The sequence below is a fragment of the Solanum dulcamara genome, chromosome 8 (assembly GCF_947179165.1).
Source record: "Solanum dulcamara chromosome 8, daSolDulc1.2, whole genome shotgun sequence".
Taxonomy (NCBI): domain Eukaryota; kingdom Viridiplantae; phylum Streptophyta; class Magnoliopsida; order Solanales; family Solanaceae; genus Solanum; species Solanum dulcamara.
The window spans coordinates 26,740,056-26,812,144 of record NC_077244.1 but is presented as its reverse complement, the minus strand read 5'-3'; positions in this window follow the sequence as shown (position 1 = coordinate 26,812,144).

The window sequence follows — 72,089 nt, the reverse complement described above, 5'->3', positions numbered from 1 at the left end:
TCAACTACTCTTAACTTTTCAGTATCTGAGGTTACGCCTTAATGCTAATGGAATCTATTCCCTTAGTCGTTTCCTCGACTAGTTCTTTAGTTTGTTAAGGCATTAACGAAAATTGGGCAGCACCTCCCCTATAATGTGCCCTATCCAAATTTACAATTAGGTACCTAATACCTACAGCCAACCAACAACAACAACCTGCAGCAATTCATACCAACAATATACAACATACACTCCGAACGACTTATTCAAAAATACGATATCAAAATAGGGCGTCTAGCCTTTATTTTGTGACGCCTTTAATTATACATAACGAGGGGTCATGTGGCTTCGACTAGAAGCACCCTAACCCACATTAGGACATATTCAGGCCCTGCAACAACAAGCCACACCCCTGCAGAGCAACTCACAAGAACAACACTTTGTTTCGACAACAATTCAACTATAACGACTACAAATTAGTTTATTCCGAACGCCAAGTATTTCTAAGCCATTTTCATATTTCCAGCCACCAATAGGGCGTGTAACATGCTCCATCATAACACATAAATCTCAAATTTAAAGAAGAAACCTTACCTTACGTTAAACTTGTCAAACTCGCCAAAACTATCCAAAATGTGAAATCTGGACAGTTTACTGTTTCACCTTGTCGCTTCGTTTCGAAGGGGTAATGGAGGGAAACAGGATTTACGCCCTTCATGAAAGTTATAGACATATGTCTTAGGGTCGCAAACAATTTTGAATCATCCCTACATCAATTTTGTACAAAAAGATATGACCAAAATACTTACAGCTGTCCGTGTAGAATTTCCAAAACCAAATCTGGGCAGTACCTCCTCTACACTTCATCACCACTTTTGAAGCTGATAAAAGTAGAACTGGATTTTGGAGTCTGAATGAACGTTATAGAACCACGAAATACCTTTCCAAAACATATTAAATCACTCGAAACGAATCTGTACACAAGAAGTTATACCAATATTACTAACCACTGTCCCTTCCAAAAACGGGTTGGTTAATTAATTCTTAACATTTTCTCCTTCGACTTTCTCTTATTTTCTCTTCCAAATTCCAATTGAAAAGCTGGAGTTTTACTTCCATGAAGGTCTTAAAATACATATATACGTATCCACATACTTAAGGTACACCGTATATAATTAATTCACGGAAGAAAATTGGAAAACTCACCTTTAATTCTTCAAAAATGTTGCTGCCTTGTTCCTTTTGGTTCTTCACGTTTTTCCTCTCATTTGGCTGATGTTTTTGGATGGAAAATGAGTTAAAGAGTCAGCCAACATGTATATATACACCTCCTTAGGAGGTGACACGTGGCATTCCCCTAGGGTGACACGTGGCAGCCTCCTAGGGTGACACCTCGTCCAAGCTTCCAACACAAAACTGCCACGTGTCAGCATGGGGTCCATCCCAAGTAGGTGAGTCACCTGCCTGCTTGTCACCTGCTTGCTTCACTTTCGTAAGTTCGGAAACTAGTTTTTGCTCCCTCTCGTAGGTTCGTAATCTCGTTTCACTTTAAGAGCCTATGAAACCCTTTCTATGTAAGCTTGGTATGTAATCAAGTAACTCATGTATGTAAGATTTCTAAATTAGTAGCTTACGTAGATAAGTCGAGTCCTACGACTCGTTACTTGGCCTCCGATTCCTTCCGGATTCTTATGATTCCCCTTCTAACCTTCTCTAGTATGGGGTATCACATTCTCCCTTCCTTAGAGCCGTTTGATAGTGTCGTAGCGTATCCGGCTCACATGATAATGTCCAAGGAACTTATGAGACATTCTGAGTTTAAAAAGGGTGGGGTGTAACATCCTTCCCCCCTTTAGAACATTCGTCCCCGAATGTTAAACAAAACTTCCCTTAGAACTTATATAGACCATCGGGGGATTCGTTTCTATTTCCTTACACATATTTCCATCGAAGTACTTAGTATACGAGTTTCAGGAGTTGGGGTTACCTGTTGACCTGGTGTGTTATGTCCTCTTTTTAATTCCTTAGGTCATCCCCTTTTCTGGTTTTGATTTTTGCCACAGTACCTTGACGGAAGGCACGTCCTCAGTTCGCAACCTTCTAATTTACCAATCGACGATGGAAATAAGTTTCTCCTCATAGGATAACTCTTTCATCTCATGGACTTCATTTATAAAACATACTATGGGTGGATCGCTAGTACATTCGCAAAATATCTATATCTGATAGGCTGGGTGTATGGTCTCCAAATCAAGTGGTAAGCTCAACTTACCAGCCACGTTGCCCACCTTATAAGTAACTTGATACAGTCTAATATATTCTGGGTCAAGTTCCTTTTCTAGGTGACCCTATGATGAACATCCAATCATCAACTTGAACTCTATATGTCGACGTCGATTATCTGTATGTCATTCCTGCCGACTCTGGGCTTTTAGTCAATAGCTTGCTTAATCATGTCGAGGCCATTGGAATACTAGTGTAGTAATTATTATTGTAGGAAACTTGATAAGTGATGGATAATCATTCCGGCTACCTTCGAAGTTAATCTCCCGGCTCGTGACATATCTTATAGCGTCTAATAGTGCGCTCAGTCTGTTTAGTAGCTTGAGGGAGAAATGCGGTACTAAGACCTGTTTGTGCTCCTGACCTCTTCTTGGACTGATCTCAAGGCATTAATTATAATTGAAGTCCCTTTATCTGGATATTAGAGGAGGAAACCTCACGGAACCTTACCATTCTCCATGTTCTATAACTCCCCCTAATTTCAGCAGCATAGGTGCTCTTGATTGGAAGCAAATGGGCTGATTCCTTAGCCTAATCACAACAACTCATATAGCACCCTAATCTTACCAAGTATAAAATGGGTGCGTAATGACGTGGATAATTTGGGAACCGTTAGCCTCGTATAGTCTTTCTCGACTCTTTTCAGGACTTTAACTGGCATTCGATCTTTTGGGTCCTTCTTCCCCTCTTTTTCCAATCCTTAGGGTTGGCTACCGAATAATGTTGCAGTCCCCCCATATAACGGCGCTCGTAGTCATTCTGTGCTTTGTCTAACATGATCTGGTGTAATTCCAAAAGAGTTTTGGCATAGAAGCTCGCTATCCTATAGTAACCAGCTAGTTCAGTCAGTTTTACTTAAACCTTTTCACAATTTCCCTTACCCCCGCTTATAATCCTCTAGACACATTATCTTGTGTCATTCTTTTACCTTTACAAGAATACAAGAGTGTACAAGAAGCATCCTAGCGTTACCTCGCTAGTCCTCATATCTTGCCCTACCTTTCCTCCCTTCCTACACTCGAGGTTGGGGTAGATCTTTGGTCCAATCGTGGCCATGTCTTACTTTACCCGTAGTACTAATTCCATCTCGGTAGTTTGGCTTAACTTATCTTTGCACCTCTCGGTAGTTAGATATAATTTTACACCTTCTCGGAAGATTAGGTAACCTTTGATCGAAGGAGTAGGGACTAATATCGTTATTCCACAAGTAACATTCCCTCCAAAGTCATCTGGCGCTAGAGTGCAAAATGAGTTTTGTAGTCCTGGTCATATTGTGGGATTTCCGACCTTGGGCACTGCTTCCTATCATTTGTAAATTACATCCGCTAGTACCCTTACCTTTGGCGTTTGCTTTTTCGCCCTCAGAGTTGGCTACCAAGTGGTGTCGAAATTCCCTCGCCCACTGGCCTATATAGCCATTCTGCGGTTTTCCTCTCATTAACTAGTTCTATGTTGAAGAGCTGTGGCACTCAAGTATGTCGTCAGTTAGAAAATAGCTAATCCTTCTTGTTTTTCTTAAGACCTTGTTACGATTTTCTTTACCATATCTTATAATACTCCGGGTACATAATCTCATCTCGTTTCTCCGTTACTAGTCAAATGCTTCTGTCTCGCGTGATCATACCAGCACTAACGTATTAAGTTCCATCAGAATTTCGAAGTAAAGCGTGTTGGGGCGAGAGTAATATTGGGATGGGTGACCTCCATGGGAAGTCTTCAGGTCGCGTTTCATTATAACCTTTTCCACGAGGTGCGGGCACTCAACTTAGCTCCAGATTTACCTCAGCGTTGTCTCGCGAGTCTTTATGTTTTGCCCCATCTTTTCGTCTGTTATCTTGCATCTAGTATCGGTGTAGACCTTTAGCTCCACGATCCTTTATTCATTTTATGTTCTCCATATTTTCTACCACAAGAGGCTTTCTATTCTTTTTTTTGGTTATTTATCTATCGCAATATCATTTGCGACTAACTCTATAACCAACATTTTGGCTTTTGGTCTAGCATGTTATCATTATCCTTCGTAGTGTCTCTTGAATTATTCGATATCCTTTCATTGGTACATTCTTCTATTTTTATACGCAGCCACCTTCTAGTGTTATGTTGTTTAGGGTCTCGTCACAAACTTCTTAACGCTGCCTTATGTAGCATTCTGGCTTCCATTCAATTACTGGTGGCTTCCAGACCTTTCTAACTTGGTTCGGCAGGATATCTTATTGAAGTTTAGACGTCCATCTCAAATATATTACCATATCGATTGCCTTCACCTTACTTTTGCCATTTTCTCATTAACTTCCCCCCTTTAGAGGGTACTCGTGCTTTCCTCTGTATGTACTTGTAGTCATTCCAATTTCAATTAGGCGGTACTAGTATTCTGGGAATAACTATTCCAGGTTTTCTTAAAGTAGTGGCTTTGTCCCAACCTATATCCTTTGTTTCTTGGGACGAATACAAGTTGTGCCAATTATTCCTTAAGTTTGCCATCCTCGTCCCTTGAGGGTTCCACTATTTTTGGGGCGACGTGGTGTACCCGCGTCATTTCTTTGTATCTTAAGCCCCATGCTCTTACTGCATTCTCAATGCAGGCCTTTAACTTAGGCAACGCGTACTAAGTGTGTCTTACTAGTGGCTCTAATTTATCCCTGCATACTCATATCACACTGTTCAGTTCATACTTACCTATCCCCCTTTTAACTCGTATATATATTTGGTTCCTGACATCTCTTTGAGGTGCTTTTATTAGAAGTTCTTTCCCCAATTAATCGGTGGCAAATTATAAACTATTATCGTACATCATTTTCCAACTATTGTTGGAAGAAATTAGAACCTCTTAAACATCACAGTACTTCTTCTAATACTTGACCTACCTGGTCTCCTTCTGAGTTTATCCTCAAGCTATAAACAACTCATCTGATTTACAATTAGGAATTGGAGGTTTGGTATTTTTTTCCCAAAAAGAGTGATACTCGTTCGCGTGACATCTTATCCTTCATCCTGAGCCTCTTTTTTTTTTTTTACAACACAATTACGGTTGGAGATACTACGGTCTGAACTATACTGCTCAGACAGACTTTTGTTTCTTCAAAATAATTTCCTCGAGTAAGAAAAGTATCCCTTATTGACGACATGAAGAGTACCTCTTATAGTTTTAATTAAACATAATAAGGGTACTTGATATCAATCTCCAGGACATCCTAAAAATCTATGTTTCATTCCCTTTTCCTTGTTCTGGGAAAATTTCGACAAAGTTTCCTCTACATTTCTTACTTATGCCAAAACCTGCACGCAGAAAATACCAATAATGCCTCACAAGGCCAACATATATATATATACATATCATATCATAGCCACACAGGGCTTTCAATGTCATCTCATATCGCAGCCACACAGGGCTTTCAACGTTAACAATAATATAAAAATACTTGACTTACCTCATATGTCCAACTCCAAACTACATCTGTTGCACTTTTTGTCTGCTTTTCTTTCAGGTTTCAACTTTATATTTCAATACCTTACCCGATGGATATCTTCCGTGGCTTTACTTCACTTACTTGCATGCTTTGTAACTTTCCATGTCATCAATTACTTTCTTCTATTGGTGTCGTCCTTCTGTTAAGATCCAAGGTTAGTATAAGGAATTTTTCCTATGACTCAGATCTAAAGCACGATCTCAGATGTAGAAGGAAGGTAACATCCTAAATGTCCTATAGCTTCCTGTTTATAGATGTGGCGCGCAACACACCGATAAACAAGACTCTACTAGACACGATCTGCAGACACTCCGAGGACGAACTGCTCTGATACCACTTCTGTCACGACCCAACCCCGTAGGCCGCGACTGGGGTCAGACCTGGACCCCCCGTACATATATCTATTAGCTGAGGTCACATTGAATCGTGAATAAGACAATATCATGTAACAGAGCCCCACTAGGCGATAACATTTTCATAAACTGTAGCCCTTTTCGTTTGTATCACAACATGACAGGGCACGCAAGCCGACAAGGCTACCATAACATAATAGCATATATCATATATCATGTAGACCCAGCTTAATCAAACTGACATACACAACCCACATATACATGTCTACAGACCTCTAAACATATAAATGACAACATATGGCGAGACAGGGCCCCCGTCGTACCCCTGAATGGATAAAACAATTTCTATACATTCGTGGACAGTATCAAAAACTAGGCTCCGATACAATGGAGCCTCTTCCAGCTGAGCTGCATGGAATCCTAAGCTGACGGACTCCCAAAATTTGTATCTGTACCTGCGGGCATGAACGCAGCCCCCCGAGAAAGGGGGTCAGTACGATATGTGTACTGAGTATGTAAAACATAATATAATACAACTGGAAACATATCTGAGATAGAGAATCAGGGGATAAGATATCAATTCAGAAACCTGTACCTGTACTTTATGAATTACAAAAACATGCATGTTTGAGTCATATGATATAGCCGGCCCTTTCGGGGGTCCGGTGAATCATCTCTGTAAATCATCTCTGTAAAACCATCATGGCCCCAGTGCCATCACCACCTTATTACAACACATCATCATATATTTATACACGTATCCTGGCCCTCTATTGAGGGACTCAGTGAATAATGCAGTGATCTGTGCACGAGAACATATCCTGGCCCGGGACTCAGGGAAAAATGGGTCACAGTATACACGAGTAGAGTAATGAGCAACTATATGCAATTTAAACCATTATCGAAGACTCAACCGTAGAAGAAAATTAAGCTATTGTCTGAGAATCAGGATTGTAATGTAATCACCTTAAATGCCCTTCAAATGCCATTAGGGGCTATATTAGCTAGTGTTTTGGGGTCCTTAGACACGTACTAAAGTAAAGCCAAATTGCTTATGGAACCAGAAACATTTGTTAACATATAGTCTGTAAGACTTGGAGCTTGTATATTTGTTATCTCTTTAGCATATAACAGTTTCCAGGGAAATAGTTCGACTACTGTAGGATTTCAATATTCAGAAGTAAATAAGAGATGTTTGAGAATAGAGTTACCCTAGAGCTCAGATCATATTTAACTTACAACTAAGACAAAGGCATGCCCAAAAGAAGAAAGAGAATAAGCTTTATGTAGTCTGTACTTTGTTTCAGATAACCTTCATACACATATTTCATACCCGACCCATTATAGGGCTCGGTGAGCCACTATGGCATTCAAATCTCACTTTCGTACCAAATACATATCAAGAGAAGGGAAAGATATGTCACGACCCAACCCCGTAGGCCGCGACTGGGGTCCGACCTGGACCCCCGTACACATATCTATTAGCTGAGGTCACATTGAATCGTAAACAAGACAATATCATGTAACAGAGCCCCACTGGGCGATAACATTTTCATAAACTGTAGCCCTTTTCGTTTGTATCACAACATGACAGGGCACGCAAGACGACAAGGCTGCCATAACATAATAACATATATCAAATATCATGTAGACCCAGCTGAATCAAACTGACATACACAACCCACATATACATGTCTGCAGACCTCTAAACATATAAATGACAACATATGGCGGGACATGGCCCCCGCCGTACCCCTGAATGGATAAAACAATTTCTATACATCCGTGGACAGTATCAAAAATTAGGCTCCGATACAATGAAGCCTCTTCCAGCTGAGCTGCATGGAATCCTAAGCTGACGGACTCCCAAAATCTGTATCTGTACCTGCGGGCATGAACGCAGCCCCCCGAGAAAGGGGGTCAGTACGATATGTGTACTGAGTATGTAAAACATAATATAATACAACTGGAAACATATCTGAGATAGAGAATCAGGGGATAAGATATCAATTCAGAAACCTGTACCTGTACTTTATGAATTACAAAAACATGCATGTTCGAGTCATATCATATAGCCGACCCTTTCGGGGGTCCGGTGAATCATCTCTGTAAAATCATCTTTGTAAAACCATCATGGCCCCAGTGCCATCACCACCTTATTACAACACATCATCATATATTTATACACGTATCCTGGCCCTCTATTGATGAACTCAGTGAATAATGCAATGAACTGTGCACGAGAACATATCCTAGCGCGGGACTCAGGGAAAGAAGTGTTACAATATACACGAGTAGAGTAGTGAGTAACTATATGCAATTTAAATCATTATTAGAGACTTGACCGTATAAGAAGATTAAAATTTTGTCGGAGGACTCGAGTAGTAGTGTAGTCATCTCGAGTGACTTCTAAATGCCATTATGGGCAATATCAATTATAATCTCGGGGCTCCTAGACATGTACTAAAGTAAAGCCAAATCGCTTATGGAACCAGAAACATTTGTTAACAAAAAGTCTATAAGACTTGGAGCCTGTATATTTGTTATCTCTTTAGCATATAACAGTTTCCAGGGAAATAGTTCGGCTACTATAGGAGTTCAATATTCAGAAGTAAGTAAGAGATGTTCGAGAATAAAGTTACCCTAGAGCTCATATCATATTCAACTTACAACTAAGACAAAGGCATGCCCAAAAGAAGAAAGAGAATAAGCTTTATGTAGTCTGTACTTTCCTTCAGGGGATCTGCATACACATATTTCGTACCCGGCCCATCATGGGGCTCGGTGAATCATTATGGCATCATAATCTCATTTTTGTACCAAATACGTGTCAAGGAAAATGAGAGATAGCTTTTCACACACTACTATTTAACATGTAGAAGCCTTACTAGGCAATACTCAATCCTTACAGAAATTCCAAAACTAAGCAGTGGATAGGGGTTATGAGGCGTACTTGGAGTTTTGGGAATGGAATTATCCCCACATTCCACACATAATTCACTTAAGGCTAAAACTTGCCAAAAGGAAAGAAAGATAGTTGTACGAGCCTATACCAAAACATGCCAAGAGAAAGCTTTACATACCTCTTGGGAGTTACCCTTTATCCTGCTCGCCTCGTCGTCTTCTGAACCTATTCAATATAAAGTAATACGAATATCAACTACTCTTAACTTTTCAGTATCTGAGGTTACGCCTTAATGTTAATGGAATCTATTCCCTTAGTCGTTTCCTCGACTAGTTCTTTAGTTTGTTAAGGCGTTAACAAAAATTGGGCAGCACCTCCCCTATAATGTGCCCTATCCAAATTTCCAATTAGGTCCCTAAGACCTACAGCCAACCAACAACAACAACCTACAGCAATTCATACTAACAATATACAACATAAACTCCAAATGACTTATTCAAAAAGATGATATCAAATAGGGTGTCTAGTCTTTATTTTACAACGCCTTTAATTATACGCAACGGGGGGTCATGTGGACTCAACCAGAAGCACCCTAACCCACATTAGAACATATTTAGTCCCTGCAACAAGACACAACACCCCTGCAGCAGCAACTCACAAGAACAACGCCTTACCTTGACGACAATTCGACTATAACGACTACACTTTAGTTTATTCCGAATGCCAAGTATTCCAATGATATTTGCACACTTCCAGCCACCTATAGGGCGTGTAACATTCTCCATCAGAACACATAAAGCTCAAATTTAAAGAAGAAACCTTACCTTACGTTAAACTTGTCAAACTCGCCAAAACTATCCAAAATGTGAAATCTGGACAGCTTACTGTTTTACCTTGTCGCTTCGTTTCGAAGGGGTAATGGAGGGAAACAGGATTTATGTCCTTCATGAAAGTTATATACATGTGTCTTAGGGTCGCAAACAATTTCGAATCATCCCTACATAAATTTTGTACAAAACGGTATGACCAAAATACTCACAGCTGTCCGTGTAGGATTTCCAAAACCAAATTTGAGCAGTACCTCCTCTACACTTCATCACCACTTTTCAAGCTGATACAAGTAGAACTGGATTTTTTAGTCTGAATGAAAGTTATAGAACCACGAAATACCTTTCCAAAAAATATTAAATCACTCGAAACAAATCTGTACACAAGAAGTTATACCAATATTACTAACCACTGTCCCTTCCAAAAACGGGTTTATTAATTAACGTTTTCTCTTATTTTCTCTTCCAAATTCCAATTGCAAAGCTGGAGTTTTACTTCCATGAAGGTCTTAAAATACATATATACGTATCCACATACTTAAGGTACACCGTATATAATTAATTCACGGAAGAAAATTGGAAAACTAACCTTAAATCTTCAACAATGATGGCTGCCTCTCTATTTCCCTCTTTCACGTTTTTTTTTTCTCCAAGGCTGCTGCTATTTTTGGATAATGAACAACTAAGGAGTCATATACACATATATATATATATAAGGTGACACGTGTCATCCCCTAAGAGTGACACGTGTCAAGCCCTTATTGGGCCATCTCAACACACGGCCAATGGGGTGCTGCCACGTGGCAGTGGGGTCCACCTCCCCAAGCAGGTGGGTCACCTACTTGACCCCAAGCAGGTGGGTCACCTGCCTGCTTGAGGTACTGCCACGTGTCGCTTCATCATTGGCTACCACGTGTCGTCTTTTTTTCCCTTCCTCGCGGGCTCGTAATCTCGTCTTATTTTGTGTACCTATGTAATCCGTGCTACGTAAGTTTGATATATGCTTAAGTAGCTCAAGTGCATATGACTTTTAACTTAGTAGCTTACATAGGTAAATCGAGTCCTACGACTCATTACTTGGCCTCCAATTCCTTCCGGACTCTTATGATTTCATCTCCAACCTTCTCTAGTATGGGGTATCACATTCTCCCTTCCATAGAGCCGTTTGATAGTGTCGTAGCATATCCGGTTCATATGGTAATGTCCAAGGAACTTATGAAACATTCTGAGTTTAAAAGGGTGAGGTGTAACAAGATAGTTTCCCATACACTATTCTTTTAGCACGTAGAAGTCTTAACAGGTAATACTCAATCCTTGTAGGGGCGTTAACACTTAACTGTAGTTAGGGATTATGGGGCATACCTGGAGTTCCGGGAATGGAATTATTCCCACATTCCACATACAATTCACTTAAGGCTAAAACTTGCCAAAAGGAAAGAAAGATAATTGTACGTGCTTATACCAAAACATGCCACAAGAAAGCTTTACATACCTCTTGGGAGTTACCCTTTATCCTGCTCGCCTCGTCGTCTTCTGAACCTATTCAATATAAAGTAATACGAATATCAACTACTCTTAACTTTTTAGTATCTGAGGTTACGCCTTAATGCTAATGGAATCTATTCCCTTAGTCGTTTCCTCGACTAGTTCTTTAGTTTGTTAAGGCGTTAACGAAAATTGGGCAGCACCTCCCCTATAATGTGCCCTATCCAAATTTACAATTAGGTACCTAATACCTACAGCCAACCAACAACAACAACCTGCAGCAATTCATACCAACAATATACAACATACACTCCAAACAACTTATTCAAAAATACGATATCAAAATAGGGCGTCTAGCCTTTATTTTGTGACGCCTTTAATTATACATAACGAGGGGTCATGTGGCTTCGACTAGAAGCACCCTAACCCACATTAGGACATATTCAGGCCCTGCAACAACAAGCCACACCCCTGCAGAGCAACTCACAAGAACAACACTTTGTTTCGACAACAATTCAACTATAACGACTACAAATTAGTTTATTCCGAACGCCAAGTATTTCTAAGCCATTTTCATATTTCCAGCCATCAATAGGGCGTGTAACATGCTCCATCAGAACACATAAATCTCAAATTTAAAGAAGAAACCTTACCTTACGTTAAACTTGTCAAACTCGCCAAAACTATCCAAAATGTGAAATCTGGACAGTTTACTGTTTCACCTTGTCGCTTCGTTTCGAAGGGGTAATGGAGGGAAACAGGATTTACTCCCTTCATGAAAGTTATAGACATATGTCTTAGGGTCGCAAACAATTTCGAATCATCCCTACATCAATTTTGTACAAAAAGATATGACCAAAATACTTACAGCTGTCCGTGTAGAATTTCCAAAACCAAATCTGGGCAGTACCTCCTCTACACTTCATCACCACTTTTGAAGCTGATAAAAGTAGAACTGGATTTTAGAGTATGAATGAACGTTATAGAACCACGAAATACCTTTCCAAAACATATTAAATCACTCGAAACGAATCTGTACACAAGAAGTTATACCAATATTACTAACCACTGTCCCTTCCAAAAACGGGTTGGTTAATTAATTCTTAACATTTTCTCCTTCGACTTTCTCTTATTTTCTCTTCCAAATTCCAATTGAAAAGCTGGAGTTTTACTTCCATGAAGGTCTTAAAATACATATATACGTATCCACATACTTAAGGTACACCGTATATAATTAATTCACGGAAGAAAATTGGAAAACTCACCTTTAATTCTTCAAAAATGTTGCTGCCTTGTTCCTTTTGGTTCTTCACGTTTTTCCTCTCATTTGGCTGATGTTTTTGGATGGAAAATGAGTTAAAGAGTCAGCCAACATGTATATATACACCTCCTTAGGAGGTGACACGTGGCATTCCCCTAGGGTGACACGTGGCAGCCTCCTAGGGTGACACCTCGTCCAAGCTTCCAACACAAAACTGCCACGTGTCAGCATGGGGTCCATCCCAAGTAGGTGAGTCACCTGCCTGCTTGTCACCTGCTTGCTTCACTTTCGTAAGTTCGGAAACTAGTTTTTGCTCCCTCTCGTAGGTTCGTAATCTCGTTTCACTTTAAGAGCCTATGAAACCCTTTCTATGTAAGCTTGGTATGTAATCAAGTAACTCATGTATGTAAGATTTCTAAATTAGTAGCTTACGTAGATAAGTCGAGTCCTACGACTCGTTACTTGGCCTCCGATTCCTTCCGGATTCTTATGATTCCCCTTCTAACCTTCTCTAGTATGGGGTATCACATTCTCCCTTCCTTAGAGCCGTTTGATAGTGTCGTAGCGTATCCGGCTCACATGATAATGTCCAAGGAACTTATGAGACATTCTGAGTTTAAAAAGGGTGGGGTGTAACATTTGGATAGGGCACATTATAGGGGAGGTGTTGCCCAATTTTCGTTAACGCCTTAACTAATTAAAGAACTAGTTAAGGGGAGGAACAAGAAAATAGGTTCCATCAATGCTAAGGTGAAACTTAAGATACTGAAAAGTTAAAAGTGGTTGATATTTGTATTACTTCCATGTTGAATAGGTTCAAAAGGCAACGAGACGAGCAGGATAAAGGAGTAACTCAGGCAAGGTATGTGAAGCCTATCCCTTCTCTTCTTTTGGCATGTCGTAGAGGTAAGTAAATAGTGATATAATCTCTAAAGTGATTCCATCCCTGAATGTCTTTTATTCAATTATGAATGTTGAGGTTTTATGATAGTTAAGCTACTTTCCTTGAATCATTTATATACTAAGGACTTAATGAATATACGTACCCCTAGTCATAGGACTTTACGAAGCAAATACTCTGGAGTTCTTAAGTGAATAGTAATACGTTAGTATACGTCTAGGGACCTCGAGATGTTAATTAATGTAGCCCCTAATGGCATTTAGAGGGCAGCTAGAATGACTATACTATTACTTGAATCCTCAGACGATAGTTTAGTCCTCTTACATAGTTGAGTCTCTGATGTCAATTTAAATTGCATATAGTTACTCACGACTCTACTCGTGTATACTATAACCCTTCTTTCACCGAGTCCCGAGTCGGGTACGTTATCGTGCATAATTCACTATATTGTCCACCGAGCCCCTCACTAGATGGCCGGGTACGTATGTATATATATATGGTGACGTGGTGTGATAAAGAGATGATGGCGCCGGGCCCAATGATGGTCCTACAGATATGATTCATCAAGTCCCCGAATGAGCCGGCTATACGATATGATATGTGCATGCATGCTTTTGTAATTCACAAAATACAAGTATAGGCTTTTAATTTGATAATTTTTCCCCAACTTCTTTATTTTGGATATACTTCCAGTTGTGTTATATTACGTTTTACATACTCGGTATATATGTCGTACTGATCCCCTTTTCTTAGGGGGCTGCATTCATGCCCGCAGGTACATATACAGGTTTTAGGAGTCTGTCAGCTTAGAATTCCATGCAGCTCAGCTGGAAGATGCTCTATTGTATTGAGGCCTAGTTTTTGATACTTTCCACTGATGTATAAAATTGCTTTATCCATTTGGGGGTACGGCGGGGGCCATGTCCCGCCATATATTGTCGTTAATATTTTTAGAGGTCTACAGACATGTGTGTGTGGGTTATGTATATCAGTTTGATTCAGCTGGGTCTATGTATGTACGATACATGTTATTATTTTATGGCACCCTTGCCGGCTCGCATGCCCTTTCATGTTGTGACACAAAAAAAAAGAGCTACAGGTTTATGAAAATGTTCACCCAATGGGGCTCTATTGCATGATATTGATTTATTTGTGGTTCATTTGACCACAACTGATAGTTGGGTGTACGGGGGTCTAGGTCGGACCCCAGTCGCGGCCTACGGGGTTGGGTCATGACATATATATGCTGTAGGTTATTGTTGTTGGTTGTCTTTAGTGATTAGGGATGTAATTGGAAATTTGGATAGGGCATGTTATCGGGGAGGTGCTGCCTGATTTCCGTTAACTTTGGAGATAGCCAATAGACTAGTCGAGGAAGGCGAGTAAGGAAATGGTTCCTATAGATACTTGAGTATAGATTTATAAGCTGGAAAGTTGAAAGTTAGTAATCTAAATATTGCTCTCATGTTAAATAGGTTAAAGGAGAAACAAAACAAGTTGGACTACAATCGAGCTACTATAGGTATGTAAAGCCTGTCTCTCTTTTCTTTTTGGCATGTCTTAGATTTAAGTGACAAATGATATGTGTATGAAGCTTAGGGTAATTCTATTCATGATCTCTAAACATGATTTATGATTCATAATTTGTGTTCATTTCTGAATGTTAAGACTCTTAAAGTAGTTAAGCTCCTATTCTTCAAGTCTTCTATTTGCTGAAAAGTAGTGTATGTAAAGCTTATCTCTTCTTTTATTTTAGCATGTCTTCAAGTTAAGTAATGAATGATATGATCTTGAGGGTAAATCTATCCATAAATACCAAGCGTAATTTACAGTCCTCATTTACTTCTTAATGAAAGCACTCTTACAGCAATTGAACTAGGGCTTCTCAAGCCTTCCATACGTTAGGAAGGGACGAGTATGTAAGGCTTAACTCTTCTTTCCTCTTGGCATGTCTTAGCCATAAGTGGTTGGTATATGTAATGTGAATATAGTCCCATTCTTAGTACCCCGAGCATGACTCATTAATCTTATTCACTTCTTGATGTTAGAACTCCCACGATGGTTGAGTTATGGTCTTGTGAGCCTTCTTCATGATAAAAACTAATACACGTGAAGCCTATCTCTTTCTTTTTCTTGAAATGGATCAATGTAAGTGAAATGATGTATAATATGAGTTAGAGACAGTTCCATTTATAGGTTCTAAATGTGACTCATGACTTGTACTCACTTTTGAATGATAAGGGTCTTAAAGTAGTTGAACTACGACCCTCAAGCCTTCTATAGGCTAAATAGTGATGGAATGCGTAAGCTCCTATACCTAGGGGCTCTTGAACATACTTTATAGTGATAACTGAGGGATGTTTGACATGTTACAAAGTCTTACATACACATATATGCATTGTTATGTGATATGTGGATCGGGTCATCGTTCCTCGGCACTATTAAATAATATGTATGCATACAGATCAGGCCATCGTACCTCAACATTATTATATGAGATACGGATCGTGCCGTCGTTCCTCAGCATTATTGTATGATATATGTATCAGGTCATCGTTGCTCGGCATTTATTTTCTATATACATGGATCGGGGCTGTATATTCCACAACGCTAATAACATATATATGCCTATCATGATAGATGATGTATTTGTAATACGGAGTCCCCAAGCTGGCCGGATATGGTACATGATAATGGTATACATGACTTTATTTTGTGAGGTGCAGGTACAACACTCTATTAAATGTTATACTTGGTTTCCTGCATCCTTATTTTAGTTGTTATCTTAGTTATGTTATGCTTATATACTCAGTACATATGCCGTACTGACCCCTCATTCTTCGGGGGGCTGCCTTTCATGCCTGCAAGTACTTACACAGGTTTTAGAAGTCTGCCAGCTTAGGATACCACCCAGCAAGTTTGGAAGAAGCTCCATTGGCTTGGAGCCGAGTGGTGGTACCAAACCTTTTATGTATATATTTATTTATTCAGGGTACGGTGGGGGCCCTGTCCCGCCATATATTACTATTAATATTCTTAGAGGTTTGTAGATGTGTGTGTGGGTTATACATGTAAATTCTATTCAGTTATGTCTACATGATGTATTGTAAATATTAAGATACTATGGCAGGTTTGTCGGCTTGCACGCCCTCTCATGATAAGATATAAATAAAAGAGGCTACAGGTATATGAAAATTCTATAACCCACTGGGGTTCTTATATTGATGGTTACATTTGATAGATACATATATAGGGGTCTAGGTCGGACCCCAGTCATGGCCTACAGGGTTCGATCGTGACAGAAGTGGTATCAGAGTAGTTAATCCTTAGAGTGTCTACAGACCGTGGCTAGTAGAGTCTTGATTATCAATGTGTTGCGCGCCACATCTATAAATAGGAAGCTACATTACATTTAGGATGTTAACTTTCTTTCATATCTGAGATCGTGCTATAGATATGAGTAATAGGAAACCTCCTTATACTAACATTGGACTTTAGTAGAAGGATGACATCAATAAAAGGAATTAATTGACGAGATGGAATGTTATGAAGCACGCAGGTAAGTAAAGGCACGAAAAATATCTGTTGGGTAAGGTATTAACATGTGATTGAAATGTAAAGTCGAAACTTGAAAGGAAAGTAGATAGGAAAGTGCAACAGATGCAGTTCTAAGTTTAACATACGAGGTAACTCCATTATTGATATTGAAAGCCCTGTGTGGCTGTGATATGATATGAAAATATATATGTTGGCCCTGTGAGGCATTGTTGGTATTTTTCTGTGTGCAGGTTTTGGGATAGTAAGGAGTATAGAGGAAACTCTGCCGAAATTTTCCCAGAACAAGCAAAAAGGGAATGAAATATTGATTCCTAGTATGCCTTGGAAGTTGATAGCGAGTACCCCTATTATGCTTAACTAAAGCTGTAGGAGGTACTCTCTATGTCGTCGATAAGGGGCACCCTTTTTACTCGAGGAATATTTTATTTCAGAGAAACAAAAGCCTATCTGAGCAGTAAAGTTTAGACCACAGTATCTCCAGCCGTAATTGTTCCGTAGGAAAAACAGAAGCTCCGGTTACAGGGTAAGATATCCAGGAATTGAGCTTTACTTTTCTTGAAAAGTACCAAGCCCCCAACTCCTAGTTATAAATTAGATAAGTTGTTCATGACTCGAAGATAAACTCAGAGGGAGACCATGTGGGTCAAGTGTTAAGAAGTACTATGAGGTTTAAGGGATTCTATTTTTTTTCTAATGGTGGTTGGAAAGTTCTCTATGATAACAGTTTATTAGTTCTCCACCGACTAATTGGAGAGAGAAATTCTAACAGAAGCACCCAAGAGAGATGTCATGAACTGAATATGAGTATGAACTAAAAGAGGGGATATATAAGTATGAATTTACAGGTGTGGTACTACAATATGGGGATAAAGTAAGACCACTAGTAAGGCGCACTTGGTATGTGTTGACTACATTAAAAGCCTGTGTTAGGTACACAGTGCGGGAAAAGGGAATAAGGTATAAAGGAATGATGTGTGTACTGTTATGCGCCTTACTTTTGTAGTTCGAAAAGCATTCTTAAACTTCTTAAAGGTTGCCACATGAGCAATCTATAATGTTATCAAATAACTCTAAGGAAGGGAAGATGTGATGCGCCATAAGTGGGAAGGTTGGATATAAGGTTATAAGGATTTGTAACAAGTTGGGGGCCAAAATAATAAGTCATGGGACTCGACTTACTTTTGTAAGCTAAGAACTTTGATGTCTTACATACACAATATACTAGAGTACATATTGAGCTTACATAGCAAGGATTACATAGGTTCTTAAAGTGAGACGAGATTGCAAACCCATGGAAGAGGCAGAAGGAGGCATAGCACCTACTTAGAAGCAAGTAGGTGATGCACCTACTTGGACTAAGTAGTTGATACACCTACTTGGACCAAGTAGGTGACTTACCTACTTGGGTGGACCCCACGCTGCAACGTGGCAGCCAAGGATTTGAGGCATGGCATGAGGTGGCGCCCTAGGGGGATGCCACATGTCACCTCCTAAGGAGGTGTATATATGTACATTATGCTTAAATATAATTCATTTTCAGCATGTTTATCCTAGGAAAAAGAAGAGAAAAACATTGAGGAACAAGAGAGGGCAGCCATGGATTTGGCCAATTTGAGGTAAGCCTCCAACTTTTATTTCGTGAATTAATTATCTAGGGTATACCATAATTAAATTAAGGTTTTAGTAATGTAAATTTATGTTTTGGAGAAGCGCCAAAAGGATACAAACAGTCCGCTAAAGTTTTAGAACGTTAAGGAACTTCCGGAGCCAATTTTCAGCTTGGGAAGCCATTTGTTAAGGTATGGCTTGATTCTCTTCTTCCACATTTTGGTAAAGGTTTAAGAATGTTATGGGTGTGTAAACATGAGTTGGATATGTGAAAATATGGACGTTATGGCTGAAGGAAGTTGCAGGTCGTATAGGGACTGTTTTGACGTATTCTAGTGGCTTAAAATGTAACCAGTATTATTGTTATTGTAATGTCGTATTGGGAAATTTTTTTGTATTGTTGAAGGGATGGAAACATGTCTAAATATAGGTATAAGGTCGGCTGGTTGCATCCACATTACACCCCATTTCGTGTGGTTGAGACTTTATGAAATAAAGATTGAAAACCGTATTTTGGAGTCGTAATTTTGAACGGGCAATTTGAGACTTATTTGGTGTGATGTTGAGGTGGTATAATTGTGTATTGGCTGTTGTTTGTTGTTGTTTGTTGGCTTTACTAGATGAAAATATAATTGGAAGTTCGGATAGGGAAAGTTATAGAGGAGATGTTGTCCGAATTCCGTTAACTTCTTAACTAACTAATAGACTAGTCGAGACTAGTAAAGAAAGGCGAATAAGGATTTGATTCCTATGGGTGCTTATTTGTGGATTTATAAATTGGAAAGTTAAAGATTATTAATGTTAGTACTACCTTCGTGTTAAATAGGTTCAGAAGCCGATGAGGCAAGAGTGGTTACGATTACTCTAAAAAAGGTATGTAAAGCTATTCTTCTTTCTTTTGGCATGTCTTAGATATAAGTTATAAATGGTTTGTATATGAAACATGGGGATAATTCCATTCATAAAGCTACTAGTAGAGTTCATAATTCTTATCCACTTCGTGATGGTAAAACTTCTATAATAGTTGAGCTATTGCATTTTTAAAGCTTCTGTATGATAAAAGGAAATATATATAGAGCCTATTGCTCCTTTCTTTTGGGATGTCTTAAATGTAAATGAAATAAGATATGATATGAGTGTGGAGGTAGGTCCAGTTGTAAGTTCCGAGTATAACGCGTGACTCATGTTCACTTCTAAATGCTAAGGCTCCTAAGGTAGTTGAGCTATCACCCCCGAGCCTTCTATATGTGAAATAGTAATTGAATGTATGAGATCCTATGCCTATGGACTCTATAATCACAAGTGTCTCTGATTTCATAAGCCGTTTGGCAGTATATTAAAACAAATCTATGATTCTTGAGACTCCGTTTGATATGGCCCCTAATGGCATTGAGAGGATACTTGGGATGATGATCATTTTGATCCTCAAATGAAAGTTCATGAGGATTGTTATATCGAGTCTCAGATGATGAGATAATTGAATATGGTTACTTGCTATCTACTCGTGCATGTTGTTAATACATCTTTAACCGAGTCCCATGAAGGGTCGGGTATGACCGAGTCCCATAAAGGGTCGGGTATGATACATGATGACATGATTATTCACCAAGTCCCCTGAAGGGCCGGGTATGACCGAGTCCCATAAAGGGTCGAGTATGATATATGATGATAAGAGCATTCACCAAGTCCCATAAAGGGCCGGGTATGACTGAGTCCCACAAAGGGCATGGTATGATATATGATGGTATGATTAATATGTTAGTATAACTATTTACTGAGTCCCTCACTAGATGGACGGGTATGACACATACATGCATATGATGACCAAATGAAACATTTGTGACACCAAGTCCCATAATGGGCCAGATACAGTATATCTGTACGCTATATGTACACTACTCTCTTCACCAAGTCCCTTACTAAAGGGTCGAATATAGTATATAGGCATACATATGAAAACATAATGATGTATTTGTAATATATGAGATGACATCGTATACGATGGTATGATGCCATATATGATGATATGATAACAACGAGTCCCACAACGGGCCAGGTACGATATGGGAGGATGACATACATGTCTTCATTTTATAAGATATAAGTGCAGTGATTTACTAAATGTTATACTTGTTTCCTACACCCCTAATTCTGTTGTAATCTCACTTATACTGTGTTATGCTTTCTATACTTAGTACATGTATCGTACTGACTCCCTTTCTTTAGGGGGGCTGTGTTTTATGCCTACAGGTACAGATGTTCATTTTGGATTTCTACTCCGTTATGTTGGAAGTGCTCCATTGTTCTGGAGCCTAGCCTTTGGGTAATGGTCCTCCTATCCATATATTTGTTTAGTAAGGGGTATGGCGGGGGCCCTGTCCTACCTTATGTTATCATTACTATTCTTAGAGGTCTGTAGACATATGTATGTGGGTTAGGTGTGAGTTTTGTTTGATTATGGTTGTACGATGAGTTGTAAATGTTATTATGCTATGGAAGCCTTGTTAGCTTGTTTGGCCTTTCATAACATGATGCAAATAAAAGAGGCTACACGTGTATGAAAATTTCATCACCCACTGGGTTCATATGTATAGTTCTTATATCTAATAGTTATGTATGCGGGGGTCCAAGTAGGATCCCAATCGCGGCCTTTGGGTTTGGGTCATGACAGAAGTGGTGTCAAAGTAGTTGATCGTTGGAGTGTTTACTGATCGTGTCTAGTAGATTCTTGTTTATTGGTATGTTATGCACCACATCTATAAACAGGAGGCTACATGACATTTAAGATGTTACTTTCTTTCATATTTGAGATCATGCGATAGAGCCGAGTCATAGGGAATGAAATTTCTCATACTAACTTGTGGTTTCAGTGGAAGGATAACATCGATAGAAGAAAGTAACTGATGATATTGGAGGTTATCGAGCACACAGGTAAGCAGAGGCACGTAGGAGATTTTTCAGGTAAGGTATGCAAATACGATTGACATGGAAAGTTAAAAGGTGAAAGGGAAAGTAAATAGAAAAGTGCAACAGGTGTAGTTGGAGTGGGCATATGAGGTAAGTCCATTTTCATACTGTTGATATTGGGCGCCTTGTGTGGCTGCGATATGATATGATCTGAATATATACATGCGTGCCCTGTGAGGCATTGTTGGTATTTCCTGTGTGCAGGTATTGAGATAGAGAGAAATATAAAGGAAACTCTGCCCAAATTTTCCTAAAAATAAAAGGAGAATGAGATACAGGATTGTAGTATGCCTTGTCCATAATAAGAATGAGATTTGACTAAACTACGAGTATGGATGACCTCGAGAAATAAGTTAATTACTTAAATAAAAGTAATGGTAACGAGGAGGTGAATATTGGTATGAGAAAACTTATGAGTAAGTAAATGAAGAAAAACAAGTATGACAAAATAGACTGTAACTGCGTGTCAGTATAATGAAATATGTGGAGCAGAGTAAGCCAAAAGAAGGAAAGGCTATGACTAAAATGGAACACACTTGGTACAAATTGTACAAGAATAGTTATGCAACCTATGAATGTTGGTATGTTAAGGGTGAGATCAAGTGGTTACTTGATAAAAACAATAAGAATTCAATAACAACAGGGTGATTGCAATATTTTGGATAAACTATTGAGACATGACTAGTATTGAGGGCAAAAGCCATAGTGAGCCCTGACATCAACCGAAGGAGGTAAGAGATAATATAGAGCATGTATGAATACTAGTGGGGCAATGCTAAGGCATTTTCTAGGCTGATCTAAGTACCTACTCAGGTTCGTGTAAAGATTGCAATATGATGTGGGGCAAGAGAACTAGAAAGAAGAGCTGAGTAAAGGCACAGTAGAATATGCCTGGAGTGTTGCAAGTTGGGGTAAGACAAATTGTATGACAACATAACCAAAATTAGGCATTAGAAGCCTGTTATCCTATTACAGAAAATGGAAATCCCGACATGGAAATGAAAAGTAGTTAATATGGATTATAGTACAAGCTGACCTCGCATTGTATGGAAGCATGAGTTCAGATGGCTTATGGTAGATAGGCTGACAGAATCAACCCATTTTCTTCCAGTTAGGAAGACATATTCAGCTAAGGGTTATGTGAGATGATATATTAAGGAAACAGTAAGATGTCACGAAGTTCCCACATCTATTATCCCAAATAGGGAAGTTCAATTTACAACTAACCGCTGGAGATCATTGCGAAAGGGATTAGGAACACAAGTTCCCTATGTCTATAGGAAGTCTAAACTCCAAGATTAGTTGAGTTGATGAACAAAATGACTAAGGATGTTAACTATTACAAAGAATTCCTAAAATCCTCGTAAGACCTTATGAGACAAGTTAACATTCGAGGATGAATGTTCTAAAGGGGGAAGGATGTTATGCCCCGTACTTTTGTACTTCAAAAAGCTTTCTTAAACTTCTTAAAGGTTGCCAATTGACCAAGATTATCTATAATATTATCAAATAACTCTAAGGAAGGGAGGATGTGATGCGCCATAAGTAGGAAGGTTGGAGATAGGGTTATAAAGATTTTAAACAAGTTGGGGGCCAAAATAACAAGTCGTGGGAATCGACTTACTTGCATAAGCTACCAACTTGGATGTCTTACGTACTTAATCTACTAGAGTACATATTAAGCTTACATAGAAAGAATTACATAGGTTCTTAAAGTGAGACGAGATTGTGAACCCACGGAAGAGGCAGAAGGAGGCGTAGCACCTACTTGGGTGGACCCCACGCTGCAACATCGTAGCCAAGGATTGGAGGCATGGTGTGAGGTGGTTCCCTAAGGGGTCTTCCACGTGTCACCTCCTAAGGAGGTGTATATATGTACATTATGTTGAAATATAATTCATTTTCAGCATGTTTATCTATGGAAAAAGAGGAGAAAAACACTGAGGAAAGAGAGAGAGAAGCCACAGATTTGGCCAATTTGAGGTAAGCCTCCGACTTTCTTTCCTTGAATTAATTATCTAGGGTATATCATGATGAATTAAGGTGTTATTAATGTAGATTTATGGTTTGTATCAGCACCAAAAGTATACAAATAGTCGGCTAAAGTTTCAGCACATTAAGGAACTTCCGAAGCCAATGTTCAGCAAGTTTGGGAAGTTGTTTGTTAAGGTATGGATTGATTATCTTATCCCAAGTTTTAGTAAAGGTTTAATCATGTTATGGGTGAGTAAACATGAGTTGGATATGTGAAAATATGGACGTTACGATGAAAGGAAGTTGCAGGTTGTGTAGGGACTATTTTGACGTATTCTAGTGGCTTAAAATGTAACTAGTGTCGTTGTTATTCTAGTGTCGTATTGGGAATTGTTTTGTAGTGTTGAAGGGATGGAAAAATTTCTAAATATAGGTATAAGAGCTTCTGGTTTCAGCCACATGACACCCCATTTTGTGTGGTTAAGATTTTACGAAATAAAGATTGAAAACCGTATTTTGGAGTGATTGTTTTGAGCGGGCTATTTGGGACTTGTGTGGTGTGATGTTGAGGTGGTATAATTGTGTATTGGATGCTGGTTGTTTTTTTTAGTTGGCTTTACTAGTTGAAAATATAATTGGAAGTCCGAATAGGGAAAGTTATAGAGGAGATGTTGTCCAAATTCCGTTAACTTCTTAACTAACTAATAGACTAGTCAAGAAAGGCGAATAAGGAATTGATTCCTATGGGTGCTTAGTTGTGGATTTAGAAGTTGGAAAGTTAAATATTATTAATGTTAGTTCTACCTTCATGTTAAATAGTTTCAGAAGCCGACGAGGCAAGAGTCGTTACGATTACTCTATAAAAGGTATATAAAGCTATTCTTCTTTCTTTTGGCATTTCTTAGATATAAGTTATAAATGGTTTGTATATGAAACATGGGGATAATTCCATTCGTAAAGCTACGAGTAGAGTTCATAATTCTTATTCTCTTCATGATGGTAAAACTTCTATAATAGTTGAGCTATTGCATTTTTAAAGCTTCTATATGATAAAAGGAAATATATATATATAGAGAGAGCCTATTGATCCTTTATTTTGGGATGTCTTAAATGTAAATGAAATAACATATGATATGAGTGTGGAGGTAGGTCCAGTTGTAAGTTCCGAGTATAACACGTGACTCGTGTTCACTTGTAAATGCTAAAGTTCCTAAGGTAGTTGAGCTATCACCCTTGAGCCTTCTATATGTGAAATAATAATTGAATGTATGAGCTCCTGTGCCTAAGGACTCTATAATCACAAGTGTCTCTGATTTCATAAGCCGTTTATTAGTGTATTAATACAAGTCTATGATTTCTGAGACTCTGTTTGATATGACCCCTAATGGTATAAAATGCCTCAAAGCCTCCTACTCATAAGAGTGGCATGTTGGACACCCTAAGATACTTGAAAAAGAACCTTGTGCTCTGATACCAAATTTGTCACGACCCAATCTAGTGCCTAGTTGTACCACTGTGATTGAAACCCCGAAGGTCTCTAACCAAGCCTCTTGAACATATCATAAGCATTCATAAGGTAAAGGAAAAGTTGAAACATCATGTAACGACCCAACCCCGTAGGCCATGACGGGTGCCCGAATTGGACACTCGCATATACCCCTGCTAACTATGAGTAAACCTGTCCCCTGTTTGAGTTATAATATATCAACAGGCATGATAATATATAAGCCGACGAGGCCATCACAACATATAGGAACAAGTGTACACTCATACATATACAACCCACATACATGTCCACCAACCTCTAAAAAGTAAAAACAGTAACATAAGGCAGGACAGGGCCCCCGCCGTACCCATGAACATATAAATACATACATCGAGGGTTAGTACCAAAATCTAGGCTCCAGCATAATGGAGCGCTTCTGAACTACTGAGCCGTACTCCTATACTGGAGGATCCCCAAAGTGTGTATTTGTACCTATGTGCATAAAATGCAGCCCCTGAAGAGAAGGGAGTTAATAAGATATATGTACTGAGTATGTAAAGCATAACTGGAAGCATATCTGAAATAGAGAGAGTTAGGGGGATAAATACGTTACTTAGGTAAACACTGTACCTGTACCATGTGGATCATGAAAACATGCATGTCATATTATACACTATAGCCGGCCTTTTTTGGGACTCGGTGAATCATAACTATAGGGCCATCATAAGGCCCAGTCCATCACCACCTTATCACATCACATCATCATATATATATATATATATATATGTACCTGACCCTCTAGTGAGGGACTAGGTGAGTTGTTCATATCATTATATTATCATATCCTCATATAGCGTACCCAGCTCTTTAATGAGGGACTCAATGGATAATGCAGTAAACAACACACAATTATGTACCCAGCTCGGGACTTGGTGAAAAAAGAGTTACAGTATACACGAGTAGAGTAGTGAGTACCCATATGCAATTTAAAATGTTGTCAAAGACTTAATGAAGTAATAAAGATGAATTGCCATTTGAAAATGAGGACGATAGTCATATCAATCATCCCTCAAATATCATTATTGATCATATCAAAAGAGCCTTAGAAATCATAGGCGTGAATCAAGATGATACAAAATAACTCATCAAGTCAAGAACATTAATTATCGGAGCATCTTTAAGAACAGAAATCATGAATCACCCTCGAGACTTATGAATAGAACTACCCCCAAAGCTTATATTAATCCTTACTTAATTTTAAGATATGCCAAAATAAAGAAGGGACGGCTTACATACTCTCAACTTTCCCTCATATAGTCGTCATATACATATTTTCCGAGGAACATACGACCTGATCCTTAGATAGTAACATATGCAAAGGAACGTATGGCCTGATCCTTAGATAGTAACATATGTCGAACGTTTAGCTCGATCCTTATATAGTAACATATGCCGAGGAATATTTGGCCCGATCCTTATATAGTAACATATGCCGAGCAACATTCGGTCCAATCCTTATAAAGTAACAAATGCCGAGAAACATTTGACCTGATCCTTATATAGTAACATGTGCCGAGGAACGTTCTTATTACACCCCACACTTTTTTACTGGAAATATCTCATAATTTCCTTAGATATTATTATATGAGCCAGATACGCTACGATACTATCTAACGACTCTAAGGAAGGGAGAATGTGATACCCCATAGTAGAGAGGGTTAGAAATGGATTCATAAGAATCCGGAGGGAATTGGAGGCCAAATAATGAGTCGTAGGACTCGATTTACCTACGTAAGTTATTAATGTAAAAGTCTTATATACTTGAGCTACTGGAGGACATACCAAACCTGCATAGCACTGATTACATAGGCTCTTAAAATAAGGTGAGGTGATGAGCCTACGAGAAGGAGCAAAAAGTAGTTTCCAAACTTACGAAAGTGAAGTAAGTAGGTGACAAGAAAGCACCTCAATCAAGCAGGTGACAAGCAAGTAGGTGACTCACCTGCCTGCTTGGGGGGAGGTGGACTGCACTGCAATGTAGTGGCGTGTGATAGGCCGCATGAGCCTAGGTGGCGTCCTAAGTGGCTGTCACGTGTCACCCCTAAGTGACTGCCACGTGGCACCTTCTAAAGATATATATATATATATATATATATATATATATATATATATATATATATATATGTGTGTGTGTGTGTTATGTGATGTATAACTTCAGTTTCTATCCAAAAATATCAGCCAAGGAGAGGAAAAAAACGTGAGAGAAAGGCAACCATGGGTTTGGAAAATTAAAGGTAAGTTTTCCAATTTTCCTCAGTGAATTAATTATCTAGGGTGTTACTCAACCATGTAGACATGTATATATGTATCTTACGATGTCTATGGAACCATATTTTCAGGTTTGCACTTGAAACAAGTAGGAGAAAGTTGAAAGAAAAATCTAGAGAACCTAGGGAGAAAGCTACGTGTTTGAAGGGTTACCAAGGTAGGGACCAATTTCTTTACATGAATTAATTATTTAAGGTATACCACTATTATATAATAGTATTTTATAACATAAAATCGCAATTTGGGGCAGTGGAAAAGGGACACAAACAGTCCGCCCCGATTCAACACATCAAGAAGTTTCCGAGATGCAGTTTTGGAGTGTTTTGGCCAATTTCGGGTAAGGTAAGGTTTATCCTTTTAATTTGGACTTCATGTTGTTGTTATGGAGTGTATAGGAATGCTTGACGTTGGAGACAATCCAAATTGTAGTCGTTATAGTTGAATTGTCGTTGAAGTAAAGTGTTGTTCTTGTGAGGTGATCCTGCATGGGTGTAGTGTTTTGTTGCAGGGACTAAATGTGTTCAAAAAGGTGTAGGGGTGGTTTTGGTTTCAGCCACACGACCCCTCGTTTCGTATAATTAAAGGCTTTGCTAAACAAAGACTAGAAACCCTATTTGGTGTTGTAATTTTCAGCAAGTGGTTTACATCTTGTGTTGTGTAATATTGCCATGATTATGTATATATATGCTGCAGATGGTCGTTTTTGGTTGACTGTAGTGCTTAGGTAATTAATTGGAAATTCAGATAGGGCACATTATAGGGGAGGTGCTGGCCAATTTTTGTTAACGCCTTACCTAATTAAAGAACTAGTCGAAGAGACGGGCAAGGAAATAGATTCCACGAATGCTAAGGTGCAACCTAAGATGATGGAAAGCTAAGAGTGGTTGATATTCGTATTAGTTTCTTGTTGAATAGGTTCAAAGGACGACGAGGCGAACGGGATAAAGAGTAACTCACAAGATGTATGTAAAGCTTTCTCTTGGCATGTTTTGGTATAAGTACGTACAAGTATCTCTCATTTCCCTAGATATGTATTTGGTACGAAAATGAGATTATGATGCCATAGTGGTTCATCGATCCCCATAATGCGTCGGGTGCAAAATATGTATATGCAGATCACCTAAAGGAAAGTACAGACTACATAAAGCTTATTCTCTTTCTTCTTTTGGGCATGTCTTTGTCTTAGTTGTAAGTTGAATATGATCTGATCTCTGGGGTAACTCCATTCGTAAATATCTCTTATTTACTTCTGAATATTGAACTCCTACAGTACTCGAACTATTTCCCTAGAAATTTTTATATGTTAATAACGTACCAAATGTACAGGCTCCAAGTCTTAAAAACTATACGAGATTAAGTGTTTTTGACTGCATAAATGGTTTGTATCTATGTTAATACATGTCTAGGGTCCCCGACATTACTTTTGAGATAGACCATAATGGCATTTAGAGGGCACTCGAGATGACTACACCGTTACTCAGGTCCTCAAACAAAAGCTTAACTTTCTTATTTTATCGAGTCTCTAATAATGATTTAAATTGCATATAGTTACTCACTACTCTACTCATGTATACTGTAACCCTTCTTTCACCAAGTCTCGGGTCGGGTACGTTATCGTGCACAATTTACTGCATTACTTACCAAGGCCCTCACTAGAAGGCTGGGTACGTATGTATATATATGATGATGTGTTGTAATAAGGTGGTAATGGCGCTGGGCCTGTAATGGTCCTACAGATGTGATTCACTGGACCTCTGAAAGGGCCAGCTATATTGTATAAATTGAGCATGCATGCTTTTGTGTTTCATAGAGTACAGGTACATGTCTTCGATTTGATAATTTATTCCCTTGCTTCTATATTTTGAATATACCTCCAGTGTATTATGTTACGTTTTACATACTCAGTACATATGTCGTACTGACCCCCTTTCTCATGGGCCTGCGTTCATGCCCGCAGGTACAAATACAAGTTTTGGGAGTCCGTCAGCTTAGGATTCTATGCAGCTCCGCTGGAAGAGGCTCCATTATATCGGGGCCTAGTTTTTGATACTGTCCACTGATGTATAAAATTGTTTTGTCCATTCGGGGGTACGGCGGGGGCCTTATCCCGCCATATGTTATCATTTATATTTTTAGAGGTCTGCAGACATGTATATGTGGGTTGTGTATGTCAGTTTGATTCAGTTGGGTCTACATGATATATGATATATGTTATTATCTTATGGCAGCCTTGTCGGCTTGTGCGCCCTATTATGTTGTGATACAAATAAAAAGGGCTACAGGTTTATTAAAATATTATCACCAGTGGGAATCTGTTACATGATATTATTTTATTTACAGTTCAATGTGACCACAACTGATAGATATATATACGGGGGGTCTAGGTCAGAACCCAGTAGTGGCCTACGGGGTTGGGTCATGAAAGAAGTGGTATGAGAGCAGTTCATCCTTGGATTATCTGCAGACCGTATCTAGTAAAGTCTTGGTTATCAATGTGTTGTGCGCCACATCTATAAATAGGAAGCTACAGGATATTTAGGATGTTACCTTTCTTCTACATCTGAGATCATGCTTTTAGATCTGAGTCAGAGGAAAATTCCTTATACAAACCTTGGATCTTAACAGAAGGACGACACCAACAGAAGGAAGTAATTGACGACATGGAAAGTTACGAAACATGTAGGTAAGTAAAGTATAGCCACAGAAGATATCCGTCGGGTAAGGTATTGAAGTACTATTGACATGTAAAGTTAAAACCTGAAAGGAAAAAAGACAGAAAGTTCAACAGATGCAGTTTGAAGTTGGACATATGAGGTAAGTCCAGTATTTTTATATTATTTGTCACGACCCAACCCCGTAGGCCGTGACGGGTGCCCAACCAGGCACACACGCGTACCCCTGCTACCTATACATAACCTGTCTCCTGTTTATACCCAAAATGCATCAATGTATATGAAAACATACAAGCCGACAAGGCTGTATTACTATATATAGGGTCGTTCCATAACACACATATACGCAAGCCGACAAGGCTGCCACAATACAGGGAACGCCCAAAATCATAGGTCATATCAGTACAGCTGTACATACATATATATATATATAACTCAGATCCCACTCATATACAGGCACAACCCACATACGTATCCACAGACCTCTAAGAGTAAGAAAACAGTGACATAAGGCGGGACAGGGCCCCCACCGTACCCATAACCAAACAAATATATACACCACGTTTAGTACTAAAATCAGGCTCCAGCACAATGGAGCACTTCTGGACTGCTGAGTGGGACTCCTATGCTGGCGGATCCCCAAACTGTGTACCTGTACCTGCGGGCTTGAACGCAGCCCCCCAGAGAAGGGGGTCAGTATGACATATGTACTGAGTATGTAAAACATAATATGGAATAACTGAACACATATCTGAAACAGCGAAGCAGGGGATAACATATCATATGAAAACTTATACCTGTAACCTGTGAAGTATCAAAATATGCATATTCAAATTATATCGTATAGCCGGCCCTATCAGGGGTCCGGTGGATACCTCTGTAATATCATCACAGCCCAATGCCATCACCACTTTATTACCACATATCATCATATATATATATACACGTATCCCGGCCCTCTAGTGAGGGACTCGAGGAATAATGCAGTGAGTTGCGCACGAGAACATATCCTGGCCCGGGACTCAGGGAAAGATGGGTCACAGTATACACGAGTAGATTAATGAGCAACTATATGCAATTTAAATCATTATCGAAGACTCAATCGTAGAAGAAAATTAAGCTATTGTCTGAGAATCAGGATTGTAATGTAATCACCTTAAATGCCCTTTAAATGACATTAGGGGCTATACTAGTTAGTGTTTTGGGGTCCTTAGACACGTACTAAGATAATGCTAACTGCTTAAGGACTCCAGAATACATGTTTTTATATAGTCCTTACAACTAGGAGCCCGTATATTCATTAAATCCTTAGTATAGGTAAGGCTCAAGGAAAGTAGCTTAACTGTTATAAAAGTTCATTACCCAGAAGTGAATAAAAGACACTTAGAAATGGAATTACTTCAGAGATCACATCATTCTTTACTTACCTCTATGACATGCCAAAAGAAGAGAAAGAATAGGCTTTACCTACCTCTTATGGATTTCCCGTAATCGTGTCCACGTCGTTGTCTTCGAAACCTATTTAACATGGAAGTAAGGCAAGTATTAACAACCTTAGACTTTTCAGCAACTTAGATTACCTACGAGTATTCATAGAGCTCGTCCCCTCGCTCGCACCCTCGACTAGTTCCTTAACCAGTTTAAGAAGTTAACAAAAAATCGGGCAACACCTCCCCTATAACGTGCCCTATCCAAATCCAAAACCATGTCCTTAACACCTGCAGCTAACCAACAACATAACCAGCAGCCCATACATATACATATTACGACAACATTACACCATATAAATTCCCAACAATTCACTCCACACTAAAATACCAAAACTAGAGTTTTTAATCTTTCTTTCGCGAAATTTTTAATTGCAAAGCGGAGGGTCGTGTGGCTGAAACCAGCAGCCACCCACGCCCTTAGCAACACACATTCCAGCACCCTAACAACTCATCACACGACCAGCAGTCACATACCACAAGTACGAGGCATTATTCGATTACAATTAACTATAGCGATTCCAATTTCGCTTATTTCGAACGTCGAACTTTTGAAGCCTTTTACCCAACTTACAGCAGATAATAAGGTGTATAATACACTCCAATTTAACATCATAAACTTCAAATTAAAGGGGAAGGACTTACCTTTCCCGAAATTGGTTAAAACTAGCCGAAATTGTGCCTCGGAACTTCTTCAATTTGCTGAAATTGAGCGGGCTGCTTGTGGTACTTCGTCGCTGCCCCGAATTAAATTTTTAGGTTATAAAACACTAATATACAACTTAGGGACACGTCAAATAATTAATTCACGGAACGAAACCCGGAAGCTTACCTAACAAGGGTCAAATCCGTAACCCTCTCCCTTGCCCCTTTTCACGTTTTCTCTCTTTTTTTTTCCTTCGAAATTTCAGTTGCAACGCTGGAGTTTCAGTTCCATAAACGTCTTAAAACACATATATACGTATCCACGTACTTAATATACACCGTATATAATTAATTCACGGAAGAAAGTTGAGAAACTTACCTTAAAATTTCAAGAACCAAAGCTGCCTCTTTTTCTCTCTTCTACGTATTTTTTTCTAAGACTAGGTTCTGTTTTAGGATATGTTAACAGCTGAAGCATCACCTATTAATATATATATAAGGTGACACGTGTCAGCCCCTAAGGGTGACACGTGTCAGGCCATCATTGGGCCACCTCAACCATGCGGCCAATGGGGTGCTGCCACATGGCAGCGGGGTCCACCTCCCCCAAGCAGGTGGGTCACCTACTTGACCCCAAGTAGGTGGGTCACCTGCTTGCTTAGGGCTGCCATGTGTCACTCTCCTATTGGCTGCCCCACGAATTTTTTTTTTTCTTCCTCGTGGGTTCGTAATCTCGTCTTAGTTTAAGAGCCTATGTCATTCATGCTATGGAAGCTTGGGGTGTACTCAAATAGCTTTAGGTAAGTAAACTTCTAAGTTAGAGGCGTACGTAAGCAAATCAAGTCCTACGACTCATCGCTTGGCCTCCAACTTCCTCCGACTTCTCTTGACCTTATCTCCAATCTTCCCTACTATGGTGTGTCACATTCTCCCTTCTTAGAATTGTTTAATAGTGTCGTAACTTAGGCGGATCACATGATAGCTTCTAAGTAGCTTTAGGAACCTTTCGAGTTCAAGAATGTGGGGTGTAACATCCTTCCCCCCTTTAGAACATTCGTCCCCGAATGTTGAATAAAACTTTTCTTAAGACTTTATGCCGATTATAGGGAGGTCTTCTTCTACTATGATAACATACATTTTTATCTAAATAATTAATATACCAGTTCTAAGAGTTGGGGTTACCTGTAGGTGTCGAAAATAGGTACGGATATTTGTTTTTCATGTCCTCCTCAGCTTCCCAGGTCATTTCTTCCCGATTCTTATTTCGCCACAACACCTTGACAGAGGCTACGTCCTTAGTCCGCAGTCTTCTGATTTGCCGATCCAGGATGGCGATAGGTTGTTCTTCATAGGCTAACTCCTCTGTGACCTGGATATCATCTACGGGATGTACCCGGGATGGATCACCCACACATTTACGAAGCATTGACATGTGGAAGACTGGATGTACAGCTTCTAGATCCACTGGTAAGTTTAGTTCGTATGCCACTTTGCCTATTCGGCGAAGAATTAGGTAAGGCCCAATGTATCTTGGACTCAGCTTCCCTTTCTTGCCGAACCTCATTACCCCTTTCATGGGCGATACTTTTAAGAACACCCAATCACCTACTTGAAATTCCAAGGGTCGACGTCGATTATCTGCATATGATTTTTGTCGACTCTGGGCTGCTAATAATCTTTCCCGAATAAGCCTTACTTTATCTACCGCCTGCTGGACCATGTCTGGGCCTATTAGTTGTGTTTCACCAACCTCAAACCAACCGATAGGCGACCTGCACTTCCTGCCGTATAAAGCCTCATACGACGCCATCTGGATGCTAGAGTGATAACTGTTATTGTAGGCAAACTCAATAAGGGATACATGATCATCCCAGCTACCTTTGAAGTCAATTATGCAGGCCCGCAACATGTCCTCTAACGTTTGAATCGTACGCTCCACTTGCCCATCAGTTTGAGGATGAAATGTTGTACTAAGGCTTACCTGTGTCCCCAAGCCTTCCTGGAATGACTTCCAAAAGTGGGCTGTGAATTGAGCTCCTCTATCTGAAATAATAGATGTGGGAACTCCATGAAGTCGTACTATTTCCTTAATGTACAACTTTGCATAGTCCTCGGCTGAGTAAGTGGTCCGGACTGGAAGGAAGTGGGCTGATTTTGTCAGCCTGTCCACGATAACCCATATGGAATCCTGCTTTCGAAGAGTCCGAGGCAAACCTGTAATAAAGTCCATATTAATCGCTTCCCATTTCCAAGTTGGAATCTCCATCTCCTGTAGTAGCCCACCCGGTTTCTGATGTTCAACTTTAACTTGTTGGCAGTTTGGGCATTGGGCTACGAACTCTGCTATATCTCTTTTCATACCATCCCACCAATACAGACATCTGAGGTCGTGATACATCTTGGTTGACCCTGGATGAATAGAATAGCGAGCGTAATGTGCCTCTCCAAGTACTTGCTGTCGTAGTCCTGCAACCTCCGGTACACAGACTCTGCCTTGGTATCGTAATATCCCACCGGCCGTAAGGTCAAATGGAGTCTTTTTATTTTGGAGAATTTCATCTCTATACTTCGTTAGAACAGGGTCCTGGTATTGACATCGCTTTACTTCCTCCATGATGGAGGATTCAGCAATTCCTCGAACAGAAACCCCGTCCTCACCCGAATCAACTAAGCGGACTCCAAGACTGGCAAGCTGACAGATCTCACGGATCATTTCCTTCTGTCCCGGTCGTACCTCTGCTAAGCTACCCATTGATTTACGGCTGAGCGCATCCGCCACCACATTCGCTTTCCCAGGGTGGTATAAGATGTCGACATCATAATCTTTTAGCAATTCCAACCACCTTCTCTGCCGTAAGTTCAATTCCTTTTGTTTGAAGATATACTGGAGGCTTTTGTGATCTGTATAAATATCCACATGCACACCATATAAATAGTGCCTCCATATTTTCAAGGCATGAATCACCGCTGCTAATTCCAAGTCATGAGTTGGATAATTCTTTTCATGTTTTCTGAGCTGTCGGGAGGCATAAGCTATAACTTTACCATGTTGCATCAATACACATCCAAGTCCAATACCAGAAGCATCACAATAAATAACAAGGCCATTGGGTCCTTCTGGAAGGGTTAGAACAGGAGCCGTAGTCAATTTTTCTTTTAACAACTGAAAGCTCCGTTCACAAGAATCAGTCCACTGGAACTTAGCCGCCTTTTGAGTCAGTCTTGTTAAAGGCGCCGAAATGGAAGCAAACCGTTCTACGAACCTTCTATAATATCCTGCTAATCCCAAAAAGCTACGTACCTCCGTAGGAGTTGTAGGTCTTGGCCATGCCTTCACGGCCTCAATCTTCTGCGTATCTACGCGAATACCATCAATCCCAATAATATGCCCCAGAAAAGCCACTGAAGTTAACCAAAATTCACATTTAGAAAATTTAGCGTATAATTTCTGGTGTTGGAGTATTCCCAGTACTGCCCGTAAATGATCTGCATGTTCCTTTTCTGATCGTGAATAGATCAAAATATCATCAATAAATACAATCACGAACAAATCTAGAAATGGTTTGAACACTCGGTTCATCAAGTCCATAAACACCGCTGGAGCATTTGTCAACCCAAAAGACATCACTCTGAATTCATAATGTCCGTATCGGGTTCTGAATGCGGTCTTTGGGATATCTGCTTCTCTTACCCGTACCTGATGGTAGCCTGACCGCAGGTCTATCTTTGAAAAGCATTTAGCACCCTGCAACTGGTCAAACAAATCATCAATCCTGGGGAGGGGATATCTATTCTTAATTGTTACCTTGTTCAGCTGCCTATAGTCAATGCACATTCGCAGCGATCCATCTTTCTTTTTAACAAATAATACCGGCGCTCCCCATGGTGATGTACTGGGCCTAATGAAGCCTTTTTCCAGCAAGTCCTTCAGTTGCTCCTTTAGCTCCTTTAATTCCGCGGGTGCCATTCTATATGGGGGAATAGAAATAGGCTGAGTATCTGGTGGCATGTCTATCGTGAGCTCTATCTCCCGTTCGGGAGGAAGACCTGGAAGTTCATCTGGAAACACATCCGGATATTCATTAACCACGGGTACCGACTGAAGAGTTGGCACCTCTGCTTCCAGATCATGCACGCGGACTAAATGATAAATACATCCCTTCCTGATCATTTTCCTTGCCTTAAGGTATGAAATAAACCTACCCTTCGGCGACGCCGTGTTTCCTGTCCACTCAACAATTGATTCACCCGGAAACTGGAACCGAACTACTTTATTTCTACAGTCTACATTGGCACGACATGAAGCTAACCAATCCATACCCATAATAACATCAAATTCCACCATATCCAATTCTATCAAATCAGCCAAGGTACGATGACTATATACATTAACCGGGCAATTTCTATATATTTGTTTCACCACAAGAGAATCTCCTACTGGTGTAGCCACCTCAAATGCTTCTATTAATTCAGGCTTAATCCCAATTCTATTAGCAACAAAAGGAGATATATATGATAAAGTAGAGCCGGGATCCATCAACGCATATACGTCCCGAGCAAAGATTGATAATGTACCTGTGACTACGTTTGGCGACGCCTCCTAATCTTGTCTACTAGCCAAAGCATATATACGATTAGAAGTGCCACCAGAACTAGAAACTCCACCACGACCTCTACCACGGCCTGCCGGTATCTGCATACCCCGCCCTATCGGGCGCATCGACACAGAAGAAGAAGAACCCGCAACCGACCCAGTTGGCTGAGCTATACCACCTGGAGTACTTTTAAACGGACATTCCCTCGCAATATGGCCTTGGCGGCCACAAGAAAAACAGGCACCTATACTTCGGCGACATTCCCCAAAATGAAGTCTATTACAATGGGGACACTGTGGTACTGGTGGTCTTGACTGTCGAGAACTCTGGTCCATCTGTGTACCTGATGCTCTGGAGCTTTGACTAGGCCCCAAATATCTGGTGCTCTCAACTCTTCCACCTGGAAACTGTGGAGGTACACTCCGAGCTGGCTGGGAGGGATACCTACCAGATTGCTGGAATCGCCCGCTGCGAAATTCTCCTGGATAACCAGCTGACCTAGCCCTTTTTGGCTGAATTCTATCAAACCATCTATCAGGCTGACGCCTCCTATGTCGCTCTTCTACCCCTTGGGCATATGCTTGTACCCGGGCAATGTCCACGCCTGGCTGAGAAGCCATGGCCATACAGCTATCAACCAAATAAAGGTCTAAGCCCATGATATACCGATGCACCCTGTCTGCCATATCTGCCACAACTGTGGGGGCATACCTCGCCAATGAGTCAAACTCTAGGCTATAGTCGCGAATACTCCTGCCGTTCTGCTTTAACTGCAAAAATTTATCAACCCTAGCTTGTTTCATTTCGGGAGGCAGGAAGTGTCTAAGAAAGGCTTCTGCAAATTCATCCCATTCAACTGGAGGAGCACCCTCTCCCCTCGATAACTCCCAAGACTCATGCCAGTTAGCAGCCACATCACGCAGCCGATAAGAGGCTAATTCCACCGACTCAGTCTCCGAGGCCCTAATGATTCGCAGTGTACGCTGCATCTGTCTAATGAACTCCTGTGGGTCCTCTATAGGTCTCGATCCATGAAATTCTGGGGGATTGCAGGCTAGGAAGTCATGAACCCTCAAGCTATCTTGTCTATTTGCATCATCTGGGCCATGCCTCCGAGCCTGTCCTGCCATCAGTCCAGTCAGCAACTGTACTGCATCTCTCATAGCTCTATCTTCTGCTCCATGCTGTGGGACTGGAGGATCCTGTACTGGAGGTTCGGGATCTGCAGCTGCTGCCGCCCTAAATTCCTCTGGGGGTGGCGGCGTAGTAGAACTTGCCGACTGAAGTACAATCCTCGGCATAGACTGGGCACGGGCCCTGGTAATTCTTGGGGTCTGACTAGTTTCCCCAGCTGCTGACTTGCCCTTCTGGGCAGTGGTTTCTTTCCGTGGAGGCATCACTACAAACATAAAGGTAGGTTAGTGAATGATCATCCTAAAACATAACTCTATCGCACGATCTATGATAAGAAAGAAAGTAACATCCTAAATGTCCTGTAGCCTCCTGTTTATAGATGTGGTGCACAACACACCGATAAACAAGCCTCTACTAGACACGGTCTGTGGACACTCCAAGAAAGAACTGCTCTGATACCACTTTTGTCACGACCCAACCCCGTAGGCCGTGACGGGTGCCCAACCGGGCACACACGCGTACCCCTGCTACCTATACATAACCTGTCTCCTGTTTATACCCAAAATGCATCAATGTATATGAAAACATACAAGCCGACAAGGCTGTATTACTATATATAGGGTCGTTCCATAACACACATATACGCAAGCCGACAAGGCTGCCACAATACAGGGAACGCCCAAAATCATAGGTCATATCAGTACAGCTGTACATACATATATATATATATAACTCAGATCCCACTCATATACAGGCACAACCCACATACGTATCCACAGACCTCTAAGAGTAAGAAAACAGTGACATAAGGCGGGACAGGGCCCCCATCGTACCCATAACCAAACAAATATATACACCACGTTTAGTACCAAAATCAGGCTCCAGCACAATGGAGCACTTCTGGACTGCTGAGTGGGACTCCTATGCTGGCGGATCCCCAAACTGTGTACCTGTACCTGCGGGCATGAACGCAGCCCCCCAGAGAAGGGGGTCAGTACGACATATGTACTGAGTATGTAAAACATAATATGGAATAACTGAACACATATCTGAAACAGCGAAGCAGGGGATAACATATCATATGAAAACTTATACCTGTAACCTGTGAAGTATCAAAATATGCATGTTCAAATTATATCGTATAGCCGGCCCTATCAGGGGTCCGGTGGATACCTCTGTAATATCATCACAGCCCAATGCCATCACCACCTTATTACCACATATCATCATATATATATATATACACGTATCCCGGCCCTCTAGTGAGGGACTCGAGGAATAATGCAGTGAGTTGCGCACGAGAACATATCCTGGCCCGGGACTCAGGGAAAGATGGGTCACAGTATACACGAGTAGATTAATGAGCAACTATATGCAATTTAAATTATTATCGAAGACTCAATCGTAGAAGAAAATTAAGCTATTGTCTGAGAATCAGGATTGTAATGTAATCACCTTAAATGCCCTTTAAATGACATTAGGGGCTATACTAGTTAGTGTTTTGGGGTCCTTAGACACGTACTAAGATAATGCTAACTGCTTAAGGACTCCAGAATACATGTTTTTATATAGTCCTTACAACTAGGAGCCCGTATATTCATTAAATCCTTAGTATAGGTAAGGCTCAAGGAAAGTAGCTTAACTGTTATAAAAGTTCATTACCCAGAAGTGAATAAATGACACTTAGAAATGGAATTACTTCAGAGATCACATCATTCTTTACTTACCTCTACGACATGCCAAAAGAAGAGAAAGAATAGGCTTTACCTACCTCTTATGGATTTCCCGTAATCGTGTCCACGTCGTTGTCTTCGAAACCTATTTAACATGGAAGTAAGGCAAGTATTAACAACCTTAGACTTTTCAGCAACTTAGATTACCTACGAGTATTCATAGAGCTCGTCCCCTCGCTCGCACCCTCGACTAGTTCCTTAACCAGTTTAAGAAGTTAACAAAAAATCGGGCAGCACCTCCCCTATAACGTGCCCTATCCAAATCCAAAACCATGTCCTTAACACATGCAGCTAACAACCAACATAACCAGCAGCCCATACATATACATATTACGACAACATTACACCATATAAATTCCCAACAATTCACTCCACACTAAAATACCAAAACTAGAGTTTTTAATCTTTCTTTCGCGAAATTTTTAATTACAAAGCGGAGGGTCGTGTGGCTGAAACCAGCAGCCACCCACGCCCTTAGCAACACACATTCCAGCACCCTAACAACTCATCACACGACCAGCAGTCACATACCACAAGTACGAGGCATTATTCGATTACAATTAACTATAGCGATTCCAATTTCGCTTATTTCGAACGTCGAACTTTTGAAGCCTTTTACCCAACTTACAGCAGATAATAAGGTGTATAATACACTCCAATTTAACATCATAAACTTCAAATTAAAGGGGAAGGACTTACCTTTCCCGAAATTGGTTAAAACTAGCCGAAATTGTGCCTCGGAACTTCTTCAATTTGCTGAAATTGAGCGGGCTGCTTGTGGTACTTCGTCGCTGCCCCAAATTAAATTTTTAGGTTATAAAACACTAATATACAACTTAGGGACACGTCAAATAATTAATTCACGGAACGAAACCCGGAAGCTTACCTAACAAGGGTCAAATCCGTAACCCTCTCCCTTGCCCCTTTTCACGTTTTCTCTCTTTTTTTTTCCTTCCAAATTTCAGTTGCAACGCTGGAGTTTCAGTTCCATAAACGTCTTAAAACACATATATACGTATCCACGTACTTAATATACACCGTATATAATTAATTCACGGAAGAAAGTTGAGAAACTTACCTTAAAATTTCAAGAACCAAAGCTGCCTCTTTTTCTCTCTTCTACGTATTTTTTTCTAAGACTAGGTTCTGTTTTAGGATATGTTAACAGCTGAAGCATCACCTATTAATATATATATAAGGTGACACGTGTCAGCCCCTAAGGGTGACACGTGTCAGGCCATCATTGGGTCACCTCAACCATGCGGCCAATGGGGTGCTGCCACATGGCAGCGGGGTCCACCTCCCCCAAGCAGGTGGGTCACCTACTTGACCCCAAGTAGGTGGGTCACCTGCTTGCTTAGGGCTGCCATGTGTCACTCTCCTATTGGCTGCCCCACGAATTTTTTTTTTTCTTCCTCGTGGGTTCGTAATCTCGTCTTAGTTTAAGAGCCTATGTCATTCATGCTATGGAAGCTTGGGGTGTACTCAAATAGCTTTAGGTAAGTAAACTTCTAAGTTAGAGGCGTACGTAAGCAAATCAAGTCCTACGACTCATCGCTTGGCCTCCAACTTCCTCCGACTTCTCTTGACCTTATCTCCAATCTTCCCTACTATGGGGTGTCACATTCTCCCTTCTTAGAATTGTTTAATAGTGTCGTAACTTAGGCGGATCACATGATAGCTTCTAAGTAGCTTTAGGAACCTTTCGAGTTCAAGAATGTGGGGTGTAACATTATTGTTGACGTTGAAAGCCCTGTATGGCTGCGATATGAGATGACATTGAAAGCCCTGTGTGGCTGTGATATGATATGTATATATATATATATTAGCCCTATGAGGCATTGTTGGTATTTTCTGCGTGCAGGTTTTGGGATAGTAAGAAGTGTAGAGGAAACTCTGCCGAAATTTTTCCAATATAAGAAGAAGGGAATAAAACATAGTTTATAACATATCTTGGAAATGGATACTGGGTACCTATAGGATGCTAAATTAAAGCTGTAAGAGATACTCTTCATGTCGTCGATAAGGGATACCCTCTTTACTTGGGGGAGTTTATTTCGGAAAAACAAAAATTTGGTTGAGCAATACAGTTCAGACCTTAGTATGTCCAGCCGTAATTGTGATGTAGAAAAAAAAAACTCAGGTTGAAAGGTAAGATGTCCAGTAATTGAGCTTCACTCATTTTGAAAGTACCAAGCCCCCAACTCCTAATTATAAAGTAGATAGGTTGTTCATAACTCGAGTATAAACCCCGAAGGAGACCAGGTCGGGCAAGTATTAAAAAGAAAGTACTGTAATGTTTAAGAGGTTCTAATTTCTTCGAACAATGGTTGAAAAATGGTTTACGATAACATTTTATAATTTTCCACCGACTAATTGGGGAAAGAACTTCTAACAGAAGCACCTCAAAGAGATGTTAGGAACTGAACGCGAATACGAATTAGAAGGGAGATATGTAAGTATGAATTGAACAGTGTGATACGAGTATGCAGGGATAAAGTGGAACCACTAGTAAGATGCACTTAGTACGCGTTGACCAAGTTAAAAGCCTGCATTGAGCACGCAGTAAGAGTATGGAGCTTAAAATATAAAGAAATAACACGTGTACACAATATCGCCCCAAAAATAGTGGAACCCTTAAGGGACGAGGAAGACAATCTTAAGGAATAATTGGTGTAACCTACATTCACCCCAAGAAATAAAGGATATAGGTTGGGGTAAAGCTACTATTTCAAAAGAACCTTGAACAGTTATCGTCAGAATACTAGCATCGCCTAATTGAAATCGGAACGACTACAAGTACTAGTTAAATTTTGATGAAGATAAGTAGAAGGTAGCCTTGGATGAGTTATTCTTGTCACGACCCAACCCCGTAGGTCACGACTGGGGTCCGACTTGGATCCCCGTAAACCCACCTATCAGTTGTAGTCAAATTGAACCATGAACAAGGTGATACTACTCACACAAAACCACAATGAGTTAAAAATTTTATGCGTACGTATAGCCTCATTCACTCGTCTCATAACACATAAGGTCATGCAAGCCGACAAGGCTGCTATAACAAAAAAACATTCACAACATGCTGTATAGGCAAAATCGAAATAAACTCACAAACAACCCACATCCATATGTCTAAGACCTCTAGGAATAGTAACAGCAACATCTGGTGGGACAGGGCCCCCGCCGTACCCCTGAATGTACAAATATATACACTAAGTGATCAGTATAAAAAATTAGGCTCCACAATAGTGAAGCACCTCCGACATAGCTGCGAGGAACTCCTAAGCTGACGGATCTTCAGAATGAACATCTGTACCTGCGGGCATGAAATGCAGCCCTCCGAGAAAAAAGGGGTCAGTACGATATATGTACATGTAAAGCATAACACATCGTAACTGAGGCCATAATTGAAATAGGGATGCATGGGACAAGTATAACAACTTAACGAATTACTGTACCTTCACCTTAGGACACATAAATCATACACATCATCATATGTTGTGCCCGGCCCTCTAGTGAACTCGGTGTCATAAGCATTTTCTCATATTCATATGTCATCGTATCATCATATATTTTATTTCATCATATCATCGTATACGGTATCATATCATCATATATGGTATCATATCATCATATACGGTATAATCTTATCATGTATGTCATCGTATTACATCCGGTTCACTATGGGGCTCGGGGTCGCAAATGGAGTTGTGTACGTCTATAGCGTACCATCATAATATACATACCGTACCCGGCCCTCTAAGGAGGGACTCAATGTTCCTTCCTTATTTCGCCACATATACTATCATATTACAGCCAGCATGGGACTCAGTGAATAATCGTATCATCATAACATATAACATATATCACACCTCACGTACGACATCCTCTCCTCGTGTGTGGAACTATACACATCCAGCCTGGGATGCGGTGAAAAAAGTAGTAAATCTACACCTGACATAATATTCAGCCCATAGTGGGACGCAAAGAAAGAAGGGTTACAGCATGCATGAGTAGAGTAATGAGAAACTATATGCAACTTAGTCACCCTCTGAGATTCAATGAAACACTCAAGTGAACCGTCACCTGAATACCAGGAAGCTACTCATCCAAAGTGCCCTTTAGATGTCATTAGGGGTTACATCAATTGGGGCATAAGGAATCATAGAAATACATCAAGACAATGCTATATAGGTTATGCAATCAGAAATATGGTTTATGCAATCAGAGACATAGTTATGCAATCAGAGACATTGATTGTTTCAGAGCCTTCAAGAAAAGGAGCTTGTATCTGCACTTACTATTCACTATATAGCAGGCTCGAGAATAATAGTTTGACTACTTTCAGGCTTTTAATGGTCAGAAGTGACTACAAGTCACGAATTATACTCAGAGCTCATAATTGGAATTTTCTCCAAATCTATATCATATATCATTTCACTTAAAATTAAGCTATTCCAAAGGAAAGAAGACATAGGCTTTACATGCACTATTTTTCATCACATAGAAGACTTAAAGGTAATGACTCAGTTATTGCTGGATTTCTAATATCAAGAAGTAAAAGAGAGTCTCGACTCATACTCAGGGGTTTACAAATGGATTGAATCCCAAGTGTCATATACATATCATTTATAGCTTACATCTAAGACATGATAAAAGAAAACAAGAATAGCTCTACATACTTATTCCAAAAATGCGCCAAAAGAAAGCTTCACATACCTTGTCTAAATTATTTCTTATCCTACTTGCCTCACCGTCCTTTGAACCTATTCAATATGAAAATAATATTAATATAAAACCCCTTTTACTTTCCATCACCGTAGGTTACACCTTAGTATTAATGGAATCTATTTCCTTAGTCGTTTTCCATCACCGTAGGTTACACCTTCATCACCCTTTTTCGAGAAGCTAAAAGCAAAAATGGATTTGAAAGTCTAAATGAAAGTTATATACCTATGAAATGAATTTCCAAAACATATTGAATCACCTGAAACGAAGCTATACACAAGAAGTTATACCAATATTACTAATAACTGTCCCCTCCAAAAACGGGTTTGTTAACTTGTTTTTAACGTTTTCCCTCTTTGTTCTTTCAACTTTCTCTCAAGTTCCAAGCTGAAGAATTAATTCCGTAGAAATCATAAAATACATATATACACCTCCACGTGCTTAGTGAACACTGTAGATAATTAATTCACAGAAGAAAAGTGAAGAACTTACCTTAATTCTTCTTGAACCATGGCTGCCGTAGTACTCTCTTCCTCTCACATTTTCTCTCTATGTTTGGCTGATGTTTTTGGACTCCAAATGACTTAAGAGTCATTAACACATATATACATGGTTCCTTAGGAAGTAACACGTGTCAGCCCCTAAGGGTGACACGTGTCAAGCGCTTATTGGGCCACGGATCCACCCTTAGCCTCCAAGGCTGCCATGTGTCCTTGGTGGGTCACCTACTTGAACCCAAGCAGGTCTTGTGGCTGAAAACAGAAGCATCCACATCCCTTTTAGAATGCATTTAGGCCCTACAACAATACATTACACCCCTGCAGCAACAACTCATGCAAAATTATCAAAACGTGAATTCTGGACAGCTTATTGTTTTACCTTGTCGCTTCGTTTCGAAGGGGTAATGGAGGGAAACAGGATTTACGTCCTTCATGAAAGTTATAGACATGTGTATTAGGGTCGCATAAAATTTCGAATTACCCCTACTTAAATTCTTTACGAAAAGATATGCCCAAAATACAAACAGCAATGCGTGTAAGATTTCCAAAACCAAAATCTGGGCAGTACCTCCTCTACACTTCATCACCCATCTTTGAGAAGCTAAAAGTAAAACTGGATTTGAATGTCTAAATGAACGTTATATACCTATGAAATGACTTTCCAAAACATATTGAATCACCTGAAACGAAGCTATACACAATAAGTTATACCAATATTACTAATAACTGTCCCCTCCAAAAACGGGTTAGTTAACTAGTTTTTAATGTTTTCCCTCTTTGTTCTTTCAACTTTCTCTCAAGTTCGAAGCTAAAGAATTAATTCCGTAGAAATCATAAAATATATATATATACCTCCACGTGCTTAGGGAACACCGTAGATAGTTAATTCACGGAAGAAAAGTGAAGAACTTACCTTAATTCTTCTTGAACCATGGCTGCCGTAGTACTCTCTTCCTCTCATGTTTTCTCTCTATGTTTGGCTGATGATTTTTGACTCCAAATGACTTAAGAGTCATTAACACATATATATATGGTTCCTTAGGAAGTGACATGTGTCAGCCCCTAAGGGTGACACGTGTCAAGCGCTTATTGGGCCACGGATCCACCCTTAGCCTCCAAGGCTGCCATGTGTCCTTGGTTGGTCACCTACTTGAACCCAAGCAGGTGGGTCACCTGATGCCACATGGCACTTCCCTAGGCTTCCACGTGTCTCCTTCTCCTCTCTCCTGTGGATTCGTAATCTCGTCTTATCTTAAGAGTCAATGTAATCCGCACTACATAAGATTGATATATTCTTAAGCAACTTAAGTGTATAAGACTCTTAACTTAGTGGCTTGCATAGTTAAATTGAGTCCTACGACTCATTACTTGGCCTCCAATTCCTTTCGGATTCTTATAACTCCATTTCCAACCTTCCTTCTCACGAGGTATCACAATCTTCTTTCCTTAGAGTTGTTTGATTGTGTCGTAGCTTATCCGGCTCACCTGATTGTGTCTAAGGAACTTAAGAAGGAATTCTGAGCTCGAGAGCGCGGTGTGTAACATCCTTCTCCCCTTTAGAACATTCATCCCCGAATGTTGAATAAAACTTCTCTTAAGACTTTATACAAGTTGTAGGGAGATTCCTTTCTACTGGAATGATATACATTCTCATCTAAGTAATTAATATACGAGTTCCAGGATTGGGGTTTATCTATAGACATTGGGAATAGGTGCGGACACCTGTGTTTCATGTCCTCTTGAACTTCCTAGGTTATGTCTTCACAATTCTTATTACGCCAAAGTACCTTGACGGAAGCTATGTCCTTAGTTCGTAACCTGTTTAATTTGCTGACCCCGAATGGAAATGGGTTGCCCCTCGTAGGATAACTCCCTATTACGGGACCTCCTCCATGGGAAATATTCTTGGAGAATCGTTTACATTCTTGCGGAGCATTGATCTGTGAAAACTGAATGTATTGTTTCAAATCAGACGGTAGGTCCCACTCATAGGCAGCTTTATCTATTTTACAAATGACCTGAGAAGGATCAATGTACCTCCTTCTTGCCGACTCTAGGCTTCTAATTGATAGCTTGTCCCGGATTAAGCTTTACTTCATCAATAATTTACTGGATCCCTTTTGGGCCTATCCATTAATCAAAGGGCAAAATATCGTACTAAGATTCACCTGTGTTCCCATTCCTTACTGGAATGATCTCCAGCGATTAGCCGTACATTGAACTTTCCCATCCGAGGTAATAGATATGGGAACCCCGTGAAATCTTATTGTTTCCTTGCTATGTCATCTCATATAACCCTTAGCTGATTATACCTTCCTAATTGGAAGAAAATGGGTTAATTTTGTCAGCTTATCTACCATAATCCATATGAACTTATACTTTCATAAAGTGCGAGGTCAGCCTGCACTATAACCTATATTAATCTCCTTCCATCTCCGAGTTGGGATTCCCAACCCCCATAACAGGCTATCAAGCCTCTGATGCTCCTCTTCATTTAAGTCATTATACAACTCCTCTTAATTCAACTTGTAACACCTTAGGTATGCTATCTTTCTCTTTTACTCAGATCTTCTTTCTAGTTTTATTACCACACGTTATACTGCAATTCTAACATAAACGTGTGTAGGTACGTAGAGCCATTTAGAAAAGGCTTTAGTACCGCTATACTAGAGGCTTACCCCCTTTAGTCGAGGTCAGGGCTCCGCTATGGCTTTTGTCCTTAATACCGATTATATCTTAATAGTTCTTCCTCGAACCATCTTACACTTTTCTTTAATAGATTTTAAATATGGCAATCACATTGCTATTACTGACTTCCTTTTATCGAGTAATCATTTGACCTCACTCTTAATATGCCAATGTTCGTAAGCTGCACCACTATTCTTGTGCCATTTTCACGAGGTGCATTGTATTTCAGTCGTAATCTTTTCTGCTCTTGGCTTACTCTGTTCTATATGTGTCATTGTACTAACACGTCTTTATAATCTATTTTTGTCATACTTGTTTCATTCCCTTTCTCACTTCCTAGGGGGTCACCCATCCCAGTGCTACTCTCGTCCAAGCACGCTTAACTTTGGAGTTTTGATGGAATCTGATGCATTAGTACGGGTACGATCGCGTCCATCCCTTATGAGGTCTCGTTTGAAGTTTAAGCATTCCCATTTACATACGATAGTGTCAGTTGATTTTCCTCTTACGCTTGTAATTCTCTTGTCCACTTCCCCTCTTTTAGGGTGTACCCATGTCATCCTCCATTTATTTTCAGCTATTCACATGCGAATAATTCTACTCCAACATATTTAACGTGCTGCACCATATCTACATGCTCTGTTAAATCTTTCATACATTAGGTTGCCTTTATAGGAAACCCTAGCACAATCATAGGGTGCTTTCGTATTTGGAATATATTGTATAAAATCTCATCTAACGATTGATACTCGAGTAATATCCGTCATGTGGCATTGCATTCAAAGCCACATTCCATTCATCCCAATCAGTAACTAGCTAGTGCTCATAATTTGTTTAAATTCTCCACTCGGGAGTACTCATACTTTGATGATCCGTGTTTCTAGCTCCGCCATTATACTAACCTTATTCCAGTGGATACCACTTATCCTTCTAATAACCACGTAATACATCAGTTGTTTTGCAAATCTTTCAACTATAACTTGTCATAGTTTATCCCTGTGTATCAATTTAGGCGATGCCTTACTATATCGTTTTATCCTAATCTATCATTCCTCTTTGAGTCATCTTCTTTGGCTTATAGGTCCTTTCTAACTTCGTTCTACTATTCCAGTATCGACCTCCTAGTTTCTATTGCCATTAACTCAATAATTAACTTATTTCTCAAGGTCAGCCATACTCGTTTAGTCAAATCTCATCATTGTTGCGAGAACAACCTTTCAAGAAATACTACAACCCTGTATTTCATTCTTCTCTTATTTCTAGGAAAATTTGGGCAGAGTTTTCTCTATATTTCTTACTATCTCAACAGTTGCACACAGAAAATACCAACAATGCCTCACAGAGCACATAATTATATATTCGTATTGTATCATATGGCAGCCACCCAGGGCACACATATATATTCATATCATCTAATATAGCAGCCACACAGGGCCCCCACATTAGCAGTATGAACAAGCACTTACCTCGTATGTCCCTTCGAACTACACCTGTTGCACTTTCCTGTATAATTTTCCTTTGATTTTCCAACTTTATATATCAATTGTATTGAAACACCTTACCTGACATAAGTCCTTCATTCCTTTAGTTACCTGTGTGCTTCGTAACACCCAATATTGTCAGTTACTTTCTTCTATTGGCGTTGTCCTCCTGCTAAAATTGCAGGTTATTATGAGGAGTTTCATTTTCTATGGATCGGCTCTATCGCACGATATTAGATCTGAAAGAAAGTAACATCCTAAATGTACTGTAGCCTCTTATCTATAGATGTGGTGCACAACACACCGATAAACAAGACTCTACTAGACACGGTCTGTAGGCACTCAAAGGACGAACTGCTCTGATATAACTTCTGTCATGACCCAACCCCGTAGGTTGTGACTGGGGTCCGACCTGGACCCCCGTATACCCACCTATCTGTTGTAGTCAAATTGAACCATGAACAAGGTGATACTACTCACACAAAACCCCAATAAGTTAAAACTTTTACGCATACGTATGGCCTCCTTCACTCGTCTCATAACACATAAGGGCATCCAAGCTAAGAAGGCTGTTATAACAAAAAAAACATTCACAATATGCTGTATAGGCACAATCGAAACGAACTCACAAACAACCCACATCCATATGTCTACAGACCTCTAGGAATAGTAACAACTACATATGGCGGGATAGGGCCCCCTCCGTACCCCTGAATGTACAAATATATACATTAAGTGACCAGTATCAAAAATTAGGCTACAGAACAATGAACCACTTACGACATAGCTGAGAGGAACTCCTAAGCTAACGGATCTCCAAAATAAACATCTGTACCTGCGGGCATGAAACGCAGCCCCCCGAGAAAAGAGGGTCAGTACGATATATGTACTAAGTATGTAAAGCATAACACATCGTAACTGAGGCCATAACTGAATTAGGGATGTAGGGGACAAGTATAAGAACTTAAGGAATTATTGTACCTGTACCTTAGGACACGTAAATCATACACATCATCATATGCTGTGCCCGACCCTCTAGTGAATTCGGTGTCATAAGCATTTTCTCATATTCATATCTCATCATATCATCATGCATTTTATTTCATCATATCATCGTATACGGTATCATATCATCGTATACGGTATAATCTTATTATGTATGTCATCGTATTAAATCCGGTTCACTACGGGGCTCGGGGTCAAAAATGTATCACTCTAATCTCATATGCATCCCTACATAAAGTATCCGTCCCCTTTAGTGAGGGACACGGTGAATGGAGTGGTGTACGTCTATAGTATACCATCATAATATACATACCGTACCTGGCCCTCTAAGGAGGGATTTGGTGTTCCTTCCTTATTTCGCCACATATACTATCATATTACAGCCGGCCCGGAACAAAGTGAATAATCGTATCGTCATAACATACAACATATATCACACCTCACGTACGGCATCATCTCCTCGTGCTTGGAACTATACACATCCGGCCTGGGACGCGGTGAAAGAACTAGTAAATCTGCCCCTACATAATATTCGGCCCATAGTAGGACGTAAAGAAAGAAGGGTTACAACATGCATGAGTAGAGTAATGAGAAACATATGCAACTAAGTCACCCTCTGAGACTCAATAAAACACTCAAGTGAACCGTCACCTGAAGACCAGGAAGGTACTCATCTGAAATGCCCTTTAGATGTCATTAGGGGTTATATCTATTGGGGCATCAGGAATCACAGACATGCATCAAGACAATGCTATATAGCTTATGCAATCAGAAACATGGTTTATGCAATCAGAGACACAGTTATGCAATCAGAGACATTGATTGTTTCAAAGCCTTCAAGAAAAGGAGCTTGTATCTGCACTTAATATTCACTATATAGCAGGCTCGAGAATAATAGTTTGACTACTTTCAGGCTTTTAATGGTCAGAAGTGACTACAAGTCATGAATTATACTCAGAGCTCATAATTGGAATTTTCTCCAAATCTATATCATATATCATTTCACTTAAAATTAAGCCATTCCAAAGGAAAGAAGACATAGGCTTTACATGCACTAGTTTTCATCACATAGAAGACTTAAAGGTAATGACTCAGTTATTGCTGGAGTTCTAATATCAAGAAGTAAACGAGAGTCTCGACTCATACTCAGGGGTTTACGAATGGATTGAATCCCAAGTGTCATATACATATCATTTATAGCTTACATGTATGACATACCAAAAGAAAAGAAGAATAACTCTACATACTTTTTCCAAAAATACGCCAAAAGAAAGCTTCACATACCTTGTCTGAATTATTTTTTATCCTGCTTGCCTCGCCATCCTTTGAACCTATTCAACATGAAAATAATATGAATACCAACCCTTTTTACTTTCCAGCACCCTAGGTTACACCTTAGTATTAATGGAATCTATTTCCTTAGTCGTTTTCCCCGACTAGTTCTGTTATTCGCTAAGGCGTTGACGAAAATTGGGCAGCACCTCCCCTATAATGTGCCCTATCCAAATTTCCAATTAGGTCCCTAAGACCTACATCCAACCAACAACAACAACCTTCAGCATATGTTTAAGCAATTCCCACCAACAATATACAACATAAACTCCAAATGACTTATTCAAAAATACGATATCACAATTGGGCGTCTAGCCCTTATTTTGTAACGCCTTTAATTATACGCAACGAGGGGTCTTGTGGCTGAAAACAGAAGTATCCACATCCCTTTTAGAATGCATTTATACCCTACAACAATACATTACACCCCTGCAGCAACAACTCATGCAAAATTATCAAAACGTGAATTCTGGACAGCTTATTGTTTTACCTTGTCGCTTCGTTTAGAAGGGGTAATGGAGGGAAACAGGATTTACGTCCTTCATGAAAGTTATAGACATGTGTATTAGGGTCGCATAAAATTTCGAATTACCCCTACTTAAATTGTTTACGAAAAGATATGCCCAAAATACAAACAACAATGCGTGTAAGATTTCCAAAACCAAAATCTGGGCAGTACCTCCTCTACACTTCATCACCCATCTTTGAGAAGCTAAAAGTAAAACTGGATTTGAATGTCTAAATGAACGTTATATACCTATGAAATGACTTTCCAAAACATATTGAATCACCTGAAACGAAGCTATACACAATAAGTTATACCAATATTACTAATAACTGTCCCCTCCAAAAACGGGTTAGTTAACTAGTTTTTAACATTTTCCCTCTTTGTTCTTTCAACTTTCTCTCAAGTTCGAAGCTAAAGAATTAATTCCGTAGAAATCATAAAATACATATATACACCTCCACGTGCTTAGGGAACACCGTAGATAGTTAATTCACGGAAGAAAAGTGAAGAACTTACCTTAATTCTTCTTGAACCATGGCTGTCGTAGTACTCTCTTCCTCTCATGTTTTCTCTCTATGTTTGGCTGATGATTTTGGACTCCAAATGACTTAAGAGTCATTAACACATATATATATATGGTTCCTTAGGAAGTGACACATGTCAGCCCCTAAGGGTGACACGTGTCAAGCCCTTATTGGGCCACAGATCCACCCTTAGGCTCCAAGGCTGCCACGTGTCCTTCATGGGACCCACCCCCAACTAAGTGGGTCAGCAACTTGACCCCAAGCAGGTTGGTCACCTGTTGCCACGTGGCACTTCCTTTTGCTGCTACATGTCGCCTTTTCCTCTCCCCTGTGGGTTCGTAATCTCGTCTTGTCTTAAGAGCCGATGTAATCCGCACTACGCAAGCTTGATATATCCTTGAGGAACTTAAGTGTATAAGATGCTTAACTTAGTGGCTTACGTAGGTAAATCGAGTCCTATGAATATACTTGGCCTCCAATTCCTTTCGGATTCTTATGACTCCATTTCCAACCTTCCTTCTCATGAGGTATCACAATCTTCTTTCCTTAGAGTTGTTTGATATTGTCGTAGATTATCCGGCTCACATGATAGTGTCTAAGGGACTTAAGAAGACATTCTGAGCTCGATAGATTAATAAAGGAGATGTCGCACTATGTATGGTAAATTTCTCGTCGCTTCGTTATTTAGCCAAGGTTCCGTACGTGGATAATCAGGTTATAAAATATATGGAAAAATGGAGACATGATGCAATGCTAAGTAGACTGGGGAAGGAGACCAAATGAATTTGAAACCGGACATGGAGACATAAAGCAAGGCAAGAATGGATAAAAGTATAAAGTCCCTCTAAAGGGGGAAAGCCAACAAGAGAACTACAAGGGTAAGATGGAGGCACTTGATATGATAACATACTTGAGTTGGATAATTAAACTTCAATAAGATCCCTTGCTGAGACAAGTTAGAAAGATCTAGAAGCCACCAGTAATTGGATAGAAGTAAGAATGGTATGTAAGACAACATTAAGAAGTTTTGACGAGACCCTGAACGATATAACATTAGAAGGTGGGTGCGTATAAAAGCAAAAGAATATAGAAATGAAAGGATATCAAATAACCCAAGGGAAACTACTACGTATAATGACAGCAGGCTAGATCAAAAGCCAAATGTTGGCTGTAGAGTTGGTCGCAAATGATATTGTGATAGATAAATAACCAAGGAAAAGAAATAGTAAGACTCATATGGTAGGAGATAAGATAATCATGGAGTAAATAAGGATATAGAAAGAGGTGCGACAAGGTATTTCTTGCACTCTCTCATATTCTCGTAAAGGTAAAGAATGACACGAGAATGTGTCAAGAAGGTTACAAGCAGGGGTAAGGAAAAATTGTGAAATGGTTTAAATAAGACGGACAGGACTAGCTGATTGCTATAAGATTGGCAAGTTTATATGTCAAATTCCTTTAAAACTATGCCAGCTAATAATAGACAAAGATCAAGGTGGCTCTAAAGGTCACTATATGAACGAATTTTAGCGCTACTTAGTAGCCCACCCTAATGAATGGGTGCATACAAAAAGGGGTGAGTACAATAGGAGAAGTTAAATCAAAATGACCAAAAAAAAGAGGCGACATGGTTGTAGTGGAACTAAAGATCTACCCCTATATCGGTTGCAAGATAACAAAGGAAAGGGCAAGGCAACACATAAAGACTAGTGAGACAACATTAACGCAAATCTTAGGCTAAGTTGAGTGCCCGCACATTATCGCAAGGACTACAATGAAACACGACGCGAAGACTTCCCAGGGAGGTCACCCATCCTAGTATTTCTCTTTCCCCATCACGCTTAACTTCGAAATTCTGATGGAACTTAATGCGTTAGTGCTGGTATGATCACATGAGATGGAAGAATCGGAACTAGCGGCGGAGAAACGACATGAGATTATGTTCCTGAAGTACTATACGTTACGTTGAGGGTATTGTAAAAAAAAATTTAAGCAAGACAAGAAAAATTAGCTAATTGCTAACTGACGACACACTTAAATGCCACAGTTCTTTAACATTGTACCAGTTAATGGGAGGCAAACCATAGAATGGCTATATGGGTCAGTGGGCGAGGGAATTTCGACACCACTTGGCAGCAACCTCTTAGGGCGGAAAACAAAAAGCAAAATCCAAAAGGTAAGGGTACCAGTTGATGTAATTTACGGAAGACAAGAAGTAATACGCAAGGTCGAAAATCCCACAATATGACCAGGGCTACAAGATTCACTTCGCACTCCGTCGACAGATGACTTTGGAGGGAATGTTACCTAGGGATTAATGATATTAGCCCATGATCCTTTAATCAAAATCTACCTACTCAGCCGAGAAGGTGTAAAATTGTAGGATAAAAGAGTGGTAGGACGTTACGGAGTCCCCATAGCTATTACCCTAGACGCAGGAGACCAAGTTACAGTTAACTATCGAGGATCAGTACACAAAGAAACTGGGAAAACAGATAAGTCTTCGTACACTACTTTACCCTCAAACCTGATGATTAGGCTAAAGCGTACCACTTAAACGATAGGACATATGTCATGAGCTAGTGTTGTTAACTTCGAAGATAGCTGGGATGATTATCTATCACCTATCGAGTTGCCTACCATAATGACTACCACTCTGGTATCCCAATTACCCCATAGAAGACTTGTGGGGTAGGACGTATAAGTCCCTTATTGGTAGGGTTGATGTTAGAAAGACTAAGCTGGTAAGCCAAACATGATTAATCAAACTATTGACTACCAGCCCAGAGTTAGCAAAATGATATACAGATAATCGACATCGATATATAGAGTTCAAATTGATTATTGGATGTTCATAACATAGTCATCCAGAAAAGGAAACTTAGCCCAAATTATATTAGAGGGTATCAAGTTGCTCGTAAGGTGGGCAAAGTGGCTGGTAAGTTAAGCTTTCCACCTTATTTGAAAACTATACGCCCAGTCCATTAGATAGGGATGCTTCGCAAAGGTAATGACGAGCCACCCAAGGTATGCTCTATAGATGATGTCCAGGAAATGGAATCCTGTGAGGGACAACCTATCGCCATCTTAGATCGACAAGCTAGAAGATTTTACACTAAACATGTACCTCCCATCAAGATACTGTGGCAAAACCAAAACCAGAAAAGGGGATGACCTGAGAAATTGAAGAGGATAGAAAATGCAAGTATTCGTACCTATTCCCGATGTCTAACCCCAAATCTCGAAACTCGTATATTAAGTACCTGGATGGCAGTATTGGTTATGGCAATAGCAAAGAATCTCCCTATACTCTGCATAAAGTTCTAACAAAAGTCTTGTTAATATTCGGGGATGAATGTTCTAAAGGGGGGAAGGATGTTACACCCCACACTTTTAAACTCGGAATATCTCATAAGTTCCTTAGACATTATCATAATAGCCGGATACGCTACGACACTATCTAACGACTCTAAGGAAGGGAGAATGTGATACCCCATAGTAGAGTAGGTTGGAAATGGAGTCATAAGAATCCGGAGGGAATTAGAGGACAAGTAATGAGTCGTAGGAATCGATTTATCTACGTAAGTTATTAATGTAAAAGTCTTATATACTTGAGCTACTGGAGGACATACCAAACCTGCGTAGCATGAATTACATAGGCTCTTAAAATAAGGTGAGGTGACGAGCCTACGAGAGGGAGAAAAAACTAAATTCCAAACTTACGAAAGTGAAGCAAGCAGCTTACAAGCAACAAGGTGACTCACCTGCTGCTTGGAGGGAGGTGGACCCCGCTGCCACGTGGTGGCGTGTGATAGGCCGCATGAGCCTAGGTGGGGTCCTAGGGTCTGCCACTTGTCACCCCTAAGGGGCTTCCACATGGCACCTTCTAAAGAGATATATATATGTGTTATGTGATGTATAACTTCAGTCTCTATCCAAAAATATCAAACAAGGAGAGGGAAAAAACGTGAGAGAAAGGCAGCCATGGGTTTGGAAAATTAAAGGTAAGTTTTCCAATTTTTCTCCGTGAATTAATTATCTACGGTGTTACTCAACCACATGGACATGTATATATGTACCTTACGATGTCTATGGAACCATAGTTTCAGCTTTGCACTTGAAACAAGTAGGAGAAAGTTGAAAGAAAAATCTAGAGAACCTAGGGAGAAAGCTATGGGTTTGAAGGGTTACCAAGGTAAGGCCCAATTTCGTTACATGAATTAATTATTTAAGGTATTCCACGGTTATATAATAGTATTTTATAACATAAAATAGCAATTTGGGGCAGTGGAAAAGGGACACAAACAGTCCGCCCCGATTCAGCACAGCAAGAAGTTTCCGAGATGCAGTTTTAAAGTGTTTTGGCCAATTTCGGGTAAGGTAAGGTTTCTCATTTTAATTTGGAATTCATGGTATTGTTATGTAGTGTATTATACTCCTTGTTTGTGGATGGAAACGTAAAAAAGTTATAGGAATGCTTGACGTTGGAGACAATCCAAATTGTAGTCGTTATAGTTGAATTGTCGTCGAAGTAACGTGTTGTTCTTGTGAGGTGCTGCTTCAGGGGTGTGGTTTTTTGTTGCAGGTACTAAATTTGTTCAAAAAGGGGTAGGGTTGGTGTTGTTTTCAGCCACACGACCCCTCATTTCATATAATTAAAGGCTTTGCGAAACAAAGACTAGAAACCCTATTTTGGTGTTGTAATTTTCAGCAAGTGGTTTGGAGCTTGTGTTGTGTAATATTGCCATGATTATGTATATATATGCTGAAGGTGGTTGTTGTTGGTTGTCTGTAGTGCTTAGGGATTTAATTGGATATTCGGATAAGGCACATTATAGGGGAGGTGCTCGCCAATTTTCGTTAACGCCTTACCTAATTAAAGAACTAGTCGAAGAGACGGGCAAGAAAATAGATTCCAGGAATGCTAAGGTGCAACCTAAGATGCTGGAAAGCTAAGAGTGGCTGATATTAGTATTACTTTCATGTTGAATAGGTTCAATGGACGACGAGGCGAATGGGATAAAGAGTAACTCACAAGAGGTATGTAAAGCACGTACAACTATCTCTCATTTCCCTTGATATGTATTTGGTATGAAAATGAGATTATGATGCCATAGTGTTTCACCGAGCCCCATAATAGGCCGGGTACAAAATATGTATATGCAGATCACCTGAAGGAAAGTACAGACTACATAAAGCTTATTTTCTTTCTTCTTTTGGGCATGTTTTTGTCTTAGTTGTAAGTTGAATATGATTTGAGCCCCAGGGTAACTCCATTCTTAAAAATCTCTTATTTACTTCTGAATATTGAACTCCTACAGTAGTCGAACTATTTCCCTGGAAACTTTTATATGTTAAAAAGGTAGCAAATGTACAGGCTCCAAGTCTTAAAGACTATACGAGATTAAGTGTTTTTGACTCCATAAATGGTTTGGACCAATGTTAATACATGTCTAGGGTCCCCGAGATTACTTTTGAGACAGCCCATAATGGCATTTAGAGGGCACTTGAGATAACTACACCGTTACTGGGTCCTCAAACAAAAGCTTAACTTTCTTATTTTGTCGAGTCTCTGAAAATGATTTAAATTGCATATAGTTACTCACTACTCTACTCGTGTATACTGTAACCCTTCTTTCACCGAGTCCCGGGCCGGGTACGTTATCGTGCACAATTCACTGCATCACTCACCGAGCCCCTCATTAGAGGGTCGGGTACGTATGTATATATATGATGATGTGTTGTAATAAGGTGGTGATAGCACCGGGCTTGTAATGGTCCTACAGATGTGATTCACCAGACCCTTGAAAGGGCCGAATATATTGTATAAATTGAGCATACATGCTTTTGTGATTCATAGAGTACAGGTACATGTTTCGAATATACCTCCAGTGTATTATGTTATATTTTACATACTCAGTACATATGTAATACTGACCCCCTTTATTGAGGGGCTACGTTCATGCCCGCAGGTACAGATACAAGTTTTGGGAGTCCATCAGCTGAGGATTCCATATGGCTCAGCTGGAAGAGGCTCCATTGTATCGGCGCCTAGTTTTTGATACTGTCCACTGATGTATAAAATTGTTTTGTCCATTCGGGGGTACGGAGGGGGTCCTGTCCTGCCATATGTTGTCATTTATATTTTTAGAGGTCTGCAGACATGTATATGTGGGTTGTGATGTCAGTTTGATTCAGCTGGATCTACATGATATATGATATATGTTATTATGTTATGGCAGCCTTGTCGGCTTGCATGCCCTATCATGTTATGATACAAACAAAAAGGGCTACAAGTTTGTCACGACCCAACTCCGTAGGCCGTGGCTGATGCCCTATTTGGGCACCCATACGTACCCTTAGACCCACTGAGTATGTTAGCAGAACAAACAAATTAGGAAATCAAAAGAGATCGCTAGAGAGCGCAAGAAAATAGATGTATCACACGAAGGCCGTTAAGTCCATGACTAAACATAGGCCCAAAACACATATACAAAACCCACAACACAAGTCTATAGACCTCTACAGAATGGTAGCATAATCATATGACAGGACAGGGCCTCTGTCGTACTGCCTGAATGTACAAATATATATATTAAGCGACCAACATCAAAATTTAGGCTCCAGAACAATGAAGCACTTCCAACACAGCTGAGAGGAACTCCTAAGATGACGGGTCTCTAGAATTAACATTTGTACCTGCGGGCATGAAATGCATCCCCCCTCCCCCAAAGAAAGGGGGTCAGTACGATATATGTACTGAGTATATAAACCATGGACTGTAATAAATAAAGCCATTACTAGAACAGAAGGTGCAAAAATGAGCAAAATATCCAGAATATCAAAATGTTTTTCATAACCACAGATAATATATGCGGAAAAACATATTCCATATCCGGCCCGATTATGGGACTCGATGAACAAATACAAAATGTGGTCGCTGCCCTGTCACTGGCGCCATAGCACATCATAACTCTAGAGTAGGGAATATCTCCATAACAGATCATATCATATCAGATCATATCATATCATAGGTGTACATGGCACATCATAACTCCACAAATCAAACCTATGTACAGGTCGTACCTGCCCCCTCACGTCGAGGTACGGCGAACAATGCAGAAAAGTATGCACAAGAATAAAACTTGGCCCGGGCTCGGTGGAAGAAGCATTGAGGCATCCATGAGTGGAGTAGTAAGAAACCAAATGCAATTTAAATCATATTTGAGACTCGATGGAATAATCAAAATAAGCTATTATTCAAAATCCAGACAAGGATCATATCAAGTACCTTTTGAAAGTTACTATGGGTTATATCAAAATAGAACTTTTGAGAATCATATACACATATCAAGGCATAACAAAATATCTTTTGGAAGTCGAGAAGTTGGCCATTCTAGCGGCTGTACGAACAAGAACTTCTTTAAAATCATATGAAAGTTGTATACTTATTTCTTAAAATCCATGACGAAAAGGAATATTAGCTTTATATACTTATGTCAAAGAAATGCTAAAATAAAGTATAAGCCTTACATACATATGCCAAAACATGCCAAAAGAAAGAAATGTTAGCTTTACATACCTATTATGGGTTACTTTTTATCCTGTTCATTTCGTAATCCTTTAAACCTAAGTAACATAAAAGAAATATGAGTATTAACAATCCTTGGCTTTCCAGCACCTTAGGCTACACACAAGTATTTGTAGAACTCACCCCCCCCATGCTCGTCATCTTCACTAGTTCCCTAACAAGTTAAAGAGTTAACGAAAATCGGGCAGTATTTCCCCTATAATGTGCCCTATCCAAATTTTCAATTAGGTCCCTAAGACCTTTATCCAACCAACAGAAACAACCTGCAACAATTCACACCAACAATATACAACATAAACTCTAAATGACTTGTTCAAAAATATGGTAGCATAATAGGGCGTCTAGCCTTTATTTTGCAACGCCTTTCATTATACGCAACGAGGGGTCATGTGGATTCAACCAATAGCACCCTAACCCATATTAGAACATATTTAAGACCTGCAACAACACATCACACCCCTGCAGCAGCACCTCACATGAACAACACTATCCTTCGACGACAATTTAAATATAGCAATTCCAATTTAGTTTATTTCGATCGTCGAGCATTTCTACGACATTCTTAAACTTCCAGCAGTATACAAAGGGATATAACAACACCATAAACTTCAATTTAAAAGGAAAGGCCTTACCTTATTCTTATGGCTGCCGTGACTCTCTCTTCTCTCCCTCAAGTTTTCTCAAATTTTCCTTAAGTGTAGATGCTGAAAAATGAATTCCTTAGTCATAATTTCAGCATATATATCCAACTTTTAGAGGTGACATGTGGCATCCCCTAGGGGTTACACGTGGCAGCCCCCTAGGGTGCCACCTCATCCATGCATCCAACCCAAATCTGCCACGTGGCAGCATAGGACCCACCTAGGTGTGTCACCGGCTTGCTTGTCACCTGCTTGCTTCGCTTTCGTAAGTTCAAAAACTAGTTTTTTTCCTCCCTTTCACAGGTTCATCATCCGTCTTATTTTAAGTTCGATGTGTACTCAAGTAGCTTAGTCATGTAAGACATCCAAGTCGCTAGCTTATGCGAGTCAATCGAGTCCTACGACTTATTTTCTTGACCTCCAACTCTTTTTGAATTCTTATAACCCTATTTCCAATCTTCCCTATTATGTAGCATTTCGTTCTCCTTTCCTTGGAGTTATTTGATAGCATTATAAACTATCCGACTCACATAATGACTTTTAAGAAACTTAAGAGCCTTCCCAAAAACTTGAGAAGCTTAAGAAGCATTCTAAGGTACCAAAGTACGGGGTGTAACATCCTTCCCCCCTTTAGAAAATTCGTCCCCGAATGTTAACTATCCTCATAAGGTCTTACGAGTGCTTCAGGATTCTCCTGTACTGGTAGTCGTTCATTGGACTTGTATCAACTCATATGGTCTATTTAAGAAGGTATATTACTTGTAGGTATAGGGAACAAGTGATATTTCTTTTCCATTACTTCTTTATACCACAATGCCATGCTCGTGGTTTATCCAAATTTCATCACTATTGTGGGCACGACCTTTCAAGACGTACAACAACCCTGTATCTCATTCTCTTTTTATTTTTAAGAAAATTTAAACAGAGTTTCCTTTGTATTTCTTCCTATCTCAACACCTGCACGCAGAAAATGCCAACAATGCCTCACAGGGGCAATACGCATAAAGATATATATATAGGTATCATATCACGTCATATCGTAGGCTCACAGGGCGCCCAATATCAACAATAGTATAAACTGATGGACTTACCTCGTATGTCCAAGTCGAACTGCACCTGTTTAGACTTTCCATCTACTTTTCCTTTCAATTTTAAACCTTACATGTCAACCGTAATACAATACCTTACTTGGCAAGTATCATTCGTGCCTGGAAAGCAATATTCCTTTGCATACCTATGCCAAAAACATGCCAATAGAAAGCTTCACATACCTATTATGAGTTACTCTTTATCACATTCGCCTCGTCGTTCTTAGAACCTATTCAACATGGAAGCAATACGAATATCAACCATCCTTGACTTTTCAGCATCTTAAGTTGCACATGAGTATTCATAGAACTCATTTCCTCGCTCGTCTTCTCGACTAATTCTTTATCTAGTTAAGGAGTTAACGAAAATCGGGCAACACCTCTCCTATAAGCTGCCCTATCCGAATTTCCAATTAGATCCCTAATCACTACAGCCAACCAACAACAACAACCTGCAACTCATATACAAATAAAACATGTCAACATTACACAACATAAGCTCCAAACAACTTGCTTAATATTACGATACCAAAATAGGGTTTCTAGTCTCTATCTTGTAAAGCCTTTCACCGTACAAAGCGGAGGATTGTGCGGATACAACCAGAAGCTCCCACACCTATTTTACAATACCTTTAGTCTCTGAAACACACCACCACACACCTGCAGCAGCACCCCACATGCACAATGCCTCATTTCGACTACAATTTAACTATAATAACTCCAATTTAGTTTGATTCTAACGTCGAGCATTTCTACGAAATTATTACACTTCCAGCAGCATAAAAGCTGTATAATACACCCTATAACAACATCATAAACTTCAAATGGAAAGGAAAGGTCTTACCTTACCCGAAATTGGCCAAAACTCGCCAAACTAGCCTCGAAAGTTCCTTGTCATGCTCAAACTTTAGCGGACTGTTTTTATCGCTTCTTCATTGTCCCGAATTGAAATTTATTGTTATTAATGACCGTCATATCCCCGCGGGATACCCTAAATAATTAATTCAAATAGCAAAATCGGGCCTTACCCCTCTTCTAGCTCAACCCCATAGGTCCCTTCCTTGTGCTCCTAGCATTTTTCTCTTCTTCTTTCTTACTTTTCTAGGCGTAAAGATAAAGATATGATTCCGTAGACATCGTAATATACATATATACATCTACACATGATTGAGGAACACCGTAGACAATTAATTTATGGAGGAAAAATTAGAAACTTACCTTGAACTCTTCCAAGCCGTGGCTGCCTTTTTCTTTTTCTCCAATGTTTTTTTCTCTTTGTTTGGCTGAAGTTTTGGATAAATAATGAACTTATTATTCACATAATGTACATATATAGGTGGTATTAGGAGGTGACATGTGTCACGACCCAACCCCGTAGGCCGTGACAGGTGCCTAAACTTGACACACCTGTATACCTGACCAACTATACCTAGTATGTCTCCTGATCACACTCAAAATACACCAATAGGTAAGAAACCAAACAAGCCGAAAAGGCTATTATAACCTGTGGGTTTGTTCTGTGATACATATATCTGCAAGCCGATAAGGCCGTCACGACACAGGGAACGCCCTAAACCATAAGTCATATCAGCACAACTGTACATTCACACATATGCGACTCATATACCACTCATATATAGTTCATAAATATTGCACATACAGCTTATATACACTTGTGTACACACACAACTTATATACGTACAACCCACATCCGAATCCACATACCTCTAAGAGTAAGAAAACAATAACATAAGATGGGACAAGGCCCCCGCCGTACCCTGAATAAAACTAATATGCACATCAGAGTTTAGTACCCAAAATTTGGCTCCAACACAATGGAGCACTCTTGGACTAATGAGTGGGACTCCTACGCTGGCGGATCCCCAACTTGTGTACCTGTACCTGCATGCATGAAATGCATCCCCCAAAGTAAAGGGGGGTCAGTACGACATATGTACTGAGTATGTAAAACGTAACATAATATAACTAAAGGTATATCCGAAACAGAGAAGCAGAGGAAGAAATTATCAAATCAGAAATGTGTACCTGTACTCTGTGAACCACAAAAGCATGCATGCTTAATTTATACAATATAGCCGGCCCTTTCAGGGGTCCAGTGAATCACATTTGTATGACCATTATAGGCCTGGTGCCATCACCAACTTATTCCAACCCATCATCATATATATACATATGTACCCGGCCCTCTAGTGAGGGGATCGTTGAGTGATGCAGTGAATTGTGCACGATACTGTACCCAGCTCGGGACTCGATGAAAAAAGGGTTATAGTATACACGAGTAGAGTCATGAGTAACTATATGCAATTTAAATTGATATCAGAGACTCAACTATGTACGAGGACTAAACTATCGTCTGAGGATTCAAGTAATAATACTATGGTCATTCTAGCTGCCCTCTAAATGCCATTAGGGGCTACATTAATTAGCATTTTGAGGTCTCTAGACGTATACCAAAGTATTACTATTCACTTAAGAACTCCAGAGTATTTGCCTTCGTATAGTCCTATGACTAGGAGTCCATATTTTCATTAAGTCCTCAGTATATAAACGATTCAAGGCAAGTAACTTAACTATCATAAAGGCTTAACATTCAGAAGTGAATAAAAGACATTCAGGGATGGAATCACTTTAGAGATTATATCACTATTTACTTACCTCTACGACATGCCAAAAGAAGAGAAGGGTTAGGCTTCACATACCTCTTATGGACTCCCCTTAATTGTGTTCACGTCATTGTCCTCGAAACCTAATTAACATAGAAGTAATGCAAGTATTAACAACCTTAGACTTTTCATCAACTTAGACTACCCACGAGTATTCATAGCATTCGTCTCTTCGCTCGCCTTCTCAACTAGTCCCTTAACTAGTTAAGGCGTTAATGGAAATCGGACAACACCTCCCCTATAATGTGCCCTATCCGAATTCCCCAATCATGTACTTAACACCTACATCCAACCAACAACATAACCAGAAGCCCATATATATGTATATTATAGCAACATTACACAATATAAACCCCAAACAACTCATTCAAAACTACGATACCAAAACTAGGGTTTTTATCCTTCCTTTCGTGAATTCTTTAATTTGTGCGAAGCGGAGGGTCGTGTGGCTATAACCAGCAGCTACCATGCCCTTATTAACTTATATTCTGTTACACCCCACATTCTTGAACTCGAAAGGTTCCTAAAGCTACTTAGAAGCTATCATGTGATCCGCCTAAGTTACGACACTATTAAATAATTCTAAGAAGGGAGAATGTGACACCCCATAGTAGGGAAGATTGGAGATAAGGTTAAGAGAAGTCGGAGGAAGTTGGAGGCCAAGCGATGAGTCGTAGGACTTGATTTGCTTACGTACGCCTCTAACTTAGAAGTTTACTTAACTAAAGCTATTTGAGTACACACCAAGCTTCCATAGCATGAATGACATAGGCTCTTAAACTAAGACGAGATTACGAACCCACGTGGAAGAAAAAAAATTTCGTGGGGCAGCCAATAGGAGAGTGACACGTGGCAGCCCTAAGCAAGCAGGTGACCCACCTACTTGGGGTCAAGTAGGTGACCCACCTGCTTGGGGGAGGTGGACCCCGCTGCCATGTGGCAGCACCCCATTGGCCGCATGGTTGAGGTGGCCCAATGATGGCCTGACACGTGTCACCCTTAGGGGATGACACGTGTCACCTTATATATATATTAAAATGTGATGCTTCAGCTGTAACATATCCTAAAACAGTAGCTGAACTTAGAAAAAAATACGTAGAAGAGAGAAAAAGAGGCAGCTTTGGTTCTTGAAATTTTAAGGTAAGTTTCTCAATTTTCTTCCGTGAATTAATTATATACGGTGTATATTAAGTACGTGGATACGTATATATGTGTTTTAAGACGTTTATGGAACTGAAACTCCAGCGTTGCAACTGAAATTTGGAAGGAAAAAAAAAGGAGAAAACGTGAAAAGGGGCAAGGGAGAGGGTTACGGATTTGACCCTTGTTGGGTAAGCTTCCGGGTTTCGTTCCGTGAATTAATTATTTGACGTGTCCCTAAGTTGTATATTAATGTTTTATAACCTAAAAACTCAATTTGGGGCAGCAAGGAAGTACCACAAGCAGCCCGCTCAATTTCAGCACATTGAAGAAGTTCCGAGGCACAATTTTGGCTAGTTTTAACCAATTTCGGGAAAGGTAAGTTCTTCCCCTTTAATTTGAAGTTTATGATGTTAAATTGGAGTGTATTATACACCTTATTATCTGCTGGAAGTTGGGGAAAAGGCTTCAAAAGTTCGACGTTCGAAATAAGCGAAATTGGAATCGCTATAGTTAATTGTAATCGAATAATGCCTCGTACTTGTGGTATGTGACTGCTGGTCGTGTGATGAGTTGTTAGGGTGATGGAATGTGTGTTGATAAGGGCATTGGTGGCTGCTGGTTTCAGCCACACGACCCTCCACTTTGCAATTAAAGAATTCGCGAAAGAAAGATTAAAAACTCTAGTTTTGGTATCTTAGTTTTGAGTAAATTGTTGAGGGTTTATATTGTGTAATATTGTCGTAATATGTATATTTTTGGGCTGCTGGTTGTATTGTTGGTTAGCTGCAGGTTCTAAGGACATGGTTGTGTATTCGGATAGGGCACATTATAGGGGAGGTGCTGTCCGATTTTTGTTAACTTCTTAAACTGGTTAAGGAACTAGTCGAGGGTGCGAGCGAGGGGACGAGCTCGATGAATACTCGTAGGTAGTCTAAGTTGCTGAAAAGTCTAAGATTGTTAATACTTTCCTTACTTCCATGTTAAATAGGTTTCGAGGACAACGACGTGGACACGATTACGGGAAATCCATAAGAGGTAGGTAAAGCCTATTCTTTCTCTTCTTTTGGCATGTCGTAGAGGTAAGTAAACAATGATGTGATCTCTGAAGTAATTCCATTTCTAAGTGTCTTTTATTCACTTCTGGGTAAGGAACTTTTATAATAGTTAAGCTACTTTCCTTGAGCCTTACCTATACTAAGGATTTAATGAATATACGGGCTCCTAGTTGTAAGGACTATATAAAAACATGTATTCTGGAGTCCTTAAGCAGTTAGCATTATCTTAGTACGTGTCTAAGGACCCTAAAACACTAACTAGTATAGCCCCTAATGGCATTTAAAGGGCATTTAAGGTGATTACATTACAATCCTGATTCTCAGACAATAGCTAAATTTTCTTCTACGATTGAGTCTTCGATAATGATTTAAATTGCATATAGTTGCTCATTAATCTACTCGTGTATACTGTGACCCATCTTTCCCTGAGTCCCGGGCCAGGATATGTTCTCGTGCGCAACTCACTGCATTATTCCTCGAGTCCCTCACTAGAGGGCCGGGATACGTGTATATATATATATATGATGATATGTGGTAATAAGGTGGTGATGGCATTGGGCTGTGATGATATTACAGAGGTATCCACCGGACCCCTGATAGGGCCGGCTATACGATATAATTTGAACATGCATGTTTTGACACTTCACAGGGTACATGTATAAGTTTTCATATGATATGTTATCCCCTGCTTCGCTGTTTCAGATATGTGTTCAGTTGTGCCATATTATGTTTTACATACTCAGTACATATGTCGTACTGACCCCCTTCTCTGGGGGGCTGCGTTCATGCCCGCAGGTACAGGTACACAGTTTGGGGATCCGTCAGCGTAGGAGTCCCACTCAGCAGTCCAGAAGTGCTCCATTGTGCTGGAGCCTGATTTTGGTACTAAACGTGGTGTATATATTCGTTTGGTTACGGGTATGGTGGGGGCCCTGTCCCGCCTTATGTTACTGTTTTCTTACTCTTAGAGGTCTGTGGATACGTATGTGGGTTGTGCCTGTATATGAGTGGGATCTGAGTTATATATATATGTATGTACAGCTGTACTGATATGACCTATGATTTTGGGCGTTCCCTGTATTGTGGCAGCCTTGTCGGCTTGCGTATATGTGTGTTATGGAACGACCCTATATATAGTAATACAGCCTTGTCGGCTTGTATGTTTTCATATACATTGATGCATTTTGGGTATAAAGAGGAGACAGGTTATGTATAGGTAGCAGGGGTACGCGTGTGTGCCCGGATGGGCACCCGTCACGGCCTACGGGGTTGGGTCGTGACAGAAGTGGTATCAGAGCAGTTCTTCCATGGAGTGTCCACAGACCGTGTCTAGTAGAGGCTTGTTTATCGGTGTGTTGTGCACCACATCTATAAACAGGAGGCTACAGGACATTTAGGATGTTACTTTCTTTCTTATCATAGATCGTGCGATAGAGTTATGTTTTAGGATGATCCTTCACTAACCTACCTTTATGTTTGTAGTGATGCCTCCACGGAAAGCAACCACTGCCCAGAAGGGCAAGTCAGCAGTTGGGGAAACTAGTCAGACCCCAAGAATTACCAGGGCCCGTGCCCAGTCTATGCCGAGGATTGTACTTCAGTCGGCAAGTTCTACTACGCCGCCACCCCCAGAGGAATTTAGGGCGGCAGCAGCTGCAGATCCCGAACCTCCAGTACAGGATCCTCCAGTCCCACAACATGGAGTGGAAGACAGAGCTATGAGAGATGCAGTACAGTTGCTGACTGGACTGATGGCAGGACAGGCTCGGAGGCATGGCCCAGATGATGCAAATAGACAAGATAGCTTGAGGGTTCGTGACTTCCTAGCCTGCAATCCCCCAGAATTTCATGGATCGAGACCTACGGAGGACCCACAGGAGTTCATTAGACAGATGCAGCGTACACTGCGAATCATTAGGGCCTCGGAGACTGTGTCGGTGGAATTAGCCTCTTATCGGCTGCGTGATGTGGCAGCTAACTGGCATGAGTCTTGGGAGTTATCGAGGGGAGAGGGTGCTCCTCTAGCTGAATGGGATGAATTTGCAGAAGCCTTTCTTAGACACTTCCTGCCTCCCGAAATGAAACAAGCTAGGGTTGATAAATTTTTGCAGTTAAAGCAGAACGGCAGGAGTATTCGCGACTATAGCCTAGAGTTTGACTCATTGGCGAGGTATGCCCCTACAGTTGTGGCAGATATGGCAGACAGGGTGCATCGGTATATCATGGGCTTAGACCTTTATTTGGTTGATAGCTGTATGGCCATGGCTTCTCAGCCAAGCGTGGACATTGCTCGGGTACAAGCATATGCCCAAGGGGTAGAAGAACGACATAGGAGGCGTCAGCCTGACAGATGGTTTGATAGAATTCAGCCAAAAAGGGCTAGGTCAGCTGGTTATCCAGGAGAATTTCACAGCGGGCGATTCCAACAATCTGGTAGGTATCCCTCCCAGCCAGCTCGGAGTGTACCTCCACAGTTTCCAGGTAGAAGAGTTGAGAGCACTAGATATTTGGGGCCTAGTCAAAGCTCCAGAGCATCAGGTACACAGATGGACCAGAGTTCTCGACAGTCAAGACCACCAGTACCACAGTGTCCCCATTGTAATAGACTTCATTTTGGGGAATGTCGTCGAAGTATAGGTGCCTGTTTTTCTTGTGGCCGCCAAGGCCATATTGCGAGGGAATGTCCATTTAAAAGTACTCCAGGTGGTATAGCTCAGCCAACTGGGTCGGTTGCGGGTTCTTCTTCTTCTGTGTCGATGCGCCCGATAGGGCGAGGTATGCAGATACCGGCAGGCCGTGGTAGAGGTCGTGGTGGAGGTTCTAGTTCTGGTGGCCCTTCTAATCGTATATATGCTTTGGCTAGTAGACAAGATCAGGAGGCGTCGCCAAACGTAGTCACAGGTATATTATCAATCTTTGCTCGGGACGTATATGCGTTGATGGATCCCGGCTCTACTTTGTCATATATATCTCCTTTTGTTGCTAATAGAATTGGAATTAAGCCTGAATTAATAGAAGCATTTGAGGTGGCTACACCAGTAGGAGATTCTCTTGTGGTGAAACAAGTATATAGAAATTGCCCGGTTAATGTATATAGTCATCGTACCTTGGCTGATTTGATAGAATTGGATATGGTGGAATTTGATGTTATTATGGGTATGGATTGGTTAGCTTCATGTCGTGCCAATGTAGACTGTAGAAATAAAGTAGTTCGGTTCCAGTTTCCGGGTGAATCAATTGTTGAGTGGACAGGAAACACGGCGTCGCCGAAGGGTAGGTTTATTTCATACCTTAAGGCAAGGAAAATGATCAGGAAGGGATGTATTTATCATTTAGTCCGCGTGCATGATCTGGAAGCAGAGGTGCCAACTCTTCAGTCGGTACCCGTGGTTAATGAATATCCGGATGTGTTTCCAGATGAACTTCCAGGTCTTCCTCCCGAACGGGAGATAGAGTTCACGATAGACATGCCACCAGATACTCAGCCTATTTCTATTCCCCCATATAGAATGGCACCCGTGGAATTAAAGGAGCTAAAGGAGCAACTGAAGGATTTGCTGGAAAAAGGCTTCATTAGGCCCAGTACATCACCATGGGGAGAGCCGGTATTATTTGTTAAAAAGAAAGATGGATCGCTGCGAATGTGCATTGACTATAGGCAGCTGAACAAGGTAACAATTAAGAATAGATATCCCCTCCCCAGGATTGATGATTTGTTTGACCAGTTGCAGGGTGCTAAATGCTTTTCGAAGATAGACCTGCGGTCAGGCTACCATCAGGTACGGGTAAGAGAAGCAGATATCCCAAAGACCGCATTCAGAACCCGATACGGACATTATGAATTCAGAGTGATGTCTTTTGGGTTGACAAATGCTCCAGCGGTGTTTATGGACTTGATGAACCGAGTGTTCAAACCATTTCTAGATTTGTTCGTGATTGTATTTATTGATGATATTTTGATCTATTCACGATCAGAAAAGGAACATGCAGATCATTTGCGGGCAGTGCTGGAAATACTCCAACACCAGAAATTATATGCTAAATTTTCTAAATGTGAATTTTGGTTAACTTCAGTGGCTTTTCTGGGGCATATTATTGGGATTGATGGTATTCGCGTAGATACGCAGAAGATTGAGGCTGTGAAGGCATGGCCAAGACCTACAACTCCTACGGAGGTACGTAGCTTTTTGGGATTAGCAGGATATTACAGAAGGTTCGTAGAACAGTTTGCTTCCATTTCGGCGCCTTTAACAAGACTGACTCAAAAGGCGGCTAAGTTCCAGTGGACTGATGCTTGTGAACGGAGCTTTCAGCTGTTAAAAGAAAAATTGACTACGGCTCCTGTTCTAACCCTTCCAGAAGGACCCAATGGCCTTGTTATTTATTGTGATGCTTCCGGTATTGGACTTGGATGTGTATTGATGCAACATGGTAAAGTTATAGCTTATGCCTCCCGACAGCTCAGAAAACATGAAAAGAATTATCCAACTCATGACTTGGAATTAGCAGCGGTGATTCATGCCTTGAAAATATGGAGACACTATTTATATGGTGTGCATGTGGATATTTATACAGATCACAAAAGCCTCCAGTATATTTTTAAACAAAAGGAATTGAACTTACGGCAGAGAAGGTGGTTGGAATTGCTGAAAGATTATGATGTCGACATCTTATACCACCCTGGGAAAGCGAATGTGGTGGCGGATGCGCTCAGCCGTAAATCAATGGGTAGCTTAGCAGAGGTACGACCGGGACAGAAGGAAATGATCCGTGAGATCTGTCAGCTTGCCAGTCTTGGAGTCCGCTTAGTTGATTCGGGTGAGGACGGGGTTTCTGTTCAAGGAATTGCTGAATCCTCCATTATGGAGGAAGTAAAGCGATGTCAATACCAGGACCCTGTTCTAACGAAGTATAGAGATGAAATTCTCCAAAATAAAAAGACTCCATTTGACCTTATGGCCGGTGGGATATTACGATACCAAGGCAGAGTCTGTGTACCGGAGGTTGCAGGACTACGACAGCAAGTACTTGGAGAGGCACATTACGCTCGCTATTCTATTCATCCAGGGTCAACCAAGATGTATCACGACCTCAGATGTCTGTATTGGTGGGATGGTATGAAAAGAGATATAGCAGAGTTCGTAGCCCAATGCCCAAACTGCCAACAAGTTAAAGTTGAACATCAGAAACCGGGTGGGCTACTACAGGAAATGGAGATTCCAACTTGGAAATGGGAAGCGATTAATATGGACTTCATTACAGGTTTGCCTCGGACTCTTCGAAAGCAGGATTCCATATGGGTTATCGTGGACAGGCTGACAAAATCAGCCCACTTCCTTCCAGTCCGGACCACTTACTCAGCCGAGGACTATGCAAAGTTGTACATTAAGGAAATAGTACGACTTCATGGAGTTCCCACATCCATTATTTCAGACAGAGGAGCTCAGTTCACAGCCCACTTTTGGAAGTCATT